Source organism: Martes martes (assembly GCF_963455335.1).
Source record: "Martes martes genome assembly, chromosome: 15".
Lineage (NCBI taxonomy): Eukaryota > Metazoa > Chordata > Mammalia > Carnivora > Mustelidae > Martes > Martes martes.
In genome coordinates, this window is record NC_137903.1 from 54566513 (window position 1) to 54638601 (window position 72089).

Genomic DNA, 72089 nt, shown 5'->3' on the forward strand with positions numbered 1-72089 from the left:
TCATGCTTTCTCTTTTCCAATAATGACAGCTGCATCACTCTCCTTTCCATCTTGCCATGGGTACTGGGAAAAATCATATAAAACCTCACTTCAGGGCGCCTGGGTGGCTCAGTTGGCTAAGCATCTGCCTTCGGCTGGGGTCATGGTCCTGGAGGCCAGGGATCCAGTCCCATATATGGTTTCCCCTGCTCTTTGGGGAGCCTGCTTCTCCCTCTCCCTCCGCCTGCCACTCCCCCTGCTTGTGCATGCACGCTCTCTCTCTCTGTCAAATAAATAATATCTTTAAAAAAAAAAAACAAAACTCAGTTCAGTTGTGTTCAATCACAACAATTGTGTTAACCTGTATGATGGGCAGTGTTTCCTCCCTCTTCCTTATCTCAATCAAGATTTCTCTTATTCTATTCCCGTAATCTTATTGTACATGGTCACTTTAGATTTTTCCTGAAAAGTGATATATTATAAATAAACTAACTGATAACTTGGCCACAAGACCATTGTCTACAGAGGAATTAATAAAATGAACCTCCAGATGGAGCCTGCTGACCTAAGCTGATGAGCTTTCTCAAAGCAAAATGCACAAATCCCCACGAAGTCAAGCCACTACCCAGGGTTCAGGGTCAGGAGGACACCATGTAGAACTCCACTCGGTGTTGACGTGGTATGCCCTTGGTGTGAGCTTAATCAAAGGATTAACCGTGGCAGGGGGGTAGCAACGATGCCGAGTACAGAAGAGGAGAGGTGATCAGCAGGCTGCAGAAACATTGACCAGCCCGAGTCAGGGTAGGCTACTATAGGCAAAGACTTCATGAAGCAGGATTTCAAATGGGCCGGTTCTGTTTTGAGGTGTGAGCTTCTTGAGGACACTAGCTGGGTACGACTTATTTATTTGCGACTTCTCAAATCCTTGCACCGTGTCTGGCACGCCCTAACCCTCAATAAAGCATTGCTCCTCTCTTAACACTATTCCTTGTTTCCCTTCCAATTCTGAGGCATAGAGCAGCGAACCCTGGGGAGCATATCAGTTTGTCCCCATGCGAGAAAAGAACTCAGGGATGAGAATCAAGAGACGTGGGCTCTGGGCCCCACCACTGAGGAGCTGTGTGATGGCACCAAGCCAAAGAGCAGGGGCTGGAGGACGCAGCTTAAGTCAGACTAGTTGGATTTGAACACTGGCTCCTCTACTTGCGGAGCATTCAGGCAGTCATAGGAGAAGAGTGTCTCTTATTCCCTCTTCTGTCAAAGGTGGGTGAACCCCTAGGAGATGTTGTGAGGATTAAATGAGTTTCTCTATAAGAAGTATTTAGACTATTCTCCAGCACATGTTAAACATTCATGTTAGCTTTTATTATCTTTAATAAGTCACAGTGTTTCAGGTTTGAACCGGATGAGAGATGTCAAATGTGCCGCCCTTTCTCATTCTCTACCCGTGACAGACATCACTAATTGATCACAGCACTCTCCTACTGGGTCCAGTTAGAGCCTTAAAAATCTTTCCCGGGGCAATCCTCCAGGCAGCCACCTCTCGTCTTTCAGAGTTAACACAAGAAATGAAACCTATCTGCTATCCTAGGAAGAGGTTATCTTACAGATTCTGTGATTCTTAATGAACAGATGTGACAAACAGGTGAGGAGGTCATGGGGGAAAGAAAGGTGTCTGTCTGTATGAGAACGTCAGCGTCATCCCAGGTACCACCCTCGACTGACCGACCCTGCCGCACACACGGCTCTGAGACCTTACTATTCCTCAGCTTCCCCTGGGACGACGACAACTGTTTTTTTTTCCCTTTGCGTGTCGCTGCAGTGATAAAATGATGTGTGGCTAATTGGTGGGTAGGCCACAGACAGAGCAGCCCTGCATGTAATTTCAGACCAGTAGAGGCTGTAAATTATTTAACATGATAACCAAAAGATTATAGCGATGCGGGGAAGTGGAGAAGGTTTCAGGGAGACAAGAGGCTAGCTTTGAAACCTGGCTACTCAGATACTTGCATAAAAGTGAAGAACCTACTTAGGGCCAAGATACAAGGAGGAGAGGCTGAAGCTCAGACCCGGAAGAGAGGCTTTCGGTTCTCACTCACCGGGAGCCTCAACTTACCTGTGAGGATAATAAACTGTTACACAAAATTAATTCTCAGTAAGCCAAGAAAATCCAGCATAGTACAAAATAATGTGTCCCATGTGGATTAAAATAACCCAGCTGAATGCCCTTCCTGCCCAGCCAGAGCCCCCTGCTGACTTCCTCTTCTGCATTCATGGCCCCACTGTTCTGTTACTCTTAAGTCTTCTTTGGCTCTTTTCCCTCCCTCTGAGTTTTTATCCCATCACCGTTCCTAAGAAGGCCTTCCTACCCTCCATTTCTTCCCATCCCATTGCCACTGCCCTTGTTTGGATTTGAATCATCATGGCTGCCATGGGGCTCTGACTTCCTGGTTCTGGCTCTTCCTGCACATGACCACATTCTCTAGGTTTCTCAGGCAAAGCAACAATCAAAGCACTTCTCCACTCAAAACCTCCGTGGTGCCCCTGTCTCTCAAGTGAAGCCCCAGCTCAGCCTGGCATTAAGGGTAGAGAATGCAGGCCCACTCACATTCAGGCTTGAAGGCTGCTGCTTCCACTCCCTCTGCAAACAGCCTACATGCTGTTCCTGAGACATCCTCTCTCTACTTAGAGGCTTTGCTTGGCTGCCCCCCTCCCACCTTGATGTCCGTCCTCCCAGACTCTTGGGTGACTCCTTTGAGATGTTTAAACCTTCGGACAATCACCCCCTTGGGATCCAAAACCATGACACAGTTCCTTGGGCAATGGCAGTACCATGCATCCCCTTTGAAAGACCGCAAGGAGCCCACTCCTACCTCCTAGGAACCCCTAGCCTGTGCTACCAATCCCTCATGGCAAGGGCTCACCCAGCCCTGACCCCAACTCTGCTCTTGGCCTAGTGGCCATGGGCATTCTGTTAGCCAGTGCTGTTGGGAGAACTGGGGTGTGGTGAAGAGACTGGCAAAGGGGTCATAGTAGGCAAAAATCTCTTTAGAATTCCCTCATCTATCTTCATCTCCTACCTTTAATGTTTTCCCACATTTCACGGAAGGTCTTTAAAGTCAAAGCCACAATATTCGGATGGGTTCCAAGTCACTTTTTTCCCCCCAAACAAACTCCAGACAATTCAGTGGAGGCAAAACCGTAGACCTCATCCCCTTTCAACTCCTGTCCTATAAATCTAAGGTAGAGAGGGTCATTCTGACACATCCTCAGTTGGAAATCAAACCCTCACCACCTCCACTCTATGCACCTCCAGGATGGGCCTGCTTTGGCTGCTCCCCACCCCTTCTGCCCATCTGCTGGGATGGCACGGTGCCCGCTCGCAAGTTGCTTGGAGCCTATGGAGGTGCCAGGCAACAATGTGTTTTGATGGGCAGCCTGCAGAAGGTGGCAATTGCCATCTCTTGTGAGTGAAGGCCATAAGTCCTGCCAGCCCTGGCACGCTAGGTCTCTGTACACTTGTTCACACCTGTTGACTCGCCGGTGCCAAGAAAAGCATACTTGAGTTAGGAACGGGGGAGAGGGAAAGGACGTTCTCAGAGCACCAGGCTCTTTGGGTTTCCTTGTGGAGCCAGGCAGGACCTAGAGAAGTCAGAATCCCACATGTGTCTGGCCCTGGAACTGGTCCTCTAATGCGATCACAGAGGAGAAAAGTACCCAGCTGGAAACGATAGCAGAGGCATAGACTTAGCTTTAGGACAGAGAAGAGAGGTGAACAGAAGGCCAGGATGAGTTTAACCTAAAATGCTTTGAACCCTGATAAAATATGTCTCTCCCTTGGAGATCTCCACTTCCTTGCTCCCACTCTGATCCTGGAGAATTGCTGTGTTCTAGCTAGGACAAGAGCCCGACTCCAGAGCCAGATAAGCCTGGTTCTGTAGCTCAGCTCCACTAACTGACCAAGTGATCTTCAGCAAGTCACTGCCCTTGACTGAGCCTCAGGCTTCTGCAATGGGCATAACTGCACCCACGACCTTGGATCAACACGAGAATGAAATATAGGACAACATAAGGAAAGCACCCACTGGGGTGACTAACACATGGTAGGTACCCATCAAATTATGGTGCCCTTTTCTATCCCACCATTCCCTGTCTTTCTTCATTCTTTATTCCAAAGAGGAAAGGTGTTTCAGGAGCCTAATGGTATCACAGATGTCCATCTAGGAATAAGTCACTGGGACTGAGTAGCAGAAGAGATTCCAAGATAAGCATTGTGGGAGAGAAAGGGAAAGGAGAGGAATGCGGACAGGAGAGGAGGAAACCGGGGTTGTCTTCCCTAGGGTCCCTTGCATCTCCGTGCTCCCATGTCAACGCCCCATTCCAATAACAGCACCTGCTCCGGACTCCATCCCCACCTCAGCTCGTCAGTATCTCCCCACTCTTTCATTCCAACTCCTCCACAACGCCTGCTCAGACAAATAAAGATCAGGAAGGAAAATGCATCGTGAAATCTCATCATCTAAAGGCCCTTATATACTAGTCATTTCTACACCATGACCTTAAAATTCTCTCGTTCCCTCCTCTGTGCTGCCCACAATGGGCTCCACGGCCGGTACTGAGTAAAGTGAGGGTGACACGGGCATGAGTCCTGCCCTTCTGGCTCATAGCACAAGAGACAGAAAGAGCTCAACTAGCCCTTAGACAAGCCGGACTGGACCAAAGAACCAACCAAGAGGTCAGCAAACAGTGCAGGGGCAATATGGCTTTAGTTTGTCTCTATTCTCCACATTTGGTAGTAATGTGCCCACCACCTGCCATAAGGCCCTTGAGAGCAGGACCCATTTGTACTCAGCATGGGTCCATCACAGAAAGTCGTACTGACCTTTCCTTACTGTTTGCATCAGAAACTATAGGAGGCCATGAGGAGTTTGTTCGGGTGGGTAGTATGTCGCCATTGGTTTCACAGCTCTACTTTAACGGTGGCCACTGGATTTTAAGGTTGAGTGACATACTCAGAGACGGACCTAGAGGCTGGAACATCGTGGGTAGGAACAGGATCTTGAGTCTACAGCTGAGAAACTATTCAGATCTGCCAGGGATCCCCAAAGGATTTCTTCAAGGAACCGCCCTAAGTTCTGGATGAGAGAAGTAGAGCAGAAAAGGAAGAACTACAAAGTATTGGAAGAAAACACACGGGCAAAATGCCACCTCCTCTCCAAGGCAGGGGCGTTAGGTAAAAAAGGAGAGATGGGATGGACCAAAGCATGAAAATGGAGGAGTAAATCTTAGAAATGAAAGAAAATTCCTATAGGAGCTGTTCTAGGATGCCTCAGGACTTTCAAGGGAGTGTAGGCCCTGAAAGCTCCAAGAAAGACAAAGCGTGCGTGAACAAAGTGAACCAGGTGGATTCCCCTGTCCCAAGCAAAATCTAACTTCCATGTCCCCGGGAGACCCAAAGGAGAACTGACCCACCAGAAAATCAATCACCAACTTAGTATATTCCCCCTGTGAGTCTCTTTCCAGGGCTCCTAGAGCCTAAAGCAAGCCCGGAGTCAAGAAGCCTGCATGCAGGCTAGTATCCACAGATAAGAAATAACAGGTAAAGGGCGCAGACAGAGGGAACCCCACGCACTGTGGGCGGGAATGTAAACTGGAGCAGCCACTGCGGAAAAGAGAATGGAGGGTCCTCAAAAAATCAGAACTAGAAACACCATGTGATCCAGGAAGTTCACGCATAGGTATTTACCTGAAGAAAATGAAGACACTAATCCAAAAGGTTACAGGCACCCCTATGCGTACTGCAGCATTATTTGCCATGGCCAAGGCATGGAAGTAGCCCAAGTCTCCATGTGCGGATGAATGGAGAAAGAAGATGTGGTGTGTATATGCACGACGGAATATTACTCAGCCATAAAAAAGAATGAAGTCCTTGCCATTTGCAACTACACGGATGGACCTAGAGGGTATTAGGCGAAGTAAAAGAAGTCGGACGGAGAAAGACAAATACCATACGATTTTGCTCCCAGGTGGAATCTCAACAACAAAACAAAATACAACAAAACAGAAACAGATTGAAAAATACAGAGAACAAACGGGTTGCCAGAGGAGGGGAAGATGGGTGGGGGCGTGGGGAACGGGCAAAACAGGTGAAGGAGATTAAGAGGTACAAATTTCCAGTTATAAAATAAACAAGTCACAGGGATATCAAATAGAGCATAGGGAATACAGTCAATGACATTGTAGTTACTTGGTGTGGTGACAGATGGTAACTACACTTACTGTGATAAGCACTTCATAATGTGTATAACTGTCAAATCATTATGTTGCATACCTGAAACCAATACAATATTCTCTATCAACCGCAGTTCAATTAAAAAAAAGGGGGGGGGGAGCGAGACCTGCATTCACAGCCTAGGAATTCCATTGAGAAACCAGGTGAAGGGGTGCCTGGGTGGCTCAGTGGGTTGAGCCTCTGCCTTCGGCTCAGGTCATGATCTCAGGGTCTGGCTCTCCACTTGGCAGGGAGCCTGCTTCCCCCTCTCTCTCTGCCTGCCTCTCTACTTGTGATCTCTCTCTCTCTGTGTCAAATAAATAAGTAAAATCTTTAAAAGAAGAAGAAGAAGAAGAAGAAGAAGAAGAAGAAGAAGAAGAAGAAGCAGCAGCAGCAGCAGCAGCTGGGTGAATCTGAACATGTCATATCAGTCCAGTTTTTCCATCTGTAAAACAGGAATAAAAAGTAATGCATAATTTAAAGTGGTGGTGTGAGAATTAAATCTGGTCCCCTGTGATAAACTCAGTGGTATGCCTGGAACACAGGCTCAATGAATGTTGTCTGTCATCATTGTCATTGTTTTTCTTACTGTGATCTTTATGATCATTAGTTTCAAAGTTGGGGAGAGAGAGATTAATCAAATGTAAGCACAGAAAAGGTCATTTCAAACTGTGGTAAGTGGTAAGTACAGAAATCACTTGTGGTCCTTGAGACTGAATCCCGGGGCCCTGGACTAGCCATTTGGATCAGCAAGGGCTTCTCTGAGGACTGGTCTTGAGGCTGAGAATGGAGAGAGGCGTGGGTGTTAAGTGTGGCAAAAGGAGCAAGGAAATGTGTGTGGGATTGAGACAAAGGTTCCAAGCAGCAGAGATGGTTTGTGTCAAGTCCCTGAGACAAGTCCAAAGTTGGGGCTGGGGGTGCCTGGGTGGCTCAATCGGTTAAGGGGTGCTTGGGCTCAGGTCATAATCCCAGGGTCCTGGGATCCAGTCCCATGTCTGGAGCTCCTTGCTCAGCGGAGAGTCTGCTTCTCCCTCTGCCCCGTCCCCTGCTCATCCCCCCACTCATTCTCTCTCTCCCTCCCTCTCTCTCAATAAAAATAAAGTCTTTTTAAAAAAATAGTAAGTGCTTCTTTAAAAAAACAAAAAACAAAACTTGCAGCTAGATGCTGACCCCCCACAGAATTATAATCCCCAAAGAGCATAAGATGAAAACAAGAAGGAGATAAGAAAAGGCTGAACTGTGATCCTTATTCTGTCAGGGTGAGGTTGAAGAAAGCCTAGGGAGAGCGGGCTAGTCTGCCCGAAGCAGGCTGATGGCCCCGGAAACACCCAGCACAGCTCTCTCCAGGTGTGCAACTCTCCAGCCGCCTCTGTGCCAGCAGAGCCCAGGCACATTCCAGGCCTGGGAGAAAACAGAACTGTCCGTGTCCCTCCCTGCTCCTCCTCATCACCCGGGGAGCAGAGTCCCCATCCTGCCCCAGGCTCATCAGCTCCAGTTCCCACTTCTGTCTTTGAAGTTCCCACAGCTCCCATCTGCCTGGTCTACCACTTCCTTCCGTAAAAGGAACAGCCAACTCGAGCCCCAGCCTGATGGTAATGGTCTGACTCAGCAGATCCACTAACCTCCCTCCTGAGAATAGATATACTCATTATATCCACTGGTCCAGTGGGAAAGTTTGGGTTTAGAAGTCTCAATGACAGAAGTATAAATCCCATCTCTACTACTTCCTGTGATGCAGTCTCACTCTTCTCATCTGTAAAATGGGGTTGTCATCAACATGCAGGGCTATCCCAAGAGGATGAGGGAGATGATGTATGTAAGCACTTCATGTACTACCTAGCACACACACTCAATAAAGGCTCAATAGCCTGGCTATTACTATGAAACTGACCTGCCCTGGGCAAGGAGAGCCAATCTCTTTGGGGAGGTGGAGCTAACCACGCCCACTGAGCCTCTCACAATAACCACCCTCTAAAATTGCTCATATGTTGGTTTCTCGGTAGCCATTTTCTACCTTAGTTTCTTCATCTGCAAAACATATATAATAATAAGTCCTACCTTGTAAGATTAGGAGGATTAAATAGATTAATATATATAAAATGCCTGGCACCTGGTAAATATTTACCAGGATAAAAATGATTATTATTGCAACTTGGGCTATAAAAAGGTCACTCTAATTGTGTGGGGGCAAAGTAAAAACAGAGAGACCAGTTAGAAGTGTATTGGGATAAGCCAGCCAAGAGGTAGTGGCTTGGACCAAAGTGGCAACAGGGCTGGAGAGAGGTGCTTGGATTCTGGACATAGTTTGAAGGTAGAGAGACAGTATTTGCTGGAAGGTCCCCGTGGGGGTGTGAGAGAAAGAGAGGAGTTAGAGATGAGCCCAAAGTGCAAGGTTTAGCAACTAGAAGAATGGAGTTGTCATTTACTAAAAGTAAAGCAGGTACAGGGAGGAAATTAGGAGTCCCTTACTACCAGGTGCCACTAGTCATCCAGCTGGAAATGTCAAACAGGCAGCTCTCTGCGGAAGTCCGGAGTTCAGAGAGAGGTACCAGCTGGGGATATAAACTTGTATTTGAAGCCAGGAGACCTTGGTGAAATTATTAGAGACTAGATAAAGAGAAAAGATCAAAGACTGAGCCCTGGGACTCTCCCAGGCTTAGAGGTCGAAGGTGAAGGGAAACTCATCAAGGAAATCAAAAAGGAGCAGCCTGGATGGCAGGCGGAGAAAGAGAAAAAATGTCTCAGGCTACAAGTAGAGCGAAGGTTTCATGGCAAAGGGAGCAACTGATCCGCTGTGCTAAATGCAGGGCTGGTAGTGGGGTGAGATGGGGCTGGGGATGGGCGTTACACTTGGCAACGTAGGGCCGCTGTTACTTGGAAAGGGTCTTCTTTGGCGGAGTGGTGGGCGCAAGCCTGAATAGAAAAGGTGAGCCAAGAAAAAACAAGAGCACATAAAATGGAAACAGTGAGTATGGAGGAAGTATAGCTGACATAGTGTTACATTAGTTTCAGGTGTACAGCGTAGTGTTTGGACAACTACGCTTACCGCAGATGCAGCTGCCATCTGTCTCCACGCAGCGCTGTTACAATACCATCGCCTGTATTCCCCACGCTGTGCGTTTTAGTCCCATGACTTACTCGTTCCATAACTGGAAGCCTGTACCTCCCGCTCCCCTTCACCCATTTTTTCCCAACCCCCAAAACCCTCCCCTCTGGCAACCCCCAGCTCATTCTCTATATTTGTGGGTCTGTTTCTACTTTCACTTCTCTGTTTATTTTCCTTTTTAGATTCCCCATATAAGGGAAGTCATATTGTATTAGTCTTTCTGTCTGACTTATTTCACCTAACATAACTCCCTCTAGGTCCATCCATGTCGCAAATGGCAAAATTTCATTCTCTTTTACGGCCGGCTAATATTCCATTGCATATGGAGTATGAGTGACTTCTTTAGGGAACGGTGCTGGTAGTGGAGAGGACAGGGATGGGGTCACCATGGAAGGAGATGTGTGGTCCAGGGAAAATTTTAGTGTGTTGTGTTTCTTTTTTTCTTTTTAAATGGGAGATATTATGGCATGTTTGTTGGCAAAAGGAGTCTAGTTAAGAGGGAATATTGCAGGAGAAAGAGGTCTCTAGGAGTGATAGCCTAAAGTCACCAAGAGAGGAGAGTCCAGATTACGTGGGGCAAAAGCTGAAGAATTGAAAGGTGTCGTAGCCCAAGTGCTTATACTCTACTATCTGCATTATTTCCTCCATGACATAAGAAGTAAGGTCATGACCACAGAGTCTGGAGAGGATGCTGGAAGGTAGAAAGATAAGGGCACACGTGACCTCATCAACAAGGAGACAGGAAAGGTCAGGGATGAGGGAAGGAGAGCACTGTAGGACTGTGGGAGCACCAAGAGCCCACCGGAGCTTGGTCAGTAAGGCAGTCAGTATGGTCCGTGTCTCCCTCCGGCAAGGTTCGGCTGTCTAGGTGAAGGCCGGGAAGGGGAGGACGGTGAATTAACTCAGGCTGGGATTTTGCCAGGCAAGCATGATGGGGGCCGGGGGCAGACGGGGACGAGGAAGATGAGGATGGGTGTGTCCAAGAATGAAATCTATTAGAAAGAAGGAAAGCTTAGGAGGAGTTCGGACGCCGCAGCCCAAAATCCTAATTCAAACACTAACTGTGAGAACCTGACCTGAGTCACCTCTCCTCCCTGAGCCTCCACTTCCCACCTAGGAAGATTATAACCCACTTCATGGGACAGTTGAGACAGTGCTAGGATGGCTGTGAAGGTGATTTATGAAACTGAAGCAAAGCATCATTTTAACAGCAAAAACTCTCCTCCAGAGCCCAGTTTTGAGTTACTAATGGTTCCTAAAAATAATAAAAATACAATTTCTTTAAAACTGTACTTTAGAATTAAAAATATTTCTTTAATTTAGACCAGTGGTCCCTTCTGAATGACCCAGTGAGATTTTCTGGTACCTACCTAACTCATCGGCTGGTTTAATGGACACCCTACTCACCAAAGAGACTCCCTGGGCAAACCATCGGGGAGGGCGGAGGGTGCTGTAAAGATGACTAAGGCTTGGTCCCAAAATCTAAGAAGCTCAGCATCTATGGGATATTTTGGAAGTCTGCGTTTGTGAAGCTCCTGGAGGTCTGGAGCTCTGTCTTTAATTCGCTTTGCCCAGCAACTACCACCGCACAGTGCAGAAGAGGTAAGTACCTAAGAGAGATCAGACCGTTCCTGCTCACCGCCCCCAAACTGCAGTGTTTTACAACTTACCAATCGCATCGAATTGTGGGCTTGTTTATTTTGCAAGAGCTCCAAGGGCACAGAGTGAGGATACCTATCCCACTTCATAGGACAGGGAGACTGACGCTTGCCCAGGGACCCAAAGCCAGTAAGTGACAAAGCCTTCTTTCCAGACCTACTGATCTTCTATCACCTCATGATACTTGTGGCCACATGGGCCCAGAACCCAGACGTCGGGCGCTCAAGTTGTGGGCGGGGGTTACACCCTGGAAGAGTGGATAGCGCTGTGCTAAGGGAGCCACACCCTGTTGGAGAAGGTAGAGAGTGCTGGACAGAAACGGAGCACAAGTCTCAGGGCGCGCCCGCTCTGCAAAGCTCTGCTTGTGGCTTATCCTCATATCCCCTCTGATGTCCTCTTGACCTCTGGGGGAAAGAATTGCGAGAGCGTTGTCCCCAAATGAAGAACCTTGGATCTTCATTCTGTCACTCTTTCCATACTTCAGGAGCTTCACCTGGAGTATGAGGACGTTGGCTTGATGCCACCCCCACCCCCCTCCAGCCTTGACTCCATGGGTCATCTCTGCCTGCTCCCCCAGGGTCCCACAGGCTTCTCTCCTGGGTGCTCTCAACAGCCTCATGACTGAGAAGCATGAACAACAGAGAAACTGCAGTAGCTCTGGGTTACCGAAGTGATGAAGGAAATAGCTTTGGGTACCAATTGCCCATTAGTGCTGTAGAAGATCTCTGGAAAAGACACTTGTGTTAGGGACATAATTAAAGCAAAGCATTCATTCATCCACTCACTCATTCAAGTTATGTACAGAAAGACGTGACTATGGGACCAGGCACTGGAAGTGGGCATTAGAACCACATCGGTGATTGACACCAAGCACAGCTTTTGCTTTCCCGGAACTTACGATCTACTAAAAGAGATAGGCATCAATCAATCAACCAATTAACCGCAGAAACGTGTAAAGTTACAGCTGTGGGAAGTGTAATAAAGGGGAAGCACACGGTGCTTTGAGAGTGTTTAGTGGGAAGTTTAATCTATTTAGGGAGATTAGGGGACTTTTCAGAGGAAGCAACAATTGGTCTGCCAAGAAAAGGAGCTAAAAAGGCAAAGAAAGGAGGAGTGTTTTAAATGAGAAGAATGGAGTGTACAGTCTCCATGGTGGAAGGAAGCATGGCAAATTCATGGTCTAAGAGAGGCCAGAGAAAAGGAATTACTGACAGCAAAGGAGAGCATGATGCAGGGAAGGCTGGGATGGGGGAGCCAGACCAAGAGGACCTCTAAAAAATGTTTAGTCTGTGCCTTTTTTTAATCCTAGCAATTGCAGATCTAAGAATTGATCCTACAAATGCTTGCACAAGCCTACAAAGATATTATATATAGATAGATAGATAGATACACACACACACATAAATATATAAAATCTTGGCACATAATCTTGGTACAGCAATGAATACCATTGTAAAGGAGGTGGTAGATTTACATGTACTTACATGGGAAGATAAGGTATTAAGTGAAAACAGTAAATTGCAGAATATATAAAGATAATTTACTTCTCAAAATGCATATTCATATTATATAATGAGTATATTATACACAATTCACTAAGCAAGAAATGAACCCAAGAGTATATACATCACATTGTTAATAATGATTACCTCGAAGGAGTAGGAATGGAGATGGATTTTATTTTGCCTTGTTATCTGTCTTGCTTGCATTTTTTTAATAATCAGTATATTTTATAATCAGTAACTATTTCTTTGACAATAAAAAAACTATATATTTTTTTTTAAGAGAGGACATACTCATCGCTTCTCGGCCTTTTGGCTAAGATCAAGTGAAGAGAGGGCATACTCACCCATCTCCTTGAAAATCCCCCTGGTAAACCCATGGCCCAAGTTAGTCCTAGGTTTGTGTGTCCCTGGAGCAACTAGACAACCATTCTAAATCATCCCTTGCCTCCCCCTTGCCTTTTTCCCTCTTGCTTTATCTTCCGTTGGATTTAGTAGAGGAGAAAAGTGAGTATGGGTCACCTTTGATTAAAAAGAAGGAAGAAACAAAAGAAAGGAAAGGAAAGTGGGGGAAAGGAAGAAAGGAAAGAGAAAAGGAGCTCTTCTCTCTCTGTCCTCACCATAGATCTCTCCAAGAATCACGGAGAAAGAGACATTACGACAGAGAAAGAAGAAACGCCACCAGGTCTAAGGGTGCACGAGCCAATGAGCCTCGCAAAACAGCACAGGGTTGGGACCCGGTAAGGACCACGACGACGATCATCGCCACTATGAGGGACAGACTCTTGGGTTGGATCGTCCACTCCCTTATCTCAAGGTAAGGATGTTTCCAACGTTTGTGCCTTCATTCGGCATTTAAAAACCCGAAACTTCTCTCATCTGTATCATGGGGAAAACCCACTAGCTTGCAGAGCTTTTTGAGGATCAAATGAGATCCCACATAAATAAAAGTATTATTCATTCTATAATTGATATTATTGTCGCCCCGGCTACTGAGCCAGAACAGAGAACGCTCGCTGGCATGAAGTCAGTAATCCCGGTCTCCAGTGGTTACCATGTGGCTGCTCTTTAGATCTGCTGAAAAATGGTGAATGTGGAAATAATTTTAGTCCCATTCACAGATTTTAAATGACTGACTGTATGCTGGGGAGAGGATCTGGCCACGGGGAGGGGTGGTCGCTAATACCACGCAGCTGCTATGGCTGTGAAAATTTAACCTCAAGCAGCCTAAACATTCATTTTACAATGTACACTGCTGATTACTTAATTATGTCTAAAATATAAGTCAGACACACTACAAACCCCAGGGAGTAAATTACACAGATCTATGAAGCAACATCTATGCACTCATTCTGGTCTCACATTTCGGAATTATCTTTTCCCCCCCAGTGAATCTGAAAAATTTCTTCCTTCTCCGCACAACGTATGGCTATTGCAAACAAATGATCATTTTCTCAGTGTTAGAAGCCTGGTGGAGGAGAGCCCATCTTTGACCTAACATTTCGGACTCTTACCAACAGGTTCTTATCTTTATGTATATTTGAACTAGGAGATCTACATATGCTTGATCTCAGCATGAACCTCCGTATGACCTGATTTTGTTACCATGGTCACCAATTAGATGAGTCTTGTTGACTGCAGAACAACAGTCAAAGGATTTCTATTAAGTTCCAGGGCGGAATAACAGTCATATTTTGTGAACACACTTTATAGATTATTTTTCCCATTTGCTTGCCCCAAGGTCTGCCTCCCTCTATCTGCTGAGAATGCAGTTGTTACATAAAATTCAAAGAAAATGCTTCCTGGGGCCGGTAATTAAATTTTCTTATAAAAGGGATAGAGCAGCTGGGACTCCCAGTCCTCTCTTCTCTCTCTGGGATAGAGCAAGGCAGGTCCTACTCAGAACGTACCTGCAACCATCCTTCCCCCAAATCGTTTCACCCCCACTCCGTGGCCTCACATGGGAACATATATATGAAAATACACGATGCCCTTTACTGATTATCAGCCATCCTATAGATGCAAAACACTTAAGGGTATTTTGAAAAATGGGTGACATTTTTCATATAATCATTCCAGCCAAGGAGTGTGGTCCAGTGATTCAATGACGTCATGAAAACCATGTCTGATCATTTATAAATGTTGACATTAACAGGTAGCTTGTAGGTACTGAATGTTTTATGAGTGTATTAGCTTCCAATGGCTGCCATAACAAATGAACACAAACCTGGTGACTTAAAACAACAGAAATTAATTCTCACAGCGTGGAGGTTAAAAGTCTGAAAGCAAGCTGCCAGCAGGTCCGTGCTCCCTCCAAAGGCTCTAGGGGAGAATCCCTCCCTGCTTCTTCCAGCTTCTGCTGGCTCAGGCATACCTTGGTTTGTAGCTGTGTGACTCTAATAGAGATCTTGACATGGTCTTAACATAGTCTCCATCTGAACACAGTCTCCTGGGCTCTATCTGTGTCTTTTCCCTCCTCAGTCTCTTAGGAAGATACTTGTTCCTGGATTTAGAGCTCACTGGATAAGCCAGGATGATTTCATCTTTAGAACCTCAACTACATTGGCAAAGACTCTTTTTTCCAGATAAGGCTGTATTCACAGGTTCTGGGAATTAAGATGTGGACATATCTTGGGGGGGGGCATCATTCAACCCAGGATAATGACATGCTTTTCTGAAGGTTTTATGAAAATAAGCTTAGAATTTTTCTCTGTGTACCATCAGATACTTATCACCAATTTGGTACCTGATACAATGCCAAAGACTACTTATGAGAATAGATGCCTCCCTCAATAGTCATTCATCAAAGGTTAAAAATTTGAGTTTAAATTGGTGATTCGGGTAAAAGAACACTGAGAAATCATAGAAAATCCTAATGAAATATCTTGGGATTTTTCAAAATGGTTCAATACCAAATATCAAAATAAACTCTGAACACCCAAGGCATTCTGAGGATGGTGAGGAGACAGAAGAAGGAGTGGAGTGGAGTGGAGTGGAGAAGACCATCAAAACAGGTCAGAAATAACCAGGTAGAGGAGAACTAATAAAATGGGTGAGATTAAGCCGTCAGCAACATGGAAGGCACGGCGTTGGCCACGTAGGTGAGTGCTGCGGTGTAGGATACGGGGAGCAGGGACCATCACAGAGGCTGTGTGGTTGACGGCCATGAGGGTGGCTGGACTGTGTGTGTTCTACTCAGGAAGCTACTCATGGTATTATTTTGTGTCCTTGTGCCTTCACCATGCACTTCGTACATTATTTCATTCTCAGGACGGTTGTTCTTGACTGTGTAGCTTCACGTGTTTCAAGCAATTGCAGGTATAAGTGCACTTATCTTCCCCTGTGCGTGCCACAGAGTCTAGGGTGGAAACTTTGGGGGTTTCTTATTTGTGTTTGTTTTGTTTTTTCAAGCTCCTGCTAAAGCCACATCTTAGGAATGGGGTGAAGATTAAAGTTTATACACTTTATATGTTGTTGTAGAGAACGTGCATTTTGTGCCCATTTTCTGCCACCCCAAAGACTTCAGAACAGGGATCATGTTCTCTGTCGCTTCAGTTGCCCTGTCACTAGGTCCACGGACCAACTTGGGTCAGTTTCATGTTGCTGCTGTGACAAGTCCCATAAACATGATAGCTTAAAACAACAGAAGTTATTATCTGACAGTTCTGAAGATCAGAAGTTAGAAACGTGTCTCACTGGGCCAAGATCAGGCTATCAGTACACCTGTGTTCCTTTCTGGAGGCTCTCTGAGGAGAATCCATTTCTGTGTCCTTTCCAGATTTCAGAAGCTGCCCACATTCCATGGTTACAGCCCTCCTTCTGCACGTTGGAGCAATGACACAGGGAGATCTTATCTCAGTATCACCCTAACCTCCTCTTCTGCTCCCTCTTCCATACTGAAGGATGCTTGTCATTACACTGTGCCCACCTGGATGAGGCAGGCCAGTCTCTCATCTCAAGGTCCTTAACCTAATCACATCCACAAATTGCCTTTGGCCACAAGGTAACATGGTTCCAGGGATTCAGACATGGTCATCCTTGGAGGGGGGCATTATTCTGCCTACTACAGCAACAACACAGATCAGGAATCAAGACAGCCTCCCCCTCTAGGTTTGGGCACATCTCCTCTCATTACCAGGGATACTCATTAATTCCTATGTGGGTGGAAGTAGCTGGCAGGAGGAAGGGAGGGCACTTAGATATCGGTGGTTAATGGCCAAGTCATCAGCAGCTGAGTGTCTGCAGCTCACAACTACAAAACCATCCCTTTCCAAATGATGACCCCAAAAATTCCATCCCAGATGGGAAATAAATTATGGTGCATCTCATTATACGTAAATGCCACATAAGGAAAGCCACTTGTTCAAGCAAGGAATCACTACGTTGATGTCAACTACCTCTCGCTCCACTGTAACTCTCAGCAGTCTGTACCACTTAAATGTCTGCTAATGGGCCAAAGCAGTTGCTACTGGGCTAATAAGTTGGCCATTAGCAGCTTCGTAAGTAGCAGGCTGAGCGAGCTATGTGGCCATAGCTACAGCCACTGAGAATGAGCCATCTTCTCAGTTTATAAAAGAACCTAAATGGCAGCAAGAATTGTTTTACCTAAAGGTTGACTTATTTGGCTCCAAATACGGAGACAGCAATTGTTCAAGTTACCAAAAACCATCTTCCTTAACAAAGATATTCACTCTGAAGTTCCCTGCCAAGCTCTTCCTTTGGGCATGTAAATGTTGGTTTACAGATTATGAATTCTTTCCAGAGACACTAAGGAATAGAGAAATTTTTAAACTGGGATTTAAGACATACTTTTCAATCCATCAGAAATGAAGGTAGACCATCACTACAAATGTAATATGAATGTCCCCAGCTAAGAGTGCAAATGAAGTCAGGGTCACATTAAAGTTGGCTCTCACCATCACTAATCAAGACCCTCCTGTCCATTCACTCATTCAGTGAAGACTTACTGAGCACACAGAGAGTAGGGATCTAGGCTGATGAGAACCTCAGAGAACAAATAGGCAAAACCCTGTGCCCTTACAGAGTTTATGGTCTGTAAGTGCAAAGACTGAAAATAAGCAAAAAGTGAGTGAATTATAAAATGTATTGGAAGGTAACAAGTGCAGAGAAAAAGTGCAAGGGAGGGGAACCTGGTGTGCTGGGGCGGAGGGTGCAGAGAGCGGTGAAGGGGCATCTCCTTGAGCAGGTGATATCTGCAGGAAGGCTTGAAGGAGGTGAGAGTGGTAAGCTGGGAGGAAATCCTGGCATGGGCACCACCTAGGGCACAGTCCTTGAGGCAGGACAGGATCTAGCTTATTTGAGGACAAGTAAGGATGTTGGTATAGCTGGAGAAGGGAGAGCAGATGAAGCCTTGGAACAACAGGGTCTGGGTCTGATGGGCTGTTTTAAGGACTTTGGCATTTCTTCCAAGAGAAATGAAGAGCTTCCAGGCAATACGGAGGAGAGACGTGAAGGAATCCCATTCCTATATCAAGTCTTCCTAGTTGCTTCTGGGGAACCGCAAAGCAATACCTACAAGTTGGCATGTTCTCCCTTGGTACCCTCCTCACCAAATTACCCCCCTCCCCTCCTCCACCAATGCCTCTACAAAATGCCAGTGTCTGGCCGGACTGCGTCTCCCCAATGCCCCTAAGCAGCCAGTCTTGGCCTTTCTGAGCAGCAACGTGCACGCGTGACCTTCCCAGCCCCATCCTGCCCTCAGAGAGTCAATTCCCAAAGCCACACACCTTTGACACCGATGTTGCGAACCTTTCAGGAGAAAAGCTCCTCTAGCATTTGGCCTTTATGCCAAGCCAGTAAGCCATTCCTATTCCTTTACAAAAAAAAAGGGGGGAGACATTTCTGAACATTTTTTCAATTCCTAACAGATATACTTATCTTTAAATTGAAGACTGGTCTTGAGTTATGTCATCTCATAGCTCCATTTCTTCAGTGTATGATTCCTTTGAAGACTAGCTCTATTAGTCTAAAATCCAGCTTCTTTCCTCCCCTCTCCCTTGGATTTATCCCATCTGGAAAATCCCTCTGATGACAGGGAATATGTTTTTTATTGTATTTTCCCCCAATACTGAGCACCAAGCTTTGCAAACAGTAAGTTCTCAATCAATATCACTAATTCAGTGTTTATTATTTCCCTAGGACCTTGGCCCTGTGCTAGACACTGAAACAATCACAGAAGTGCAAGGGACCCTCTTCCTTGCCCACCCCTCTCCAAGCTTGTAATATGTGTCGTAGAAGAAAAATCTGGGAAATGACATCAAATAATGGCAGGATGTGATTAAGTACAAGAACTGGACATTGCACACTCCGGCTCTATGAATTTAAGGAGGAACCCGGTGGGATCAGAACAGTGGAGAATGGTTTCCCAGAGGAAGGAGGACTCGAACTGAAACCCTCAAAGGGCGAACAGAATCAACAAAACTCCCAGAGCCACCACTCTCCAATAAAGAGGGAGATGCCGGACAACTAGGAGCCACATTTGTGTGGGTCGGGCTAGTTTTACAACCAGCCTTGGTAATGCCTATGATTTGGCCAGTAAACCCTGGCTGGAGTTTTACCACATTAAGTTAAAGAATGTAGAAGAGACCTCAGCAGAAATCCTGTGAAGGTCCCATCAACAACAAAAACAAACCGCGCTGTACTTACCTCCATCAAATGAGCTTAAGTGACAAAGATAAACACATGTCTAGATTCGGGATAAAAGAAATCAGGAAGTTGGGGACACTGAAGTATTCAGGATCTGGTGATTGGCACGAGGAATTAGCACAAGTATATAACGGAGGAGACTTGTTTATGGACAGGTGCAGGTGATGTATGCGGCTTAGGAGAGACGGAGCATGTAACTGAAGGGGGAACTACCTGGGCTACTGAGCATTACATCAAGAGGCATAATAATGCTATTTGATGTCACTGTGGCAATTAGCCCCCTATTGGAAGCAGAAACCCAAGAAGTTATTGGGAAACAGGTCATCCAAGACACTGGAGGATGAATTGTGAGAATCTGCCCAGATGGGAAAGAGACCAGATATTCTGCTGTTTAATAAATATACAAAACAAGTAACTAATTGGCATTCCTCTTTCACCAATGAAAAATATTTCAGAATACATGCTTCAGTAAAAGAAATACATCTATAATAAAATAGAGATATTTTATATCTATATAATACAAGAATTCAAATGGCTGTAAGAATTATGAAATGTCAGTGTGAAAACTGGTTGTCTAGCAGATGAAAATGGTTTTTGTATGCTACCACACAGAAGTTTGTCATCTCTGGGTGCTATCCGTCGCAGAGGAGAAAAGTATGAAATCTATTAGCCAAGCTCCTGCATACCCCTCTGATACCAGAATTAGTATTTATTGGCTTGACACCCTATTGTGGATTCCATACATCATCATTTTACCCTGTTGACTGAGCCCAAGTCCCTCCTAAGAAATTAAAATAGTATGCGGTATAAAGAGTTTATATTTGTCCAAAAGACATTCTCTAGGCAAGACCTGAAAAATAAAATCACATATAAAAATAGTTTACTCGCTAGGAATCTGTTAAGTTTTTTCATTATGGAATTTTTTTCATCATGGAATAACTATTTTGAAAAGTTAACCATTCACAAAAATCTAATGAATAAAAAGGGACTTGTGCTTATATACACTTTGAAAGTTGAGTTTGCTGCCTTTGAGGGCTCTTATTACTAAAAAGAAAAAAAAACACTTTTCCTTTTAAAATAAAACACTAAACAACCTCAAAAGTAGGGTCTAGTCAGACCCTTGGGTCACTGTTTTGTTTGTTTGTTTGTTTGTTTTTAAAATTTTTTAAAAATTTATTTATTTGATAGAGAGATCACAAGTAGGCAGAGAGGCAGGCAGAGAGAGAGGGGGAAACGGGCTCCCTGCTGAGCAGAGAGCCTGATGCGGGGCTCAATCCCAGGACCCTGGGATCATGACCTGAGCTGAAGGCAGAGTCTTAATCCACTGAGCCACCCAGGCGCCCCTTGTTTTTGTTTTTAAAGATTTTATTTTTTTTTTAATTTTTTTATTTATTTGACAGACAGAGATCACAAGCAGGCAGAGAGGAAAGCAGAGAGAGGTGGGGGCGGGGGTTGGGGAGGGAAGCAGACTCCCTGCTGAGCAGAGAGCCCAATGCCAGGCTCAATGCCAGGACCCTGGGATCATGACCTGAGCTGAAGGCAGACGCTTAATGACTGAGCCATCCAGGCGCCCCTGGGTCACTGTTTTTTCATTCTCCTTCCTTGCTTCAAGTCCTAGCTGATTTGGTTTTTAGCCGTGTGATTTTAGGGCGATGGTATGTACAGGTTTGCCCAGGACAGTGCTGCCTTACACCTCCTGTCCAGGCGTAATTATTTAACATATCTCACTCTCAAAATGTCCCAGGCTATCTGACAAATTACATGATTACCGTATATATTACAGATTCTAAACAACTTGAAATGTATTGTATTTTGAAATAAATTAAGAAGGCAGTATTTCGGACATTATTCACATTACCTGCACGAATGAAGTCAAAGCTCTTTTATGACCCACCTGGGAGGTTTAAGCTAAGTACAAAAGCCCCCATCCCTGAATTTTCTGGGTGTTCATTTCCAAACCCAAATGAAAATCCTGTCGGTCATCATCCCCTTCTCACTAGCGCCCACCCCTTTCCCTAAACACAGAAGATAGTATTTGCAGGTTAGCGACTGAAATCCATCAACAAGAATTTATAGAGCCCCCAAGACATAAGTCAGATAAGGCAAAATCCCTGGTCATATCAGCCATTTGATCAGAACAGGACTCCTCACCACTCACAATGTCCTTGTACTCAAAACTTTTGTCTTCCTGGTCCATATGTGGAAGCCGAGACTTAGGAAGAAATGGATCAACTCACGGGGACCATAGCCTAGTAGCAATCCCAAGGTCTGCCCGGCAACCGCCCCACATCCCTGCCCCGATACACACAGACTCCCCTTCCCAATGATAGCTCAGTACCTACAAAAGAGACAGATTCATCCAACAAATGTCCTATTTTCTGGCTCTCTATTTTTTGTATGCTGAATTGGTAATGGAGCTAATAAAGGTTCAAGATTGTTCTTTCTGGGGGCCAAAATTTTTTTTCTCCGTGTCATGCTTTTTATTCAGAAAATAATTTTCTTTGCATTGTTTTCACAAAAGCTTTCCAACACCCCCAAATAATGCAGAGAAATTGGCTTTTATTTTGAGCAGGCTTTTTCAATGCACACTGTATCTCTCAGCACATCTATTATATTAATCTAAGCTTTAATGATACAATGGGTAAAAACAGTGTACGGATGTGTATAAATGAAAAATTTAATAGATTTCCCTCTTAATGTAATAGAATTGGCATGAGGCATTGGGAACAGGAGTGAAAGTAGTCACTCAAGCATTGTGTTTACATGATATTTAAATACAAGTGGCTGGGGTATAAGTACCCCTAAGTACACCTGAAAGGGATGGTGCCTCCTAATCATTGTTTCAGCAAGTGACAGTTGTTTACACAACAGCAGCACATTCGCTGCTGATTTGAATAATAAACATGCTTAAATACCAGCTGGATAATAGAAGGATAATTGAAACATAGTTTAAAGCTCTGATTTACAGGCATTGTAGCAACACTTTTATTTGCTGTACAATGCCACACTTCTGTGCAGTTTCTGCAAAAAAAAAAAAAAATTAAGGCATTGTTTCAAACATTGGGGTCTATTAAATTTGATTAATGCACACAGCATATGTATCCGTAGCCCAAGCCATGCCTGGGCGTACTTGAGATAGCTATTGTGCGATGTGTTTTCGCAAAACACTCGAGGCTGTAATAGAACCTTTCAGGAGGCCCTCTGGGGGAGGGGGGGTGTCCACCAGGGCCCCCAACGGTGGGGACTGATGCGGAACCAGGGCACAACCCCCAGGTCCCCAGATTCGCAGGTGAAAAACAACACGGTTGACCTGGATGATCCCAAATTGTGAAATATTAGAAATTTAGGGTTCGGAAGTCGACCAAATCTTTCTCGGTGTTTTCATGTTCTTTTCCTTCTTTGTGTCCCCATTGCTACCGCCTTAATTCAGGCCAGTTTTACTTCTCAGCCGGTCAACTTCGAGAGGCTTAACCTGCCCCTGTTCCCAGCCAGCCCCTACAGCATCACCAAGTCCGGGGTCCCCTTTTTAGGTAGGAGCTCCGCAGTGAGACCCGATCAGGCTCGTCCTCGGTGGGTAGGCAGTAATGGGCAGGTGTCTGTGAGCACTCAAGTTCTCATATTCGATGATCCTGAAACATGACTGAACCTGTTCACTTGGAATAGGTCATATGGGGAAGTTACTTCTGTAACCAAATTAGCAGGAGTCTAATTTGCCAACCAGAATTCCAATCTTTTCATCGATTTATCAGTTTAGTATGGGAAATATATCTTAGGGGAAATTTCACATTGGTCGTTCGGAATACTCTCTCCCAGAGCGATGGCCTCAGAGGAGCAAATTATGTGTCAGAAAGTTGCTTAATGAACATAAAGTAAAAGCAAAAGGAATGGGATGAATTACCACTTTCCACCCAGGGAAATGCTGCCTGAAAGTAATAGCAACCAGGCACCAAGCCAGACACCTATTATCTCTAATTCTTCTAAAATCCCCCCAGGAATTATTATTCCCTTTTAAATTTAAAGGACTGATCGAAGGCCATATCATTGCTGAGTTATAGCATCGAAATCACACTATTTGCTAACTAATTACTAATCATCATATTGATGGCCGATAATTATTACCAGATATTGATACTTAGCCCTCATTCTCTCCCCCTCTCTGTCTCTCCCTCTCATTCTCTCTCCTCCTCTCTCTCTTTCTCTCCCTTCCTCCCTCTCATTGTCTCTCTTTCTCTCGCTTTTCATCTCTCTCCCTCTCTCTCCCCCTCCATCTATCTCCCTCTCTCATTGGGCTCCATAAAAATGACCAGGTATTTCTTTTCTGACTCTCTTTCAGTGGATCCCCTGCACTCATCTCAGGGACTGTTTTTACCCCTTAGAATGGTGGGTGCCCCAATCATATTGACTGAGTGACTGATGAAAGGTTAAATGCACCTTACAAGACTTACTTAAGGCTAGACATGTCTTTCTGGGAATATGGCCTGGCATGTGGTAAGAGAATTTGGACAATCATTGCATCTCCAATCCATTAAGAAATGGGTGTTGTTTCCTCAAATATCGAATTCCATCTGGTATGAGTGGCTTGCTAAAATTTGGTTTCCATCACAACCACATCCTCAAATTTTGAAGACACATTACCAGTGTCCTTTCATGTACAAAATCATTTCTTAAGGCCATCGTTTCATCTTGTTACTTGCCTATTCAAAACCAGTTCCAAAACCAGGAGATGCATTTTCAGAAGAAAGGACAGCAGGGCTGAGAGATTTTACTCTGCAGGCCTGTGGTCATGGCACCATCTTGCCCTTGGACCTCCTTCTAAGAGCATTTGCTCCAGTCATCATCACAGTCTCTAACCCCAGCTGAGTGAGGGGGTGAGGGCAATGAATTAGTAACATGAAAATGTTAATAGTGTTAACAATATATTATAAGATGTATTTTTTATGACTACAGGATAATCTGATCTATAGATGAACCATGATTAAGTTGACCAATTTTCCCATTTTGGACATTTACAGTAACTTAATTGTCACTGCATGGAGGATAAATATCCTTGTGCTGATACGTTTTCCCATAATCTTTGCAAGTTTGGTGCCTAAAAAGTGATATCTTCTTTTAATTTGTATGTAGTAGATTACTGGAGAGACTAAACATTTAATGTGTTAATTGGCCATTTTATATCTTCTTTTGTTAAAGTCTTATTTCTATCATATTTTTTACTGTGTTTGTTTTCAATGTTTTCTAGAAGCTCTTTAATTACTAATGATATTAACCTTTATTTTATATAGTGGAAACATTTTCCTCAATTTATTTGTCTTTGAATTTTGCTTTTTGTGTATTGGACATTCAAAACCCATTTATAATTTCTATCTCCCTAGCTCTCCTCTATAATAGAGGCTGGGAAATGCACTTTCCCAGATTCCTTTGCAGCCAGGAATGGCCATGTGACCAATTATGGCCAATGAGATATTAATGAAAGTTGCTGAGTGAGGCTCTGGAAAAAAAAAAAATTTTATAAGAAATAGACTCTGCTGGCGTTCCTAATAGGGGTTTTGCCTATTTGTGTTTTTTACTGTGTGGAAAACGAATATGAGCCTAGATGAAGATGATCAACAATCAACATGTAACCATTAGGTGACTTCTATGAGAACAAACTCTATAAGGATAGAAAATGGAAGGATGGACACACCCCAGGTTTCCAGCCCAGCTGGACTACAAATCTCCAGATTGCTTATTGCATGAGATAAATAAATCATTATCTATTTATGATAGATTGAAGTCAGGTTTTCTATTATTATCAGTGATGAATATTCCTAATTAATACACTTATGGGAAACATAATTTTCAATATAATAAAGTATATGCATCCTTTTTCTTTTTAAAGTCCACCAGAAATATAAACAGATGGATGGTGAATGCCTTTTGACTTGTGAAGAAATATTTTCCTTATGCCAAAGATGTCAATTTTCTACTGTTTTTTTTTTTTTTTCTTCTAATATAGCATACATTTTACTTCTGGTTGAGGAAAGTATTTCTTCCATATGGAAAATAGTATTATGGAATGACTTAGAAGAAATTAATTTTTTTCTCTAAACTACAGTCCAACTTTTAAAATATCTTTTATTGAGTAATCTTCTGTTTTTTCAAAGTTGCTTAAAATGTCACCTTACCATTTTGGTTATTCAACCTTGATAATACATTTTATATCTTGCAGAGCAAACCCAGTCTTATTCTTTTTCCCTCAGACTCTAAACCATTATCTCATGTTTAATCATTAAGTTAAGTTTAGAATAATTTAGAATGATTTTATTATGTTCCAACTATAACCATTTGGAAATTTTTATTGAAAATTTATTGAAATGAACTTAAATCTATAGATTATTGATCTCTTTAAGTATTATTCTTATCCATTCATTTAGATTTCCCTTATGTCTTTCAATAATACTTTATAGTTTTCTTTTGATAAGTTTTTTTCCTAGGTATTTTATATTTTGTTGTTATTATTGATATGTTTCTCTATTTTCTAAAAATTCTATGGTAGACAAAAAATCAAAATAACTTTTTGCTTTGCTTTACATCTAGGTACCCTCCTGAACTCCATAATTCATTTTAAAAGTATCTTAATACTTCATATTTTTAAATGTATCATCATATTACCTGAAATTAATTATCATTTTGTCAAGTTCATTCTAGTTTTATACTTTGAGTTCTTTATCTTGTCTTATGCTTTGGTACCCTAAAGAACAACCAAGGTGGGAACAAGCATCATGATCTTTAATAGGCTTCCTCAAGTGTTGGAAGAGTCTTTATGAGGCTATGTGCTGGTGTAAAATAAGCCATTTTCAGCAAAGGTCAAAAAGAGAGAGAGATGGAATGATAGAAAACAACTAAAATTTCAATAGCAGTACTTAGATGACAAAATGGAGTCAATAGAGAGCACAAAATGATATCCTGGAAAAAAAAAATCGTATTGTTTTGAAGGACAAAGTTGAAAGGCACAAAGGGAAAATGGGTAAAAATTATGAGGGGGAGAATGATAGAGGCAGAGAGAATGGAGAACCAGCGTCTGAATTGCCGGAGCTTCGGCAGCAGGACACAGAGTAAATGAAAAAGCAAAACCCAAACAGATAAGTATGTGACAAAAGACACATCTTTTGAGCTGAAGAAAGATTTATAAGTAGATTTTAAAGACTTTTCCAGACAAAACTAATGAAGAGAAAACCACATCTAGACATTCTGCCAAAACTTTTGAATTACAATGATGATGAAAAACCCTGCAAAAATTCACATTCGAAAAACCAGATTATCTGCAAAGACACAAAAATAAGATCGGCTTTAGACTCCTTAGCCACACTAAATTTCAGACCGTAACAGAGAATTATCTATGGGCTTTTGAGGGGGGAATAGTTGTGATCCAAGAATTTAAAGCCTTGTCATATTGTCTTGAATGTGTGACGGTAAGAGAAAGACAGCCTTGGCTATCCTAGGGTTAGAAAATACATCACATATGCCTATCTTGAAAAATGACTCAAAGATGTTTTGCTGAGAGGGTCCAGAGAGGGAGAGCACAACATTAAAATCCAATAATGGTGATGATGTCAGCAGACACATGCAGGGCTTACTGTGAGCCAAGGCTCTTCGAAGACTCTTATTCACACTAACTGAGAGGAACCTCGCAGCACCCCAGGAAGTGCAGACTGTGAATACGTTTTACAGGGGAGGAGCCGAGAGGCAGAGAAGTTAAGTAACTGTCCCCAAGGTTGCATGAGGGGTTGAAGGTGCACCCAGTGTCCGGGCTCAGGAAGTCTTCCAGAAAGTGACAGCTCCTAGGTCACGTCCAGCGGCCGGAGCTGCACCCTGCCCGCCCATCACGTGCCCAGCGGGGCCCCGCCTGGGTCTCCACGGGCCGCGAGTGGTTTCCCAGGGGAACAGCAGTTCCCACACAGCGTTCCAAGGACATACGTGCTTGACAACAACGGGGACAAACATGTTCAGGAATGGTTCACAGCCCCTTTGTAAAGAGGGAGAGCGAGGGCATGCGCAGAAGACAGCACAGGAGCGCAGCGCATTTCTCCACCGGCGACAACGCCCGTCATGTGACATTCAAACACCTGAAGTGCTGCCTGGGGCTTCTAAGTCACACAGGTGGGGGCAAACACTTACCTGCTTCGTAGAAAGTGGACAGGAGGTGGAGAATCCTTCATGCAAAAATCCACTTTGGCTTTTCGGGCGTCCGTGGGAGCCCTCCCGGGTGAGAAGCGCCATGACGACGACGACTCCTGGCTCACAACCCCAAACGGGCAGCCGCGGTGGGAAAGAAAACGGCGGGAGGGCCGCAGGGTAGGAATCCAGGCCTTCAGCCACCTGGGCTGGGTCTTGGCAAAATTCAGAAGGGGGTGAGCTTTACTCGGAGGTCTGATGGCTCTGCGCCCCACACTCCCTCCGTGCCCGCGGTGGGGCCACCGGTTCCCGCGGCCCGGGGGCTCCTCCCAGCGAGCGCCTGCGCCCGATTCAGGTGCTCCGTGAAGGCCTGTCCCCCGGGAGCCCGGGTCTGCCAGTCTGACAACCTACTAGATTGGGGATGGACAGGGATGGCTGCTGGTAGACCACTCCGTCTCCTTGCCAGATGGCGGATACGTTCCGTTCCAGAAAAAAGTAGCGCTTTAACAGCGACCTTCCAGGCCTCCTCACTGCTGGGCTGGGAGGTGAGTGTGGGGTGGGCCGAGGAGGGGCAGGGCAGCTCCCCTCAAATGTGGCAGCTTCGGACTCCACCCAGGACAAACCCAACTCTGCCCTGAGTTTGGGCACACTGTCGTCTCCGGGCGGCTTTGTTCCACTTCTGATTAGAAAGTTCCGGAAATTCTGTGAGGGGGAGGTCCCATGCCAGCCAGCCTTGACCTGAGGTGTTCTGCAGCCCCGCCCTCTCCAGGGGACACTCCCCTCCCCAGCTGCGAAGACAGCGGCAACCCGCTGCCACCTTTTCAGATCCTGTTTAAAACAAGCTGCTTTTCAGATGTCCTCGGAGCAATTACTGCTCTCCCTGCACTCCCCCCGGCACACATGGTCCTGCTGTCTTGAAGCGCCTGGGCCTGGGCCAGGCAGCCAATGGGCAGTGCGCCTCCCCTCCTCTGAAGACCACAGAGAGTTCCAGAAAGGGGCCATCTCGCGCCCTGGAAGCAGAACCATCGTCCAACGCACTGGCACAAGGAGCCTGCGAATGACAGGATGTCCAGGCACAGGAAATGGAAGCCTGTTTCATCGTGCAAGGGAGTCAAGAGGGAAGCAAGAAAAGATAGGCCCCCGGGGGCCCCCGGGGGCCCCTCCTAGCGATTCGAAGTGCTCTAATCGTGCCCTCTTCTGCCAACACTGCCGAGAGCCGCGGAGCTGAATTCACTAGACCTATTGCCCTATTAAGCTGCTTTCAAAGGGGAAGGAGGGGTAAAGGCTGAAGGAAAGAGACCTGGACTTGAATTCAATAGGACATTACGGAAATGGCAGTGAGAAAACTTCTGGAAAAAGTAGAAACCACATGTAACAGGGCTTCAGAAATAACCCCTTCTCCATTCTCCCCGGCCCTGGCCCATTCTAATCCCATTGTCACTCACAGGCAGGGATTGTCACAACACCCTTCTTACCACCGCAGACCCTGCCTGGCTTTTGTCTGACCGCACTCTGTCTGCCACAGTATTTCCAGAGCTCTTCTGCTGGAAATAAATGCCATCATGTTGCTTCCCTGTTGGGATCCCCAGACAGTCCCACCACCTGCTGAAGAGGGGCTGAGTGTCCCCATCTGGCTCTAAACTCCCCCCTTTCTCCTGTCCAGAAAATTCCCACTTTGTCCCCCAAAGCTTCAGCCACCCTGAACTTCTCGCTTCTTCCCTTGGACAAAATACACTCATTCACAATTCCAACCCATTAAAATACCACACGTTTTGCCTTTTATATCCCCAGCCACTCTACGCCTCTTCTATAAAGTCCTTTTAGGGTGTCTCGAGGCTGCCACCGCACACCTCTATTCTAGTCTGCAGCAGATTTTATTTTAATTTCCCATTCCTGTGTCTCCCCCACTCAGCTCTGGGCTCCTCCAAAGTGGGGATGGCATCTTACAATCTTTGCAATCTCGTCATCTACCTTAGAGTCTAAGGTCAGGTAGATGCTCCATATGTATTTACTGAATAAAGGAGCCTGGAGGAAAATAAGCTTCTCCACTCTTCGATCTGTGACGTCATCCACATACCCAGCTTGCTAGGGAGGGTGATTCCTAAATATTGTGACCCCGACGCCACAACCACCCACTCCCATTTGGTTCTCCCTTCTATTAGTTTTCCTGCCTTTCACCTCCCACACAACCCACTTGCGAGCTCCAGTGGACTCTCCCCCAACTCTTTAGAAGACCAAAATTCATCTTCTTCTGTCAGCCTTCCTTGAACGATTGCACTCAGGTCTTGTCATTCTTTTCACCATGTCCCACTAGATGAAGAGGCATCTTTCCTACTATATTATTCTACCCTTGGATTCTAGAAACTTTATTTTCCTGTCTTGGGTGTGTATGTTCCAACTCTCTGATGAGAGCTCAGTCTCCCTAAAAGCATAAACTTCCAGATTCTTCCAAAACTTCCTGCCTGCTGCATTACCACAGGTGTGATCAAATCAAGGGGAAAGTGGGGGAGAACACAAAACCACCTGCTCTTATCTTCAGATATAATGTAAGAAGAATTATATGAATCATCAAAGGATATATTGCAGTATTACACTTTAATAGAGAACTTTTCTTTTCTTTCTTTGTTTTTTTTTTTTTTTTGACAATTTGCAAGGCAGAGAGCTCTAAGGTAACTAAAGTGTTAAGAGCCAAACTCCAAGTTATACCAAATGAAAATCTAAGTCTTTGAAGAAATTATATGCGAATTTGGGACACATAGGATTCCTCGTTCCAGAATTATTTTTTAGACACAACGCTGCAGAAAATAAAATATTCTTAGTGCCTGGACTCCGATCATGATGTCCAGGTGCCTAATGCAATGTGATTATTTCCTGTTCCAGTTCCCTGGGCTAGAGTCCTTCTACCCTCGAAGGCATCTGGAGGCCTTCATTTTCTCAGGAAACTTCCTTCCTGAATCTGAGAGGTAGCCAGAATGTGCTGGGCGTGAAGGAACAGACACTGCCACAGACAGCTACCACCACCACCAAATAAAGCGTCTGTGGCCACCTCCCCACCCCTGGGGAAACTGCTGGAAGGATCAGATATCTGTCAGCAACTCTCAGCAGGGCCCTTTATTTTTCTGGACATGGCTAATACTTTATTTTTCTGGTTGTGGGACAGATATCTGGGCACCCATTTATAAAAAGTTTATAAAAAGTTCGGTTATAGTATGTTAACACTGTTAGAGGTAGTTCGGCTATGTTTTACTGCTAAACACTCATTCAGAACCAGCCATCTCCAGTCCCTGTGCGTGAGCTGAGGAAACCATGATGAAAAGGGGGTGTGGCATCCCTGACTCAAGAAGTTTGGATCTTTCTGAAAAGTCAGAAATTGTTTAGATGACCATATGTGTGATGAGCGTTAGATGAGATTCAAGGTACCCCAGACACATATCATAAAGACACTAGCCTGGGGTAGGAATCAGGAAATGCCTCCTGGAGTGCATGACTTTTAAATTGAGACCTAAGGGTTAAGAAAACATACTCAAAGGAGGGGAAAGGGAAATGAGGAAGGGCCTGGAGAGAGGAAGACCTAGAACCCAGAACCGTATAGCAGAAAGGGGCAGAGCCAGGATCGAAAGAAACCCAGTCAACCTGAATGCAGACACATTAACCACTATGCCCTAGGGGCTCGGGGGTGGGCATGCCAGGCAGGGCCTTATAAGATTTTGTCCTAAGAGAAATGAGAAGGCGTTGAAGAGTTGTGAAGTCAGAAATGGTATGATCATTCTTAGACTTTTTTTTAAAAAGCCACTTAGGCTGCCATCTTGAGAATGGATTGGAAGAAGACAAAGATGAGTTCAGGGAGACTGCTGAGCAGGAGATACTGGTGTCTGGGACCAAATGGAAGCAGTGGTAGAGGAAAGTGGATGGACGCAAAAGATCTTCAAGTTACAATGAGTCTGGACTGACTCATTGACTGGCTGTAACTAGAAGACAGGAATTGCCACTCAGAGGTTCTCATACGCCTTAACTTAGTATTCCCAGTAATTGTATGTATTTATCTTACTTTTCTGCATTGGGAAGTGAAGATCTAAAGAAATAGGTAACTTTAACATCAGAGAGGTTGTAAATGGTGAACACAGGATTTGAACTCAGAATTTGAAATTTATGTAGGTAGATCTCTTTCCTGCTCTTTGAGAACGAGGCTCACATCTTGGTCATCTTGTGCGCCAAGCCCATGGGGCCCATGCCTGGCACATGGCAGGGGCTCAGTATGTTACTGAATTAATGAGCAGGAGGAAAGGCAACCATGGGTTCCAGCTGACATTGGCTCTTAGGACATGAGCAGAGGGTAGCGGGTCCCACTGTGCCCAAGCTGCACTATCAAAATCTTCCAGGCCTACTGAACAGAGAGGTTCTCCCAAAAGTACCCAAATGTCATTTTTCTTTGCCTATCTGTCAGACCCCACCTGGTGACACTTGCCCCCTGGCTCTCTCTCACCTGACCAACTAGATAGAGTCCTGTGTCTACAGAGTCTCGTCACTCCCTTAGGTAAAAAAAAAAAAACTTAAGCCAAATTAAGCTGGACAGCTCAGGTATTATTTAAGTTCCTCCAAAGTCTTAATAAATTTTACAAATATTTAACAAGCAAATTAATTTATGTAAAAATCTGTACATATTTGATAAACTTGAACCAATTTAATAAATCCTATCCTGTTTTAATAAATGCTGGATTAGGGTTAGACTTCCTACAAACAGTAAATACATAAAGAAAATATTTGTTATGTGTGTATATGTACTGTACCTGCCTTTTCAAAGATCAAGGGAAGATTATCTTTGCCATAGGACTTTTAAACCACTGTTTTTTGTGCGTGTTTGCTGGGAAGGGAGGGAGAGGGCACTAACACATGTTAAGACTATCAACCCAATGATGACTTTGTGGACAAGATGGCATGCCAGAGAGAGACCCAAAACCACAGACTACAGAAAACTTCAAGGGTAGAGTAAGGACAAGGAAGAGAATGGACTAGAGGACATATACTCCATTTTTATAAATAGCAAAGACCTTTGCCACTCATTCTTTCTCCCTTTCTCCTCTTCTACAACTTCCAAGCAATAGGATCTTACCAGAAAATTCTAACTTTTCTCACAATTTAACTCAGACTTCCACTCTTGTGTGTAACCCTCCTTAGCCTCATTTCCACTTCCAAGCAGAATTGGCATTTGCTGTCCTAGCGTCCGAGAGCACCCATAAATGTCTATAGGACAGCATTTATCCTGTTGTATTTACCAGTGTGCAAGTCTGTCTCCCTCACTGCACATGAGTTCCTTCATGGTGTCATCATCAGTGACCTGCACTCTTTCAACAAATATTTGTTGAGAGACAGTATGTGCTAGGTGGTGTGCTAGATAATGATAATGCAGTGGGAAGAAAATGATAGGCAGATGGTCTTTGCCTTCTTGAAACTTACAGTCCAGCTGGGTATGGCAGACGCTGTTGGTGTATCACCCATATCTTTTCAGCATTTACCTTCATAGATGGTATGATCATGGGGTGGGGGCGGTTAGGAGGGCAAGAAAGCACTCTTAGGACACCCAGGGCAAGCAGGAGTACCAGAGAATTCATTTCTCCACAAGCAGTCCTCAATCAATAATGGATGGAGAGTCTGTAGGTAAATACCTCAGCTTCCTCAGTCCCTGGTTGGGATAACACTGTGGCATGTTCTGTCCTGTTTCCCAGAGTTTGCCAGCAGGATTGAGTTCCAGCTGCCCAGGGTAGTAAGTGGCTTGAAAACATTCCCTTTATGGACTGGCTTCCCTACCTTTCCTATCTCACATCCCATTTGCTACCAGATTTTCCTGGGATCATCTCCCAAATAAACTATTTACAATTGAATCCTTTCTCCAGGTCCACTTCTAGTGAAACTCCAACCAAGACACTGAAGAACAAACAAGTAAGAAGTTCTGTGATCCCTACCCCTGGTGTTCACACTCTTGTGTAATCCTCATCCCTCGAAGGTGGGCTCGTGGGCTGGACTTACTGACTCGTTTCTAGAGGTTAGAATATGGTACAGGTGATGCGATGTCACTCCTGAGATTAGGCTATAAATAGACAGTGACTTCCATTTGAATGTTCTCTCTCCAGTTCCCCAGGGAAAGATGGCTGCCACGTTGTGAAGCATCCCTTGGGAAGAGGTCCACATAGCGAAGAACTGAGGCCTGCCAGAAGCCACCTAAATGAGCTTGGAAGCAGATATTCTGAGGCCTGCCAACCACCAAGTGAGTGAGCTTGGACGCAGATCCTTCCCCATTCGGGCCTTGAGATGACTGCTGCTCTGGCCAACACCTTGATTGCAACCTTGTGAAAGATGTTGCGCCAGAACCACCTGGCTAGGCGGCACCTGGATTCCTTACCTATGGGAGATATTAAGTGTTTGTTGTTTTCATCTACTAAGCTTTGGGTAATGTGTGATGCAGACATGGATAACTAATACGAGTGATAGGATCGTATTCTAGGGAGAGAGTGATAGAGTATCAGGGCTGTCTTTCTCCTTTTATTAATTCTCACTCTGAGGCAAGTCAGTAAGTGTGAAAGAAAATCTTGTCACGTTACTGAAAATAAGGGGGTGGGGTGGGGAGAGGTCTTACCTGTATATCTGAAAATTTGGATTCCTATGAAGACAGGATCCTAAGAACAGGGAGGAAACACTGGCCCTACCTGTCTTGTCTATACCTGGAAGAGACCCAGCTTCTATGTCAGCTTTTTAGAGCTCCTGCGCACCCAGAATAAAACCATAGACTCTGCTGGGCAAATAGGAACAAAAAAAGGGATTACAGGGACGCCTGGGTGGCTCAGTTGGTTAAGCGGCTGCCTTCGGCTCAGGTCATGATGCCAGGGTCTTGGGATTGAGTCCCACATCGGGCTCCTTGCTCGGTGGGGAGCCTGCTTCTCCCTCTGCCTCTGCCTGCCTCTCTGTCTGCCTGTGCTCACTCTCTCTGACAAATGAATAAATAAAATCTTTAAAAAAAAATAATAAAAGGGGATTACATACCATGCAAATGAGAAGTTCCCAAAGCCACTCATCTTTTCTGTGGGCTTTCTTTGCACCCAGTAACTCCACGGCTGCGTTCTTGCTCATCAGGAGTCCCTCTTCATTTTAGGACCGGTATCCGCTGTGAACACAGTTGTTTCAGACATGCTGCTGATAGGGGCCCAAAGGAGCTGCCATAACTGCCCTTCGTTGGGTCCTTCCCAGGCCTGATGCCCGTCCAGTAGCTTCCAACTTAGATTAAAATGATTTTTTGAAAGACACACACTACCAAAGCTAACTCAAGAAGAAATGGTGCTCCATACATTACTGATGGGAATGCAAAATGTCCAACCTCTTTGAAAAACATTTTAGCTGGGTGCCTGGGTGGCTCAGTTGGTTAAGCAGCCAGCTCTTGATTTTCAGCTCAAGTCATGATCCCAGGACCCTGGATCAAGCCCTGCATCGGGCTCCATGATCAGTGGGGCGTCTGCTTGAGGATTCTCTCTCCCTCTGCCCCTCCCCGTGCTCGCACATGCTCTCTCACTCTTTCTCTCTTAAATATATCTTAAAAAAAGAAAAAGAAAAAAGAAAAATGTTTCAGCAGTTTCTTACAATACTAAATATGCACTTACTATACAACCAATCAAATATGAAACTTTATACACACAATGACTTGTACATGAATATTTTCATATTTTATTCATTACATCCAAAATGTGGGTTGCAGGAAGGGATGTTCATCAGCTGAAGAATAGGTGAACAAATCATGCTATATCCATGAAAAGGAATACTACTCAGCTATAAAAAACTACCGATATATGTAAAAACATGGACAAATCTCAAAAGCATATTAAATGAAAGATATCAGACACAAAAGAGTACAGAGTAAATAATTCCATTATATGAAATTCTAGAAAAAGCAAAGCTAAGGTGACAGAAAACAGGTCAGTGATTGCTAAGGGTTAAGATAAAGAAAGGGATTAACTATAAATTGGCAAAAGGGAATTTCTGTGGTGATGGAAATATTCTATAGGATGACTGTGGTAATGATTACACAACTGTTTACATTTGTCAGATTTTGAATTGTATACTTTAAAATGGTGAATTTTATTATATGAAAATTTGCCTCAATGAAACTTTTTTTTTTTAATAGCAGCAGGTTTCTGTTAAAGAATTAGGACAATCTGAGAACAAGAAGGTTACTGGAATTTTTTTTTTTTAAATCACAAACATAATAATGCAGTGGAGGAAGAAAGTAGCAGAATAAACATGAATGAAACCTGACTCGGAATTTAGAAGACTGCTTTAAGAAATTCTCCCAAAATACTGGGCAAAAACACAGAGTATTGGGAATTAAGAGGAGAAATGGTAGGAGTCGTGGAGGATAGAACCAAGAGAGCCAACATCAGTACAAAAAGATATCCAAACGATAAGAAAGTAGTACATGAGAGAGAACAAATAATGAAATAATTTGTTCTTCTAAGTAATAAAAGTAATAGAAGAAAATTTCTCCATAAGGGGGAAAACCTAATTCATCAAATTGAAAAAGTTTGCCAAGTATCAAAAAGAGTAAGAAAAAAATCAGGAGTAAGCAGGTCTTGCCAAATGTATCAAACTGTTTCATATATATTGTATACATTTCCAGATGGACAAGATTAGCAACAAAATTCAAAACAACAACTCAGGCTGTCAATGAATTCTCGTAAGAAACACTAAAAAAGAAAAGACAGCAGGAAGATACTTTATGTATAATTCTTAGAACAAAGGTTTTCCACAGAATTCTCTGTCCAACTATTTCTCCTGAACACAAAAGAAAAGGAATTTAAATTTTTTTTAGTTTATTATAGTTGACACACAACATTATGTTATTTTCAGGTGATTCGACTTCTCTGTCCATTATGTTATGTTCACCACAAGTGCAGCCACCATCTGTCACCATACAACCTGGTTACAGTACGACTGGCTGTTTTCCCTGTGCTGTACCTTTCATCCCTGTGACTCCATTCCATAACTGGAAGCCTGTACCTCCCACTCCCTTTTGTGTACTTTGCCCTTCCCCCACTCCCTTCCCTCTGGCAACCACCAGTTTGTTTTCTGTATTTATAGGCTTGATTCTGCTTTGTGATTCTTTATTTATTTATTAATTTATTTATATATTTTTTTTAGATTTCACATGAGTGAAATCATGACATTTTTGACATGCACATATACAGAAAGTCTACCATCATGTCTCCCAATAAAGAAAGTACTCATAGGGGCACCTGGTTGGCTCAGTTGGTTAAGCAACTGACTCTTGCTTTCAGTTCAAGTCATGATCTCAGCGTTGTGGGATTGAGCCCCACGTAGGGCTCCATGCTTAAGCAGGGAATCTGCTGGAGATTCTCTCTCTCTCTCTCTCCCCCTCTGCCCCTCCCGCCTGCACTCAGTCTCTAAAATAAATAAATCTTTTTTTTAACATCTTAATTTTATTTTTTCAGTGTTCCAAGATTCATTGTTTAAAAAAGTGCTCATAAAAAATTCCACAAATTGAACAATGAATTCAGTAGAAGACCTCATAAAAAAAGAAGTAATCCACATGAATTAATTGTAATAAATGAAACCAGTAATATGTATAATTACTCCTAAATAAGTGTTGATGGTACAGCTATGAAAAAATATTGTTTAAAAAGAGGATATGGTAAAAATAAATATAAATAAATGAATGAATGAATGAATGGATGGATGGATGAATGATATGGCCTAACAGAAAAATAAGTATTGATCTGGAAGCAAGAACTCAGATTTTCTGAGATTCAAGAGGAGATGGAAAGAAAGAAATAAAGTCATGGTTAAACTTAATTTTTTGTGTAAAAGGATGATTTTAAGTCACAAAATTAATAAAGAAAAATACATTTTAAAATGTTCCTTAAAAATGTAAAGATCCTCAGTAGTCAAATGCGATTAAGATGTTAACATTCCAAGTCCCTTTGTGCAGAGGTGGAGAAGAACAGTGACAAATAGCTGTCATTCAAGCAAAACCTAGGAAAAAGAAAAGAAAAGGACCCTAAGGCACACAATAAACAGAACAGAAGCCAGAAAAGGACAGGGAACAATACCAGACACAACACTTATCCTAAAGAACAGAAGTCAGTGGGTTAAATTCCCTTAGTGAAAGACAAAGATTCTCAATTAGGTTGAAAGAATAAAAGCCAGAGCCAAATATGAACTCTTTATAAGAGAGTCACCTGAAATGACACAAAAACAAAGTTTTGAAAATGAAGAGATTGGTCTGTGATCTTACATTTAAATTTTCTTTCTCTGCGTGGAACACAGAAATAATAGACTTTTTTACCTGAGATTTTTTAATTTATTTATTTTTATTATGTTATGTTAGTCACAGTACAGTACATAGTTTTTGATGTAGTGTTCCGTGACTCATTGTTTGCATATAACACCCAGTGGTCCATGCAATATGTGCCGTCCTTAATAGCCATCACCGGGCTCACCCATCCCCCCGGGCCCCCACCAAAACCCTCAGTTTGTTTCCCGTAGTTTATAGTCTCTCATGGTTTATCTCCCCTTCTGGTTTCCCCTTCATTTTTCTCTTCCTTCTCCTAATGTCCTCCATGCTATTCCTTATGTTCCACAGATAAGTGAAACCATATGATAATTGCCTTCCTCTGTTTGATTTTATTTTACTTAGCATAATTTTTAACTGAGTTTTTAAAAGACAGAATATAATTTTTAAAAGTAGGGAAAAACTAGAATAAAACCCACCTCAGAGGCAGAGGAAAGTAAAACCAAAATAAAACAAAATTTGCCAAGTCAAGAAGAGCATCAAAGAGAGGAGGAAAAAAAGGGGCAGGGAGGTTTTTATGTGAAAAACATTACTAGAACTAATGAGGAACATGGACATATTGAAAAAATACATCAATGGATATAACAGTGATGAATTCCAAGTAAAAGGTCCAAAACTCATTAAACTGGTTCTGGTTCATCTACCTTTAAAATATGCATTTGGGAATGACAGTTCACTCTGGTCAGTATCTATTTTATAATACCGCATCAATTGAAATTTCAATGTAAGTATCTAATTACAATTCAAGAACCTTGTTTCTAACTAAATTTTCTTCTCAATCTTACATGGTATATTTACAACAGTTGACTGCATTCTAGATAACAGTTTCAAAGAAGTGACATCATAAACCCATGTCTTCTACCCACGGTTCAATTAATAAGAATTCAACAGCAAAGAAACCTTTCTCCTTAGAAACCAAACATTTAGGAACAAAGAAAATCACACTCCCAAATAGCTCCTGAGATAAGGAAGAAATTACAGAAGTTTTCTAGCTAGAGAGGTTCTATTTAATCTATCTTCAAAGATACAGCTAAAGTATTAGATAGTGGAAAATATATACCTTAAATGCATTTATCAAAAATTAACAAGATTAAAAATAAGTGAGTAAAGCATTTATTCAGAAAAGTGGTAAGACTACGTAAGAAAAAAATGAGAAGGCACAAATAAACAATATTCAGAATGAAAGGGGAAATTTAATTATAAAGATAATATTGTGTAATAGATGAAATGAGTAATTTTCGAAAAGAATATAAATGATCAAATACATAATACAAATTATCAAAATTCAAGTTGGAATGGAAACCCTAAGTAAACAAGTCATTTTTTAAAAAAATTGATAGTTAAAATATGTTTTCACTCCTTCCTCCGTTCCTCCAAAAAAATAGACACCAGGAAGAGCTAATTTAGTTTTTTGGATAAATTTTATTAAATCTCTGGGACAGAAAATTTAATGGAATTTATTTAAAGAAAAATAAAATCAGAGAGAGAGCATCCCACATTGTATTATATGAAACTAGTGTAGTCTTGATCCACAAGCAAGAAAGTGACAGAAGAAAAAAGAGAAATATAGACCTATCTCACTAATGAGCATAGAAAACAAACCAAACACAAAATTTAACAAGTTGAAGCCATTAATATATAAAAATATGTTAATCTTAAAGAAGGACTTATCCCAGAAATGAAAGGATGGTTTAGCATCAAACCCCTTTAAAGTAATACCCCATACTAACAGTTTAAAAGACAAAAATACAGATGATATCTCAATACATACAGTATAATATAAACTTAATAATATTAAACACCATTCATGAAAGATTCTTAGCTATCTAGGAATAGAAAGAAATTTCCTTAACCTGATAACATATCTACAAAAAAAAGTTATTAGTAGGAGAAAAGTAGGGACCTCCTTTTTTCCCAATATCTATGGGAAACATCTGAAGTCTTAAAATTTTACCATTAAGTGTAATACATGCTATTATTTGTGCTATGTGCCCTTTGCCAGATCAAGGATACTTCTTTCTATTCCTGATTTATAAGACTGTTTATCCTGATACCAAGCCTTAGCCAAAGCAATAAGACGAGAATGAGACAAAATTGTCATTATTTGCACATAAACTATTAGAACTGACAAGAACTACATCAAGATTGCTAGACATGTGATAAGTACATAAAAATCAATAGGATTCAAATATAGTTGATAACCAATTGGAAAATATAATAGGAAACAAAACAGAATTCATGACAGCTACAAAAATATAAGGTACCTTAAAAAACCACTTTGATGGATTACTATCAAACTACAAATCACATGTGAAATTTTATGAAACTATGTATAAAATATAATTGAAGAACCTGAAAAGAAAACCTGAGTAAATGGTTAGATAGATCATGGATTAAAACAACAACAACAACATCAAAAACCTCAATGCCATAAAAATGTTCTGCCCCTAATTATTCTATAAATTCACTATAATTCCAATCAAAATCCCAACAGAATGTTTCCTGGATATTTAGACACTGAATCCAAAACTTACATGAAAGAGTAAATGTCCACAAATATCTAAAATACTTCAGAAAAAGAACAAGGAAGATTTGCTCTGTAAAAAATCAAATTATTTTATAAACTTGTGGTCTAACTTAAAAAGTGTGATATTGACAGAGAGATAAGGATATAAATCAATTAAACAAACAATAAATACCAAAACCAGACCTGATACATAAGATACTTTTGTATAACATGGAGGGGGCATAAAAATGAATAGAGAAACAATTCACTGTTCAATAGATGAAATTGGGAAAATGGGCTTTTCTTATTTAAGAAAGAATTGATCCTCTATTATAGTCATTAAAAATTCTAATTAGTTAAATACCTAGAAATAAAGGAACAAATCTTTATAATTTTAGAATAAAAATTTTTAAATGTCTATGAATTTAGTTTGTTCTAATTAAATATGGCATCTGTTGTGATTGATAATTGCTCATGCTGTATTGGGAGTTTCACTGTTTCTGTTTATTTAATATTTTCAACCTCTGCCAATGAAGACTTCGCATCCAGAATACATGAATGCCCCCTATAAATGCATAAGAAATAAACAATCCCATAAAAATGGGCAAAGGGTATGAACAGGCAACAAGCAAACGAGATAGTGGCTAACAATGATAAAAAATTCTCCAACTCAATAGTAATCCGGTAGATGCTATTTTAAAAAAACCAACAAATACTTTTACAAAGCAGTGAGATGCTAGTTTTGATTCTTTCAAGTAACAAAAATTTAAAATTCTGACCACATCGATCATTGACAAAAATATGGGAAAATAGAAACCTGACACACTCCTTGTCTATACTGACATAAATCATATTGAATAGCAATTTGGTAATATCTAGTACAACTTAAAAAATCCCGCACATCCTGTAACTCAGAAATTCCACTTTCAGTTTCACACACCAGAGGAATTCTTTCACACAAACACAATGGGACACTGAAGCTTTGTTCATAAAAACAAAAAAATTAGAAATAATTCAAATGACTGACATACGGGAATGGATATAAAATGTGTGATATGTTCATGTGGTAGGATACTCTACACTAGTTAAAATGAATAAGTATATCTATATGTATTAATGTGAATAAATGTTTAAAAAACATAGATTGAGAGGCACCTGGGTAGCTCAGTTGGTTAAGCGTCTGCCTTCAGCTCAGGCATAATCCCAGAGTCCTGGGATCGAGCCCCGCCTCAGGCTCCCAGCTCACCCAGGAGCATGCTTCTCCCTCTGCCCAGCCACCCCTCCACCATATCATTCTCTCTCTCTGTCTTTTAAATAAATCAATAAAATCTTTAAAAAAAATAAAAACAAAAAAGCAAAAAACATAGACTGAATGGGGGAGGGAACTATAACAGTATAAGAAATTTAAGTAAATTTTAAACTCACAGAACATTACTATGTCATTAATGAATACATGTAGTAAATACATAAAAGTCTAGACAGAAAACACACCAAATTCTCGCAAATTGTTCTCTTTGAGGAATGATAAAAGGGAATTGGAGTAGAGAGGGAAATAGGGGAGATTTAAACTTTTTCTATGATGTTTTCTTTCTTTAAAAACAAATTTGTCACAAACTAGGAGACAATATTTGCAAAAGACATATCTGATAAAGAACTGTTATCCAAAATACAGATGAACTACAATTCAGTAGTAAGAAAACAGACAACCCAATTAAAAGCTGGGCAAAAGACCTAATCTGACACCTCACCAAAGAAGACAGACCAATGGCAAATAAACAGAAGAAAGGAAGCTCAATACCATACACCATTAGGGAATTGCAAATTAAGACTACAATGAGATGCTGCTACAAACTTATTAGAATGATCGAGATCCAAATCCCTGAACACACCAAATGCTGGCAAAGATGTACAGTAACAGGAACTCTCATTCACTGATGGAAGGAACAAAAAATGGTTACAGCCACTTTGGACAACAGTTCGACAGTGTTTTACAAAACTAAACATACTCTTACTACACTATCCAGCAATCGCACCCCTTGATATTTACCCAAATGAGTTGAAAACTATGTTTACACCAAATGGGCACATGCATGTTTATAGCAGCTTTATCCAAGATTGCCAAAACTTGGAAGCAACCAAGATGTACTTTAGTAGCTGAATGGATAAGTAAATGGGTACATCGGGCAATGAAATATTATTCAATCCATAAAAAGACATGAAGGAAATTTAAATGCTATTACTGGATGAAAGAAGAAATCTGAAAAGTCTACAATACTGTCTGATTCCAGCTACACAACATTCTGTAAATGGCAAAATCATGGAGACAGTAAAAAGACCGGTGTTTCCCAAGGATTAGAAAGGTGGGAGTGATGAACAGATAGAACAAAGAGGAGTTTTCAGAGCAGTGAAACTTTGTGTGATACTAGAACGTTGGATACGTGTCATTATTCATTTGTCCAAACCGTTAGAGTGCACAACACCAACAATGGACCCTAATGGAATTTATGAACTTCGGGTGATAATGGCATGTCAGCCTGGGTTCACTGACGGTGACAAATGCTCCACTCTGGGGCAGGATGGTGATGGTAAGGGAGGCTGTGTGTGTCCAGGGGCAAGTAATTTAGAAACTCTCGTACTTTTGCTCAATGTTGCTATGAACCTAAAACTTTTCTTAAAAAAATAGGACGCCTGGGTGGCTCAGTGGGTTAAGCCTCTGCCTTCGGCTCAGGTCGTGATCTCAGGGTCCTGGGATGGAGTCCCACTTTGGGTTCTCTGCTCAGCGGGGAGCCTGCTTCCCCTCTCTCTCTGCCTGCTTGTGATCTCTCTCTGTCAAATAAATAAATAAATAAATAAATAAAATCTTTTAAAAAATAGTCTATCAATTTTTTCTTTAAAATCTGAAGTATACAGGAAAAAAGTTAACATTTGTTCATCTGGAGTGTGAGCATCTAGGTTTTAGCATATTATCATTTCTAGTTCTCTTTTAATTTTCCGATAAGGCATTCTAAAGACAATTATCACTGGAAATACGTATCAGCAGCAGAACATTAAAGAAAGTACAGGTGAATATTTTATAGTGATAAAGGTATAATTCATAAAGAAGATCAAACCCTCATAAACATTTACACTTCCCCCCCAAAAATCAGACAAATTTATCAAGTAAAATCTATTAAAAACACAAAGAGATCCTGAGAAGACCTCAAGCATGGTGGAAAGACTCACTTGCTTTTCAAAAAATCAATAGGTGAAATAGATAAAAAATAAATAAAGATATAACAGATATGAAGAAACCATTGTAAGCCTGATTTAATAAATGTATTTTGAACTTCATAATATAAAACATATTGCGTATTTTGAATTATGTATTTGAAATGCTTTTCAAACATCCTTGGAGCATTTTTAAAAATTTGATTCTCTATCAGACCACAAATCAAACTTGAAATATCTAGAAAACAGAAATATGAAAAGCCTAGTGTCCATGCCCTCCGTGAGAGCATGTCAGGAAGGAGTCAGGCTTCCAGGGACGGACACTCCCTTGACAATCTCGAAGCTTGAGGAAGTCAAGTCACTCCGCACAGCCCTCTGCTCTCCCCTCAGGAGCAACGCAAAGATGCCTTGAGCCATCATGTCCCTCTTTGGAAATTTCTCTTCTGAGGAGTAAGGGACTGAACTGAATGGGGGACAAACAGATACAACTGGATTCTTCTTTATCTAATTTACACAAGTCACGTTCCCACAGTCTCTCCACACTCTCTGTTAAGAGACACCTGCAACAATTCTCTGAAAATCCTTTGCTGGGTAAATTTTCCTTCAAACCAGCTGAACTTCTGGCGTAAAAGAGGCAAATGTGGGGGAAACAAAAACAAGGGGCAGCAGAGGAGAGAGGAGGGGAAGGGACTGGTGAATCTCAAACGCCAAAGGGAAGGCCCATCCGCCGTGCCCATGGCTCCGGCGCCGGGACGGAATTCTCTGGCTAATTTAACAGACGTGAGCTGCGCTTTGCTCACACTGACGAGCAGAGTTAAGTCAGGTTTCCATGGCCATACGTAAAACCCCCGAACAGACTAGGTCCGCACCCTCCCATAAACCTGAGTCAGAAATAAATGGGAAGATTTATAAAGGGGAGGTGCAATTCTTCTGCTACATTGGTTTAAAGATGGTGAAATAAATGAGTTAAACCGTTCACTCAGAGTGTTTCATGAAGCAGATCTAATGTGCAGTTTTGTGACCTGATGGGACTTTAACTCTTCAGTAAATCAAAAAGCTTAACAAATATTAAGATGGCAAAGATTACCTGTGTGGGACAGATTTGATCTTTCATCCATTATCATTCAGGAAACCAAGGGCTCTAGAAGAAAGGGCCCAGTGCGTCATGTGACCCCGGGGGAGAGGGGCGGGGATGGGCTCTAGAAGAAGCCAGGAGCCTCACAGTAAGTACTGATCTTTCTGATCCTCGAGAAGGAGGCCCGAGATTTACAACCAGGGAAGTTTCCAGAAAGTGAGGACTCTCCCTTCACTGGGTGTTTCCTGAGGGCCTCTCTGGCAGTTCCCGACACCCCACGAAGCAGATCCCTACACCCCCAGCACCAGCCACTGTCTCCACAGATCTTGGTTCCTCTTCAGGGAAACCACACGAGTATTGCCCCGGGACCCCCCCAAATCAACTGGGAAAGCCATGTGGGAGGAGATGCCCCCAAACATGCAGTTCCAGCAGATTGACTCAAGAGACCCAAAGTCATCAAAGCTTTCCATCTAAAGAGGGTAAACGAGAAGCAGGGCGATCGTCAATGGTCTAACCAACCCTCTTTTTCTCCTTCATACACGCCAAAGCCAGAAATGGCCATTTACCCATGAAATGCCTAGAACCTCCAAACCCCAGAACTGGAAAGACTTAGCAATCATTCTGTCCTGAGACTCAACAGTGACCTGTGGAACCCCTGTGTGCCCTGAGGACAGCTAAGGAAGTAAGGGTCAGGCAGGTGAAGAAGGACCAGTGGGGCTCCTCACTGCTTCTAGCAACGCAACCCTTCCTAGTATATAGTCTACACTGAAATGCTGCATAAGATACCTTGGGAAAAGAAAGGTCACCTCTGCTTATTTTGCAAATGACAAACCCGAGCTCAGGGAAGAGAAGAGCGGGGCACAGTATGAAACCGGGCTGTGGGCACGTCATTACCGTAGGAGTTCAAAGGAAGAGAGAGAGGACTCGCCAAGACAATCCTGAAGTCCACCCTCGTTAAGATTTCCTTTGCAAGGGGAGATGGACAAAGAAAGGTCCAGATTCTGGATTCCCGCAGGTCAATGGGTGACTACATCTGCGAGATTGCACCAAAGTCCGTGATTGGCAAAATGGGCCCCGGGCAGCAGCCCTGCTCAACTCAGAGGCGTCCTGTGTCTGCCCCGAGGGCCCCTGTGGTGCAGAGGTAGCCCTTCACCTGGGATGACAGGGACCTGACCTTCCCCAACATCCCATCCAGTAAAATGTCCGTCAGACACCTTGCCCCAACTCACTCCCTCCACCGGCACGTTGCACCTCGAATCTGCTTAGAATGTATCCACTTGCTCCTTTTCGTGGCTCCCAGGGGGCCCCGGCTGCAGGAGGCATTCTTGGTGCTAAGGCACACAGCCTCAGCTGTTTCTGAGAGAGCAGAAGAAACTTCCCCTGGTGTCCAGGGATTGGCCTTGACTCTGTTAAAACCCAGGGAATGGAGGAAGAAAGAAATGAGTTGTCAAGTTTCTACTGAATTTTGTCCTGCTATCTAATCAAAATGACCTTTTTTTAAAAAAATATTTTTTGAATTTTTAAAGGTATTAGCCTCTGTTATTATTTGTCTGGGAGTCTGTAATAGTCCCATTTTATTAGATCCAAATTTCCTATTTAGACAACAGAGCCTAAGAGCCTCTTCAGAACAAGTAAATAATATGCATTTTCCAAAGTAATTTGCAGGCACAAATACATATGCGCTCTGTTCAGATTACCGAAAGGACAAAATCACCAAGAAGATGATGATGTTGTTTAATAATTTCAAAACTAAATATTTTTGCACCCAAATGGAAATACCTACCATGTCCTGGAAAGGTCACCTTTGGCCTGCTTGATAAATTATACCCCATTTTCCCACCTTCCACATGCCATCTCTGACGGTTTTGAAAAAGCAGCTGGGAGAAGATCAGTATTATTTTCAGGAATCGGTATTTCCCTGTCCCTTCTCCCACTCCCACAAAATCAGCCACGTGAAAACTCGCCTCGCGTCCACTCTCAGAAACCACCTTCACAAAGGGATTAGAACACCTGTTCCCAAGCTCCAGGTCCCTTCTGCAGGCTGTCTCCAAGTTCTGCTCTGTTTGGCCTGGGCCCTAGGCCAGGGAGAGTCCCACTAATGGCCGACCTCCACCAAGCACCCACAGGCAGATGGACAGGAGCAGTTGCTGAGCCCAGGAACAGTCGGCTAAAATTAGTCCAAGGCCTGGGGACATATCGATTGGAAGGAGAATTGTAGATAGGAGAGGGAGGAGAGACAACATCCTAGACCAACTTTGGAGAAGCAGCCTGGGTCTCTCCTAAGTGCCTTAAGGACAGGGAGGGAAGTAGAACATTCTGGATGGCGGCCTGACGGCAGCTGCCTAGGAACATCAGGAGACACCTGGGGTCGGTTACACCCTCACTCTCTACTCAAGCAGATCCCCTGGTGTGCCTCCCCTCTGAGCGGCCCTCCCCGCTGCATTCTGCTAAACCCTGTCTCACTCTTCAGAAACTCTTGTACCTTCTCTCAGAAAACCTCCCAACATGAATCCTGATCAGTATGGGAAGGTTTCCATGTTTTAGACCGTAGTCCAAAGTGGTCAAAGGGAACAGAAATGATTAAAAGTCCAAGTGCACGTGTAAATCAAACATGGACTTGTGCACAAATCCCCAGATCATTGGATGTGAGGGTGTCAGTGTTTGTGTCCTGCTCCTTCTACTATAGATGGCTGGGGTTCAGGGTTTTTGTTAGGAATCTGCTTAAGGCGAAAGTTAATGATCCTAGCCACGTGTCCCTTACAAGAGGTTTATTACTTTTAACAAAACAACAGAAAAGTAGAGGCGGGTGTCCATCTGAGTGGCTTGGGCAGATAAAGCTCTAGAGTATATCCTCCCACTCCGTCCCACCCCCTCTCAGAGGCAGGAAAAGGAAGCCAGGGACTAACGTGAGGGGAAGTCACCACACACCTTCTGTGGCTTATTGGGGTCAGTTTTAGGGTTAATGTAAGATGTAAAGACCCCCGGCTCCTACTTGGTTCTAGAGGATTTTGCACACAGTGCTGGGGGGTAAAAAGTGAGAGAAGGTGAGCTCTGACCCTGACTTACCGGCCTGACTTTGAGCATCAGGAAAAGGCTGTTAGCACTGCCTGTTGCCACTGCCAGGTTGATGGGTGTCACAGGTAGACATGGGAGGCTGACTTTCACCTTTAACTGTAACATTGCCCAGCATTGCTTCATTCTGTGAACTGGGGTTATTTTCCTAGTTACAAAGGCAGAAGAGAGGTTCAACGCTGGGCATTTAAAAATGGCAGATGATAAACTCTAAAGACATCTCCCAAAACAGCGTTCACTGGAAGAAGTTTCCAGATTGCTATGCTGATATTTGGAAGGACATAACAGTCAAGAGGATGTAATAAATTTTGATACATTCCCTAGGAAAGCAATCATAGCACTTTAGAGTCACATCTTGATATGGTCCACAAAACTACTTCTAGTTAAATGTACTTAGATTTCTCTGGAATGAACGTTCTTTATACTTTCTCAGAAGGCTCTCCCGTTGTCTGCATGAGACTGTGTGTTCCCCTTGGAAAAGAGTGATGTTTATTTCTATCCCACCCCACTACATACCCACCCCAGGGCCTAAGACCCAGAGCAACTTACAGATAGGTGCTCCAAACACGTTGCTGACATTTGATGGAGCTCTTGGGCTTGGTACCGTTTCCATCTTATGAAGACATGCACGCACAGAACCAAAAGCTCTCAAAACTGATTGTAGATAAGGACACTCGTTGACAAACATCAAACATCACTAATTTCCCAAACCCTCACAAGCTCCATCCGAAGGCCAACAGAGTCACAATGGATACTTAATGATGAGACTCTTCCAGGTGCTTTCATGTTAACATGGTCCAATGTAATGTCGAGCTGGGAAGAATAAAGGTTAATATATTCTATTAGTCCCAATTGTCATAAGAATTTTACCTAACAATATGGTTCATTAAATGCTGAATCTAACAATTATGTTCACCATAATAGAAATTATTCAGACAGATATGATCTGAATAGTTGTGATTTATTAATTTAGACACAAATTTAATTAGCAATTGATTTCAATTGTGTCTCCTCCTGAACAATAACTTTTGTGGAAATGCATCCTAGAAAAAAATATCAATGAAGAAATACCGGTAATAATAAAGAAAGCAGCCACTCCACTTTCAGAAATCTATTATGGCTTTCTCCTGAAATGATAACAAAAATAATTCCAGGCAGCTTGAAGAGCTGGCTCTTTTCGCCATATGAAACACTGGTCCTGATCCCATGGGTGAGGGCATTCCAGTGAGCTAGAGTGCTGCAGACACAGTCATGGAGCAGAAGGAATGTGAGAGCCCGAGGTTCTTCTGCATCCACTGGAGACGCCCTTCTCCACCTCCAGGTCTAGATGGAGAACAACTGTTCTGGCTTCCATCTCCTGTGCCCTGGGGGCCCTGAGAAAACCCAGCACTAACCTCAAAACCTCATTGCCTACAATTTCCAATTTCTTATAGTGGGACCCAAACTTTCGCATTCCTTCTTGGACATCAAACTCAAAAGAAAATCACCCATAATTCAAAAAAAAAAAAAAATGAAGACAGAAAAAGAAAGGGGGGGGAGCTTTACTTTTAAAAGGGAAAAATAGATTTTCCTCCTAGCAGTCTTTTAATCAGTTCTTTACCCCAAAGTTTATTCCTTCCCCAACTACATCTGATAGACCAGTAACAATTCTCCATTTAGAAAAAGGCAACATTTGGCATTTCATGATGCTCTGAAATTTGGGGTAGAAAGGGGGGTAGAAGATGGGAGGAAGAGGAAGGAGGAACTGAAATAGATATATTCCTTCTGACTCTTCTTTCTACTGGCCTCGGCCTTAACTTGCTTCCCTCCTACTGGTTCCATGTCTTGGATCACCAACGATCATTAACTATATTCCTTTAGCAAATAAATATAATATAATAGTAGAATAGACATTTGAAATTCTGTAATTAAATCTTTTCACATTCAAATGGCAAAATCTGAGCTCGTTGGTGGAATGGCTGATTCTAGAGCTGGGGCATGAATTATGCAAAATGAACCTGGAGCCTCTAGTCATATCAGGCAACCAACAAAACTACCAGATCTTATCAAAAGGATCCAAGTGCCAATGTAAAGGGGCTCCAATTGCAAAATGTTTGGATAACTTCACTGAAAGGCATCAAATTTATAAATCCATGATTTCCTGATGATACAAAATGACATCACCACCTCACTGGTCATCTTTAGAGAATAAAGGAAATGGGTTCATTACCATAAAGGGAAAGGGAAAGAATCACACATTTATCTGCCTTTTCTGCATGAACTGTATCTCAATGTAAATAGTTGATGGGGAGAAATTCCCCTTTAGAGAAGTATTTCAGCTGACAAATAAAAGAAGAGTAAAATCTGAATATCACTATTTTGTAACTCTAATAAGTAATGAATCTAGACAATGATCTTCAGTGGTTACTAACATCACAGAAAGCAAGATGACCAGACATTATGTGCCTGTGTGGATGGACAGAACTTTATCTGTGAAATAGCCTTGCAAAAACATTGAATCTGGTTGCGACGGACTAAATGTTTCTGTTCCCCCAAAATTTGTCTATTGAAACTCTAATCCCCAATGTGATGGTATTTGGAGGTGGGACCTTTAAGGTCATTAGGTCATAAGGGTGGGGTCCTCCTGGATGGGATTGGAGCCCCTACAAGAAGAGGCTAGAGCTAGCCAAGTCTTTCTACCATGCAAGGATACTACAAGAAGTCAGCATTCTGCAACTCAGAAGAGGACTCACCAGAAGCTGACCACACCTGCATCCTGATCTCAGACTTGCCGCCTCCAGAACTGGGAGAAATAAATGTCTGTGTCTGAGCCACCCAGCCTCTGGTACTTTGTCATAGCGGCCTGAACTAAGACACTGGTCAAGCCACTAGATCTCATTACCAGTTGACAGGACATACTAGAGGCAGAAGAGCACATTCAGTGACATCACACAGATGCATTTGCAAAATTAAGAATGTGCAAAACTGTATAGGACAAATCACCTGTTTTTCTTTTAAGCCATAAATTGCAGGCATATTTTTTTTTTAATAGCTAAAAAAGGGAAATGGAGAAACCAATGGATGGCAAGAGACTTTCCTTATGCTGTATCAACCAAGTGCAATGTGTGGATATTGAGTGCTCCTTCAAACCAATCAATCTAAAAAAAATTGTATGAAATAATCAGAGAAACCTAAACACAGACCAGACATTTATGATATTAAGGAATTGGTGTTTTAAAGTATGATAATATTAACATAGTTCTGTGGGGTTTTGTTTTGTTTTTAATTAAAGAGTTTTGTCAGGGGCACCTGGGTGTCATAGTCGGTTAAGCAGCCAATACTTGGCTTCAGCTCAGGTTGTGATCTCCGGGTCATGAGATCAAGCCCCATGTCGCCCCCTGTGCTAAGCAGAGAGCCTGCTTGAGCTACTCTTTCCCTCTACCCCTTCCCACCAAAATAAATAAATAAATCTTTTTAAAAAGAGAGAGAGAGAGTTTTGTCTTATGCAGACAGCTACATACTAAAATATTTCCTGATGAAATGCTATAATGTAGGACCAGGACTGAGGGCCCCCTCCAGTGCTGTCCCCTGGATCCCTCCCTTCCCCCTCCCTAGCCCTGGCCCTTGTGTGATGTCTGGAATTTGCTTCAGTAATACAATAGTGGGGAGAGAACGGTGGATGGGAATAGAAAGGAAAGAAGATTTGAAACTTTCTCTAATAAAAAATACAATTTAAAAAAAAATCCTCAAAATGGGTTGTGATGCTTTATTTTTATATTTTAAGCTAACAGTAACTTTTGAAATAACTGACAGTAATTATGGTTTTCAGATTTCTTAACACTAGACCATGAGCCCTTTCACATCAGATCTGATTCAGCTTTGTTGGACTGACTCAGAAATAGGTATGCACATCTCTATGAGCCAGGCTGGGTGCCTGGAGCTGAAAATGCAGCTTCAGACCAGAAAGTCCCTGTCATCCACAGAATGCTTACACTCTAGTCAGAGTGTAAGGACAGAGACAAAAAGAAACTGACACAAGAGGAGGGGTTGCTAAGAAAGAAAGTCACAAAGGGGGATGTAATTAAGGAAGGGTGGCTGGGAAGGCTTCTCTGAGGGGGTGTCACATGAGTGGCAAGAAGAGAAGGAGTGGGTCACCCGAAGGAAGATGGAGGAGTTCCCGCAGAGGCAACGAGAACCAAATGTACAAAGTCCTAAGTCAAGAAAGACCTGGAAGGTTCAAGAAAACAAGAGACAAGCCATGTGGTGGGCACAAAATCATCAAGGGGCAGAGAGGAGCACATGAGGTCCAAGAGACAGACTTGCTCCAAGGACAGAGCCTTGAGAGAGTGATGTGGTGTTGAGAACACCTACACGGTAAACATGACTGAATCCAGTGAAGGCCTTTTCATAAACTTAAAATTTGGCGGGCAAGTGCAAGGATTTGTTCATCTGGCTGCCACCCAGGAAATTTCCCTTTACTTCTTAAAACTACCACCTACCAACTTAGAGGGGCCTCCTTCTCTCTTCCATTTCTCCCTGCCCTCCAAATAAGCAGGATTTGTTTCAGATTACAGTCAGGAAGTTCCTGAGAGGGTTGCAAAGCAACACGTATGCCCTTTAGAGACAAATTCTTAAATTTGTATTTTTAAAAAACAAGACCACAGGATCAAAATGGAGTCACTTATGCTAAGCCCCACATCACCAAACCAAGACTTTCTATAGTTTTGCCTCCCCCAAAGATGGAAACTTAAACCAGTCAATCAAGAATCACCTGGTGGATACAAAATCAATGCACAGAAATCAGTTGCACTTACATACACCAACACCAAAACAGAAGAAAGAGAAATTAAGGAGTTGATCCCATTTATAATTGCACCCAAAACTATAAGATACCTAGGAATAAACCTAACCAAAAAGGCAAAGAATCTATACTCAGAAAACTATAAAGTACTCGTGAAAGAAATTGAGGAAGACACAAAGAAATGGAAAAACATTCCAAGCTCATGGATTGGAAGATCAAATATTGTGAAAATGTCTATGCTACCAAAAACAATCTACATGTTTAATGCAATCCCTATCAAAATACCATCAATTTTTTTCAAAGAAATGGAACAAATAATCCTAAAATTAACATGGAACCAGAAAAGACCCCCGAATAGCCAGAGGAATGTTGAAAAAGAAAACCAAAGTCGGTAGCATCACAATTCCAGACTTCAAGCTCTATTACAAAGCTGTCAACATCAAGACAGTATGGTACTGGCACAAAAACAGACATGTAGATCAATGGAACAGAACAGAGAGCCCAGAAATAGACCCTCAACTCCATGGTCAACTAATCTTCGACAAAGCAGGAAAGAATGTCCAATGGAAAAAAGACAGTCTCTTCAACAAATGGTGTTGGGAAAATTGGACAGCCACATGCAGAAGAATGAAACTGGACCATTTCCTTATACCACACACAAAAATAGACTCCAAATGGATGAAAGACCTCAATGTGAGACAGGAATCCATCAAAATCCTTGAGAAGAACACAGGCAGCAACCTCTTCAACCTCAGCCGCAGCAACTTCTTTCTAGAAACATTGCCAAAGGCAAGGGAAGCAAGGGCAAAAATGAACTATTGGGACTTGCACAGCAAAGGAAACAGTCAACAAAACCAAAAGACAACCGACAGAATGGAAGAAGATATTCGCAAATGACATATCAGAGAAAGGGCTAGTATCCAAAATCTAAAAAGAACTTATCAAACTCAACACCCAAAGAACAAATAATCCAATCAAGAAATGGGCAGAAGACAAGAACAGACATTTCTGCAAAGAAGACATCCAGATGGCCAACAGACATATGAAAAAGTGTTCAACATCACTCGGCATCAGGGAAATACAAATCAAAACCACAATGATAGACCACCTCACACCAGTAAGAATGACTAAAATTAACAAATCAGGAAACGACAGATGTTGGTTGAGGATGCAGAGAAAGAGGAATCCTCCTACACTGTTGGTGGGAAACCAAGCTAGTGCAGCCGCTCTAGAAGACAGCATGGAGGTTCCTCAAAAAGTTGAAAATAAGAGCTACCCTATGACCCAGCAATCGCACTACTGGGTATTTACCCTTAAGGTACAAATGTAGTGATCCAAAGGGGCACGTGTACCCGAATGTTTATAGCAGCAATGTCCACAATAGCCAAACTATGGAAAGAACCTAGATGTCCATCAGCAGATGAATGGATAAAGAAGATGTGGTATATATATATATATATATATATATATATATATACACACACACACACACATACACAATGGAATACTATGCAGCCATCAAAAGAAATGAAATCTTGCCATTGCAATGACATGGATGGAACTAGAGGGTATTATGCTTAGCAAAATAAGTCAATCAGAGAAAGACAATTATCATATGATCTCTCTGATATGAGGAATTTGAAAGGCAGAGCTGGGGTCCTGGTGGGGGTAGGGAAGGAAAAAAATGAAACTAGATGGGATCAGGAGGGAGACAAACCATAAGAAACTCTTAATCTCAAAAAAAACTGAGGGTGGCCGGGGGGGTGGGAGGAGTAGGGAGAGGGTGGTTGGATTATGGACATTGGGGTGGGTATGTGCTATGGTGAGTGCTGTGAAGTCTGTAAGCCTGATGATTCACAGACCTGTACCCCTGGGGCTAATAATACATTATATGTTAATAAAAATAATTTAAAAAGAAAAGAATCACCTGATGGTACTCATTAGGTACTCTGCCTGATAGACACCTGTCATCCCCTAAAAGAAAGGAACCCTGAAATAATCAGCCCACCTTTTTGCCTAGTGTAACTTTCTTGTTTCCATTCCATTCTACCTACAAGTCTTTCATGTACAGCTCCATGGAGCTCCTTTCTACCTGCTAGATTGGATGTTACCCCATCTGAATCAATTTTCATTCAAAGAAACTCAACAATTTTAATATGCCCCAGTTTATCTTTTAACAGTATTAGCCAGAGTCCTGTTGATTTCTCAAGTTGCTCTGTTTACTTCAAGAAACCTACTGAAACTGATCTATTTAACCCCTTTCTTGCTTCAGCACAGGTTTAGCCAGGAATAAAATGTCAGGGAGCCTGAGAGTCCTTCATGCTTTTCCACAGCTTGAAGTGAGTTGCAAGGTAGAATTAATTGGGGTTGGCAGGACTAGAAATTGGACATAGCCTCTTAGTTCCAGGGGCATAAAGTCTTCCCAGTTTGGCTTCCTAATTTGGTTTGAAATAAATTTCTGGAATGTCAAACATCCCTATATTCAAAGGTAAGTATATATCTATATTCCAAAGCCAAACGAAAATGTCTTTTAGATTATCTGTCATTTTCTATTACTTGTGATACAGTTCCCTTCATTTAGTGCCTATGATCAAGAATTAACATTGCACCTCAAATACAAATGAATGGGAAAGGTAACAGAGGGGGAAGTCTTTCAGAATAGCCTAAAATAGGAGCAATTTGTCCATGTCTAATTTGTTGGGCAAAAGGACTTTCACCTGTTAGGAGAACAAGGTAATCTAGTTTGAGGTCTTGAAAGAGAGAACAAATGGAGTGTTCTCTTTCTTCATAATTGTTCACATTTAATGGCATTACAAGGGCATGTTAGCTATTCCAACTGAAAGCAATTTAATGAAAATGTATGCATATTGGGGGCATTGATATGTTAATGCTGGGAATGAAATATAAATCTTTGGGGAAACAAATGCGAGGGAGGGCACGAGGAGGCTTTGTTCACCAACTCACATAGAGTTGGGCTTCAGGAAAGAATGACCTATAGTCTGTTCTTCCTTCCTGCGACCTATAGGTCCTTGGTGTAGGGAACTCAGGTAGAGAGAGATAGGAAGACAATCATTTGGAATCTCTGTGGTCTAAAACCACCTCCAAACAGAACAGATCCCACCACCTGGAATTTACTCTCTGTCCTCAAGCCCAATCTAATCTTCATTTGCCTAAAATAAAAATAAGAAATTAAAACACATATAAAAATTCATCTTTACCAAAATCTTCCTTGATTAACCCCATCCAGTCTGGTTCCATCTTGGGTTCCATCTACATATGAACTTTTGCACATGTTGATGTATTGCTTCAGAGAACATAATTTGCTGATACATTGTTCCAGATCATTTCATCTGAGTATTTTTGTGTTTATTTGAGAATTCAGGTGCCTGGAACTTTTCCCTTTCATTTGGGAATTCAGGTATAAAGTCAATTTTCTATAATTGTTTGTGGCATTACTCCCAGAAGGGGAACTATTGGATGACATTTCCATCAGAGATGAAAACTCACCAGCCATTTTGTTTAAACATTGCTTTGTCACTGGAATTCCAATTCAGTTGGTGTAATTTATATTGATTCTTCCCATATGTCCCTTCCTCCATTCTTCGTATCTCCACTTCCTTCTCCTGCCTCTTTATCAGTGGGCTCTAGGCACACAGACATTTGCCCGGAGACGATCAATTCTGATGCCAATACGGAGTTTCACACTCACATATACACAAGTAAAAACAAAAATCTAAAAGAGACTAGTAAAAAAAAGAAAAAATATTTTTAAAAAGCAAAAAGAAAATGATAGGCTTTGATTCATTTCCTTAAGGGTCTTGGGCCTGCTTTCTCTTAAATTTGTGGACGGGTTTTTCCCAGGCTGCAGACAGGACGCATGGCCACTTATTTTCATAGTGGAATGGGCATCTTCTCACATGAAACCAATGACCTGCCTGTCAGGGAAAACCACAGCCCCTCAGCAACCCTTTCTTTACAATTTTTTTTAAGGATTTATTTTTTTTATTTTACAGAGAGAGAGAGAGACTCTCAAGCAGACTCCCCGCTGAGCACAGATGCCCCACGTGGGACTCAATCACAGGACCCTGAGATCATGACCTGAGTCAAAATCAAGTGTTGGTCACTTAACCAACTGAGCCACCCAGGCACCCCCGCCGCCACCCTCCCCCCCACACACACATTCTTGTTCTCTTCCTTCAGACTCTGAGGAGGAAAGGCCCTAAGACTATGAACCAGAAAAACATAAAGGTGATAAAGATATAAAGATACATAAGGGTGACATTAGACTTTGCCTGAAGCAGATTCAAGGGCCTTGGAGCATCTTGAAAAGCTGACTGTGATTTTCACATCTATTCATTTCTCCACACGAAGAAGTATGAAACGTACAATCGAAAGTGGAATAGGTAGTATCGGCTCATCCCCTCTTTGTTATTTTTCTGGCGCCATCTTGAACTCCGTCTCTCCAGGAAGGGCTCCTGGAGCCCCCCAGGACTGGTAGCTTTATTCCTGGCCATACCCAGAGCACTCTGTCTGGACCATGCTCCTTGTGTGCCACACCTTGCCTCCAGACAGTGTGTTTTGAAGGGAGAGAGAGTTTCAGTCAGCTTTTATTCCCATAGTTACCAAAATAGTATCAACAAATATTTATTCAATAAATTTCAATCCATCTAAAATCTTAGCTTCTCAAGGACCAAATCTTTCTTACTTACTGTACAAGATATCTCAAAGTAGAACTAAATAAACACTATTACGTAAAAACTAGTGAACACTGTCTCTAGACCAGTCAGTGGGAAGTCAGTCAGAATTTGAGTTAGGTGGATGCTGGTGGCAGGAGTGAGAACAATGGCAAAAAGAAGGAAGAAATCCATCCCAGTCTACCCGGCTCCAACTTCTGGGCGTGCTCCTATCCTAAGCTGGCCACAAGCCCCTGATCACCATGAGAAGCAAAAGAGTTCTTCTTCTAAGAAGAAGAGAAAGAATGGTCTCCAAGGTATGACTTCAGGGTGGGCAGTGGTGGGGTGAGAATGGTAGTGGAAGGAGGGGTTGGGAATCATCTGCTGTCGACGTGGATGAGGCCTGGGAGATGCTTATAGTCCAATTCCGTAGAGAACAGATGAGAAAAATGAAGTTCAAAGAGAATGATTCTCTAGGCCACAGAGAATCATGGGCAAAATGGGGACGAGAGCCCAGGTTTCTGACCCCTTATTCCAGATTTTGAACCACTTAGGTCATTTAATGATACCTCTTTTTAAAAAAATGACATTAATAATCTAAGTGCCCACTTCAAATTAATCGGTTAAAAGCTGGAGACTCACTGAGTTTGGTTTTTTTTTTTTTTTAACTTCCTTATAACTTATCTATGAACAATACAGACAGAAATGACCTAGGAACGGTATGGAAATGTACAGTGTTAACAGGGAGGTGAGGTGCACAGCTGATGGGGGAGGGGCATTCGGCACAGACATGTAAGAGAACTAGTCAGCGATATCCAGTAAAGTCGAAGATGTGTATTCCTGTTAATCTGGTGACTCCACTTCTAGGTATAGAAACTTTGATACCCATACATGAGAAAAAATGTTCATTAATGAAAACTACATTAGAAAAAATAACCAAGAGGTGCCTGGGAGGCTTAGTCGGTTAAGCATCTGACTTTTGATCTTGGCTCAGCTCACGATCTCAGTGTTGTGAGTTCAAGCCCTGTGATGGGCTACACAGAGCCTACTTAAAAAGGAGAGAGAAAAAAAGGAATAACAACCCAAAGGTAGCCCTGCGAGATATCAGTTTTCCCAAGAAACGGATTTGAGATGGGTATTTGCGCAGGAGGGATTTAGGTAGCACTCTTGGGAGCAGCACCTGTGCAAGTGAGGGAAGCAGGACTACGACGAGGGAGAAGCTGAACCGTATCGGTAGTAACAGAGGTCTCAGCCAATCCTACGGAGAACTCTGCACGTGGACCTGTCTCTCCAGGTTGTACCAAATTGAGGCAAGAAGTCCCGGCCTTTGTACCCCTCACTGACCAGTCGCTGGACGCGAGCTGCCCTGAGAAGAGGGTGACTTTGGATGAATAGCTCCCTTTGCCTGAGGTAATAATTACTCTACTGTGACCCATTAGCAGCCGACATTCCCTGTGCATGGGGGAATGGATGTCGTGGTCCTAAAAAAAGAACTGGGTGGCACCTCATGGCATCCACTCTAGCACTCCTCCACCCTCAAAACTATGTAGCCGGTAATTTAAACACATTTCAGGGGGAAGAAATCTAAGATAAAAGAAGAAATAGATGTGTCAATAATAAGCTATTTAGAGATGAACAAGTAGAACATAGCATACCGAAATCAATGGCATATATCTTAAACGAATACTACGAAAATTTATAGCCTAGTACATTTGAGAGAATATAAAATTGTAGATTATATAGATTAATTAAAAATCTAGAAAAGTCAAAATAAATAAACCAAATAAAGCAGAAAGAATTAATAAAGTTAAACCCCCAAATTAGTGAAAAATAGTATTTTTCTAAAAGGCATTGATCAATAAAACTAAGAACTAAGACTTTGAAAAATCGAATATAGTGACTGGCTAAGTCTAATCAAGAAAAGAAAGAAAGCTACAAATGAACGGAAAAGGTATCTAAACACTGATAAAATTTTTCAATTATCAGAGAATAGTGTATGTACAATGTCATGCCAAGGAATTTGAACCCTAGACTAAAAACGATGATTTTATAGAAAAGTATAAATGATAACAGTCTCAAGGAAAAATATCAATGGACCATTAACCTTTGGAAAAATTCTACCAAACATTCAAAGAACAAAGAATACCCAGTTCACATCAAATGTTGCAGAGTATAGAAAAAGATAGAAAGCTAATAAATTCATTTTATGAAGCAGCATAATTATGATACAAAAACTGGACAAGTATAACCCAAGAAAATAAAACTATAAGCCAATATCGCCTTTGAACAGATGTGCAAAAGTCCCAACTATAATATTAGCCATTTATTAGCAGCATATCAAAGACACTGATAAATCATAATCAAGGTAGTTTCATCCTACAAATGTAGGATGACCCAGCTCTACATATCTACATATCATTAATACATTAAAGGAAAAAATCAACATAATCATCTCAACAGGTGCCCCCCAAAGTCAACGCCCATTTATAAAGTTGATTATTTATGATATCAAGTATTACAATGGCCTACAGCAGTTTAAATGGCTCACGTGGGCCAACACAATCTAGTCTAATGCTATCTGCGATTCCATCTTTTTCTAGCTCACTGGAGAGAGGAAACAGAAGAGCATTAATGGTTGCCACAGTGATTGGAGTCTAGAGGGTAAGAGAGGAAGAAGCTTAAAAAAAAAAAAAAAAAAAGAGTCCAAAAATCTGCATAAAATACACCTTGAGCTTTTGCCCAGTCCTTAAGGGCAGACCTCAAGGATCTCAGAGAGCCACTGGGAGGCAAGAGAGGACCAGACTTTTCAGAGGTCCTATACAGCTAGGGAGATGTCAAAGCACATTCCCACCAACGTGGATGGATCCTGGTGAAAATCTTGGGCTTTCAGTACCATGGTGTTAGAGAATTGTACAGTGGAGTAAATTCCGTAAAGGCCACGTGGAATCCCTCTGTGCTGTTTCTTACAACAGCAGGTGAATCTACGATGATCTCAAAGTAAAAACACTCAATGAAGACAAAGAGAAATGTTCTCGGAGAATCCAAGGCTGAGAAAAGCTGAGTAAATAAATCATTTTGATTTGATCTCGTAGACTGGACTACGAGACACACCAAAGGAAGTTCTTCAGGCTAAAGATGATCCCAACGGAAGGACAGCACTACAAGAGGGAAGAGAGTTCCAGAAAAGGTGAATGTGTGTGTGACATGAAAGGCATTTTAAAGCAAGAACATTCACAATGTCCAAAATAGTAAACACAGACACCACCACCACCACCAACGACACATAAAGCCTGGAACTGGGTAATTCCACATCTCAGTACCTACCCTGGAGAAACACTCAGGTGTGCTGGCGAAAGGAGGCAATGAGCTCATCATGAATTCACATGCATTTGTCCCTGAGCAGGGAGCCCAACACTGGGCTTCATCCCGCGACCCTTGAGACCACGACCAAGCCGAAATCAAGAGCCGGACACACAACGAACTGAACTGGCCGGGCACCCTGAGAACTTATTCTTAGTATGGGATCAGGCCACCACAGAATTAAACTTATACTCGAATGCATTCCAAACGTCTCTTTTTTACTAAGGTTCATAACTTCCCCTTTAAATTTTAGTTGTTATTTTAAAGTTCCTGAACAACACATCAGTGTATTCTTCTTAAGCATTCAAATAGAACAGATAAAGGGTTTATTTTTAAGATTTTATTTTCTTATTTGAGAGAGAGAGAGCACGCATGAGTGGGGGTGGCAGGGGAAGGGGCAGAGGGAGAGAGAGAGAAGCAGACTCCCCGCTAAGCAGGAAACCCAACTCGGGCTCGATCCCAGATTCGTGACCTGAGCCAAAGACAGACTCTAAAGTCACTGAGCGACCCAGGTGCCCCTAGAACAGATAAAGTTAAAGCTCCCCTGGTCTGCCGACCATAACCCATTTTCTCTGGCTGGAGGCAGCCACTGTTAAAAATTGGGATTGCCTCTTTTGAGCACATTCCCCCGAGCATTATTGGAAGGGTACAGGCTGGAGCCCATCTGCTTGGGCCTGAATTCTAGTCCTGTCATTATCAGCTGAGTGATTTGGGCAAGTTACTTACCTCTATGCTCAATTTATTCCCTGCAAAAATCAGAGAACCACGGTACTCATTTCATAGGGTCTTCTTGAGGATTAAAAGAGTTAATTTGTGTAAAGCACTCACAACAATGTCTGACATACAGTAAGCACTCAAAGTGTTTCATATGGGTATGCATGGTCTAGAAAACAATGTTTTGCATAGATGGCATCGGACTATAGATATATTTCTATGACCTGCTTTTTAAAAACTCTTTCCATGTTAGCACAATTAGATATAACCCCACTTTTTATTTTTTTTTTTAAGATTTTATTTATTTATTTGACAGACAGAGATCACAAGTAGCAGAGAGGCAGGCAGAGAGAGAGGAAGGGAAGCAGGCTCCCTGCTGAGCAGAGAGCCCGACGCAGGGCTCCATCCCAGGACCCTGGGATCATGACCCAAGCCGAAGGCGGAGGCTTTAACCCACTGAGCCACCCAGGCACCCCTAACCCCACTTTTTAAAAACTGCTGCATAGTTTTTCATTCTATGTACACAAAGTAACTTATTTAGCCATCCCCTATTTCTTTTCAAATTGTTGCTACTGTTAAGAGTTGTAATTCAGGCCCAAGCAGATGGAGAGACAGAAGCAGACTCCCTGCTAAATGGATCTTCCCTGGAAGGTGGACCTTCAAAGCAAGTCAGAGGAGCCCATCAGTCCTGGTCTGGAATTCCCAGAGTTCACAGGTCAGCCAACTGGCGGAAAGTCATGGGGTGCTGACGGTGGTAAAGACCCCAGAGTTTCTCACTCAGAGCTCCAGGCTCTAGCAGACAATGCCTTGGATCAGAAACAGACAGCTGGGAAGGACAGAGCAATCACCTCCAAGAATCTTAGGACTGGATCAGACCTTGAGAAGTCATTGAACTCCCCCTCCAGCCTTCTCAGATTACGACAACATCATTTATTATTAGTATTATCTTAAAGAAAACATTCTACAACCGCCCTCTGTCAGAAAGTTCTCCCTGAGCTGTAGCCAAATTCTCCTTGGGGTACAAGACCCAAAAATATACTGACAAACTTCCTTGGGCAAAAAAAAAAAAAGAGACTCACGCTCAATTTAAGAGACTATATACAAAATTGTGTTCTTATAAAACAGGTAAGTTGCGGGACAAGGTGTAGGTAGAGAAGGGAAGATACGTTACACAGAGGGGTTGTTTTTAAAATGGAATTATTTCAGGATTCTTTAACATGAGTTATCATGGGATATTTAAGTCATTGTTTACAGAATAGGAATTTCTTCATAAGGAATTTTTAGTAGACAAATAGTTAAATTACCCATTGCCCACTGTGTATCTGTAAATCACACACACACACACACACACACACACACACACACAAAGCATAAATTCATAGGTTTAGGCACTCCCCAATCCACCCGGCTGGACCATGAGGGTTACTGGGATCTTGATGTGGAAGATAGGAGAGGGAACGATGAGTCTAGTCGGGGAGGCCAGGAGTCCGAATCAGGAATCCCAAAGAAAGGTCATGAATGAAGATACGTTGAAACCAGAGGTCAGAATCAAAACCAAGTGCTATCATTATGCTTCCTGGCAGCTTTGTCTAGAATAAAGCAGGACACAGCCAGGGGCCACACAGGAGGTAGGTTCCAACCTCTACAACCTAAGAGGGAGCCAGGCCTCCAGAGCAAAGGGAGGGAGGCAGAAGGCCAACAAGAAGACCTCCTGTAGGGAGGCCAAGTTCTGAGCACAAAACTAACTCCAAGTACTAAGTACTGGTAGGAATGGGGTACCTGGTCTATGTTCAGACTAGGTTCTCACTGGCTGTGGATTCGGTGATGGCAGATGCTCGGTGGGGCAGATGCACGTGGTAGCAGTTATAAGGGATCCATTGTGAAGGGAGTTTACCATCAAGTAGCAAATAGTATACACACCGATCGTATGTGAGAAATTACTTTGTCCAGTGCATCTTGGGCTTTGGGGTGAGACTTGTTTGTAAGTCATGAGATTAGGAACAGTCAACCCAACTGTTTTTATTAAGTTTTGTTGTGAATAGAATGGAAGGGAGCGGGTGGTGTGGTTTGGAACCAAATGCACAGTGTTTAGTAAGGCTAGACATTGTTTCGTGGAAGTTTGTGTGTGTGTGTGTGTGTGTGTGTGTGTGTGTGTGTGTGTGACACAGAGAGGCAGAAACAGACAGAGACGGAGAGAAATCATGTGATAAAAAGCTAATTTCCACCATGGGACACAGTTTCAAAAAGTTATTATTGTCAATGAACCAACAAACCCTTCCTGTTTTACAGGTAAGTAAATTAAGGACCAGGAAGGGGAAGGGACCACCAAGGAATAGCTAGTCTGAGTCCTTCTGCCGTGCCCACCTACAAAGACCAGGCTCTCTGAACAAAACTACTCAGGACATAGGACATATTATTTTTATGAATACTCTTCGTAAGTATCAAATATAATTATGCTTTTATTGTGCATTTAATAAATCGTGCTAATTGAAAAGAAAACTACACAAAAACAGAACTTTCTCAGAAAAATCTCAGCTATGTGGTTGCTAACTAGCGCCTGTAACCTCTCATATGGCTACCATGGTTTTAGCCAGAGGCTGGGTTTGCCCACAAAACAAAAAAACCAAACCGGCAATTTAGATGTTTGGCCGCTAGGTGCCGTGCCATAGAGACACAGGCTGAATCACAGGCTCCAATGTTCTCTCGTTGGGTAAAACAATAAAATTTGATATTAAAACTTAAGTATAACATGCCCCTCCCCCAAAAGAGATCATTGTTTTAAAGCAAATAAATAAATAAATAAATAAATAAAACTAAAAAATCCTGAGGTTCCATTTAGTATCTTTCTCTCCGATCCCGTAATTTTATCAGTTCACCTGAAATAAATTTGAGGTCAGTGTGAAACCCCTACAGTTGGTGTATCCTCAGCTCTTAGGTGTTCTTGGCACCAAACTCCCTGAGCCACTCGACTCCCAGGAGCTTAAAATAAAGACATTTCTTTCTAGTCTTCTAAGATCATTAAAGGAAAAAACTTTCTTTTTTCCAGTTCCCCAATCCCAGCGTCTGGCTTCTTTACTCTCCACTGAGCAGATGGGATGGAGAGACGAGGCTTCAGGGTGATGAAGCCATCAATGCCCATCAGAGGCTTGCTCTGATGCTTCTCCACTTTTTCTTTTATTCTTGTCCATGCCCTCGGTTTTCCCCTACTTGGACTCCGACGGTTGTGTCTCCGGTACTCGGCCCCTCGACAAGTCACAGTCAATTTCCAGTGTGATTCTCGGGATGCTGGTAGGAGGCACGGGAGGAATCACTATCCCCAGTTTATAGATGGGGGATTTAAATTCAGAAAGATGCAATGACTTTCCAGTGTCTCGAACTTCGAAGTCAGAGTCTGTTACCGCGGTGTTCGTTCTACTGTTGATTATGTTAGGATGCAGGAACGTTTAGGAGGAAGAAAGATCCAGGAACTAGGAAAGTTTAGTGTAAAGAGTTCCTCATAGGAAGAGGTAATTAACCATGACAGGGTAGCGAGAGCTCCGAAGAGTGAGGGGCTGCGGGCGGAGGGAGTGGCCACTACCTCTGGGGCAGAGGAAGAGCAGTTATGGAAGGAACCCACCCGGGGTTTGAAGGCCGGACCTTGCGGGGGGAGGAGGCGGCTGTGGCCCCCTGGGTGGTGGAGAGGTTGGGGTGCTGCCACCAGGGCTGGAGGGCAGAACACGATCTGCTGAGGGCAAAGAGGGCACGAGATGTCTCACTCATGCTATGATGCCACCCGCTAGGATGCCAGTGAAACTCACTGGGTGAGCCCCACTGGGTGACACCAGTCACTGGCCACAGGGCAGGAGCGAGAAGGACAGCGGGCCCCTGCCTCCTGCATGCGGTCTCAACACCCTCTACTGGCAAGGGTAATACTGCATCAGCGGGCAAAGAAAAACCCGCACAGCGCCCGGCTCTAGTACCGCAAAGTAGGGTTGGATTTGGCGCTGAGAGACAATGACCCGATGACGGGGTACCGTGAGCACTCCAGATGTGAGTGGTGTCTGATAAGTGGAAGCACATCCATAATTTCTTTGGAAGGCAATTTGTAGGGGGCTCCTTCCTTTGGAATCTGAGACTTAGGCCCTAGTAGTCATGGAAGGGAGTGTTTCCTCTTGCCTGATGGTGTCATGAGGTGCCATGAAAGTTTAAAGACAGCATGGGAGTTACAGAACAGGTCACCCGAGGGGAAGGTGACGACAGTGATGAGGAAAGAGGCACAGAGCAGCAGGAGAGTTCGTGGGTGCTGGTTCTATCATTCTAGCCTATACCTTTTTAAATGTCTGAAATATTTCCTGATAAAATAAATGAATAAAATTAAAAAGTATAAATAACATTTTTAAAGAGGAAATGAGACGGAGATGCAGATTGCTTCTTAGAACTGGTTAATTTTCTTCAGCAGCTCTTTCTTACTAATTTTTATTGTTTCTCTTCCATGGATTTCTCCTTAAAAATTTTTTTTTCTCAAGGTTCTGTCCTGAGCCTTCCTCTCCACGTACTCTCCCCCACTCTGCATGATCTTATCTAATTTCAGGACTTGCTTCTCTATGCGCATGATATCCAAATTTTGTATTTTTCACCTGGATAGGGCTCCTGAGACAGAGCCCCATTCACTCAACTTCCTCTTTGACATCTCAGTTGGGATGGGTCACACATACCTGAAATTCCTTACGTCCACCCTGCAGTCACTCTCTTCCCCCTACGCCTAGGCCTCTTTTGTCTCCTACTCAGTAGCTGAATCACCATCCACCAAGGTGGTCAAACAAGAAACCCAGGGCCTGTCCTTGATGCTTCCCTCATTCGCCAAATCCAACCACCAAGTTCGGTCAAGGGCACTCTTTAGTGTTTCTTAAATTGATGTGTTCTCTCTATTCCCGCTATGGATCTCCTGGTTGAAACGACCACAGTCCCTCATCCAGGTCACCAACACGTCTCCCTTTGCCTCCTGTCTGTTCCTCTCACACCTAGTGTTTACTGGAATCAGACAGAACCAGATTACGGGGCCGGATGGTCTGGAAGCTCCATGGGGCACCAGTTTGTAGGACAGCCTGAGGTAACGTTCAAGTAGATCGAATATACGGTACCAGCTAACTCGGGTTTCTGTGCGCAGCTTACGTCACTGACAAAACAGAAAATGATCCCATCAGACCCAAGGAGATTTACGGTCCCCAAAAGAGCTGACCCAACACTGCACAGTATTCCTGACAGTGAGAGTGTGATTTGCTTGGTGAAGGGTAGGCTGCCCCACCAACCCGAGGCCAGCCTCATGGCAAGCATCTAATGCCAGAGGAAATTTCAAAACTCACTTATAGATGGTATAGTTTGGATTAACAAACGCATGATTTCTTTTATCTATATCTGAAGGTTTTTATTAAGGTTCACAAGAAGTTGTCAAATTCCGAAAATGACACACAGATAATAAAAGACCAAGAAGAGAAAAACCTCAGGAAAGCAGGAACACTAGTCCACGTGAAAGCCAAAAAAAAAAAATGTTTTCCCTATTTTCAACAAGATTGTCCAACCCCATTTGTGTGAGTTATGCCAGCATGTGATTAACACCTCACAGGTATATATACAAGTGTCATCAGAAGGATGAAACCTGATCCAACTATGTTAAATTGTTATGTCACTACATTCAGGGGGAAAGAATTAACTCCTGATTTTGAACTCAAAGAAAGAGATGTGCAGTTTTTATTAAGAGAAAATTAGTTTCTCTTTATTCTCTAAAAGTAAATGTTAAACTTTTTTATAAGTAGTCCCTTGAAGGGATGTCTGATCCCTCACCAGCCCGGGGCACTGATGACAGTATTTAAATCTCCTCCCCGCAGAGTGTGCGGCCAGAGAGGGGAGGAGAGAATCCAGAGTCCTCACCAATTCTGCGAGGGTCTTCATGACCCTCTCAGAGAGTCTTCATTACTCTCTCTTTTCTAGCCTCCGGCTCTGCCCCAGCCCCCCACCTCCACCCACTTCCCTGGTACTCGCCTCTGCCGGTCTCAGCACAAGGACTGCCCTTCCTGCACCCACCCCCTGTACCCTGAACAACTCCTACGTGTTTTTCAGGTCTCAAGTGAGATTTTGCCTCTTCTTAAAAGTGACTCCAGTCCCCCCTCCAGAAGTCTCCATCGGGTGTCCCTATGAGGTGATCCATCATGCCGTGCTCCTCTCCCATCACACTCACGTCCTTATCACCCTCACTTACAACCGTCTGTGGACGTGAGGTCTTATAGGCGAGCGAGCTCCGTCAGCACCCTGATGACCTCACAGTTATCTCCCCAGCCTCTAGCAGAGTGCCTGACATGGAGGAGATATGTAATAACTATTTATGGAATAAACAAATCAACTCATAAACTGCATCTCCTTCCCATCAGAAAGTAGAAAGGAGTCAAGATACTGTAGTCTACCCAGATGCTTTGAGGGGATGAAAATTCTGAGCCAGAAGAAATGGCCATGAGATGGGATGATGGGAAGATAGCCAGCTCAGGGTCACCAGAGGTCGGATTCTTCTACCCACACTGATTTTCCTTCTGCCCCAGAATGTTACTGGGGTGCTATCCTTGCCAGCGATCTACAGACATATTAAAAATGCTAACGCTATTCACCCAAGCAAAGTGGAAACAGTCAGGTAAATCTGTCCTGTACAAATCACACAAGGTATTCCACAGCCAAGTAGCAATGAATATTGGATTAGCCCTCCACTCATGCGGATAATTGAGAGTTAGTCCCGTTTGGAGTTTGTTTGCTTGTGTTCTTTTAAATCCTGGCCATGGGCTCCAGCCAGCCTAGGAGGAAAGTGGGGCCAACAAGGTAGGACAGGGCAGAACACAGGGAGGGGAGGAAGGTGGAGGGAAGGGATGGCCACTGAACAGCCCACTGGGACCTCCTGGCTCGAGAATCCATGAGGAATTCATTCTATACCAAGTTCTTTCATTGTTTCTCCCAACCCAGAGAAAAAAATGGGCAGAAGGGGCTCACAGCCATTCCATCTGGGTGCTAGAAAGCTTATACCAAGAAGTAATAAGAATTTGAATAACAAGTACATTGTCCTCAGAGGAAAAAGAAGAAAAAGGAAAAAAAGTAACCCACCCACCCGTGTACGCCAAGCCACAAAATTTAATTAGGAAGATAAGAATTGGGGGGCGAGATTGGGTTGATGTTACTTTTTTCCCTAGTGATGAGCTCAGGGAAAGGAGCAAGAGACATAATTTAAGCACAGAATTAACATCTTCTAATAATCTTAGACAAAACCCGACTCTGTTTTGCTTTGGTTTGTAAATTAGCTCATGATTAAAGTGTCTCTTCAGCCATGCGCCATTGTCTACCCAGGCCTGTTTGCTGAATGCCGCCCTGACCTGAACGCCCTTGGAGCTCGAGTACCAGATTCGAGAGTGTGAGGGAACAATTATTATAAAGTGAAGTACTTGCAGTTTTGCTGCAAAATCAATGAACTTTTCAAGTGATTTTTATCATATTTTGCAGCTGTTCTGTTGGCTTTTGAGTGGTTATCACACCGTCAGCTCCGGTGTTTTCAAAAGGCATTGTTCATCTGGAAGCCTCCCCTTTTCCCGGGAGAGCAGCTGGCACTGGCCTGGCTGGAGGCCCGGCTGCCGGAGAGGGGATCCCAGGAGCTGGCTCTGGGCGCGGCTTCGGGGCCTCTCACCTTTTCCATCTTCGGCGATTCTGGGCCCTGGCTCTCCTCCTAGCTCAGCTTGACCGGCCTCATCTTACAGACAAGCTCCTGGAAATCCCATCTTGTGTCTTCAAACATCACAAGCTGATGGGGATGGAAAGGACCTTAGAGATCGCAGGATACACCAGGAGGACGAGTCGGCGCAGGCCCAGGGGCTGTGCTCGGCTCTTCCTGGGAGCCCAAGAGGGAGCCCACGAAGGAACAGGGCAGCTGGACTCAGCAGCGACTGAACAGAAAGGGAGGAGAAAGGAACGTCCCAATTCTGTGCAATCCTCCCATCAAATGTGCTTGTGCACTAAACCATGTCCTTGAGGCAGACGTTGGGCTGGAGGACACTAAGGAAGCAAAATTCAACAGGTATCTTTGCTTAAAAGGTATCTGGTTCATGTTTTTCATATTCACTGAGAATCCAGGTGACCCACATAAAATATTGAAGCTTCAATGCACAGGTTTACTTAAAATGACTCTAAAATGGGCCTATTTCATAATGCTAAATAATACTATATTTAGGTGTGGTTCTGAATGAGTGAGGAATCTGAAATCATGCCCACTGTTCTCTCCTCCCTCTTTGTCCTGAATTCAGCAGACTATCACCCCAGTAGAAGAATCAGAAATTGGTGCTTAGATGTGACTCTGGGATGGGGGGCTCTTTGGGACATGGAATAGATGAGTATTTCCCCCCAACAAATTTGCCCGAGGTAACCTAACAGTTGTGCTCAACAACCAATCAACCAATAAATAGTTCTGAAGCATCTGCCATGTGTTCAGCATAGAGATACATTCTCTGGGCTCCGATAATAAAGATAAAATTTAATTCCTTACTGCAGAAGACAATTGCTAAGGGCTCAAGCCCATGGACTTCAGCATATGCTCCAAGACGGACCTCAACTCGTGTCTCAGGATGGGTCGGATTTAGGTAAGTGGAGAGAGGAAAGAACACAACAGGGGATCAGCCCACGAAAAGCTGGGGTCGGTGCATGCAACAGTAAGTCCCACTTGGACGGTTTCTGAGACGTATCCCGAAATCGGTAGAGCAGGCAATGTGCAGGCATGGAGTTTAACCACCTGATGGGACTAATTTGGGGGCTGAGTCAAGAAAGGACTTTACTATGTTTATCCCCAAATAAATGTCTATAAGCTCAGTTATTTCTACTGTCTGAAATTGCTAGCTTTGGGGAAACCAATGATAAACCAGGGAACTCTTACCGAGAACTGGTTGCTTGTTGAGGGGGGCAGGGGGAATGACCATGTATTGAGTTCTTTCTATACTCCAGGTGCCATACTCAGCACTTACCTTCATTTCATTTAATCCTGACGACCACCCATAAGGTGGGTACTATCATTAACTCCATTTTACAGAAGAGGAAGCTGAGTTACAGGGAGGTTGCCTTTGCCCAAGGTCACACAGTCTGTAAGTGACAGAGCACAATTTAGAGCCAGCTGAGGTCTGGAAATCCAGCTTGTATACCATGGCTTTAAAAATTTAAAAAAAAAAAAAAGATTTTATTTATTTATTTGAGAGAGAGAGAGTGTGCACGAGCAGGGGGAGCTGCAGGGGCAGAGGCAGAAGCAGGCTCCCCATTGAGCAGGGAGCCCAATGACGTAGGGCTCGATCCCAGGACCCTGGGATCACAACCTGAACTGAAGACAGACACCTAACCAACGGAGCGCCCCAGGCACCCCTACAGCATGGCTTTTGAGGTGATAGTACTGGCTGCAAGCATCTCGCCTTTGGCAAAATAAGAGTTTGACAAAAGAATGTCTTTTCCAAGACCTCAAGTGGATCAATATTCCATTTGCTCAAGCAGCATGAACATGGGCATCTGTACTCTGCTGAGCACTGGGTAGCAAGGAATCCAACGACCCAGAAGAGAGACAAACCAACTGACCCCTCCAGGCTTGGGGGTTTAGAGTCGGCTCCCCAGAGGTGATAGAATCAATGAAGGCCTTGAAGTCTAATAAGATTGGGAAGAGAAGTGAAGAGAGCCTTGAACAAAGGAGAACACAGCATGAGCGAAGATTTAGAAGTCAGAATATGCATGTCATTTTCGAGGGTCAATGGATAGAGTGGTCTGGCTGAAGTAGAGGAACAGGAAGTAATAAAAAAAATTAGAATTAAAATTTAATAATAAAAAACCAGGAAGTAATAAAAAGATGTTTTAACAAAAGGTAAAGTCAGGCCATATATAGTCAATGTGAATGTTCGGCTCATGCAGAGATGTTCTCCTGTAGACTTTGGGAGGCCACTGGAGGAATTGAGCCTGTGTGTGAAATAGATCACTCAGAACAGATCTGGGGAGTGGGGAGAGGGTCTGAGGTTGTAAACCTCTGGACAGGGGTTGCAGCAGTACCAGTGGAAAAGGCAGAAGAGATTAACAAAGAATGAGGGACAATGGGTTGAAGAAAAATGACAAGGAGGAAGGTATGGTCAATAAATTCTAGTACCAACCATCAGAACAAAGAAATCAGAAGAGGTCCCTGGAGGGGAAGGGATAGAGAACAAAGAGTCTGGTTTTAGGATTAGTGAAACATATGTAAAGTGACCATACAATTTATTGTCTAACCTGGAACACTTTTGAGAGTGAGAGGGAATGGGAACACTGCTAATAATGACCTCACAACAAAACATAGTACTGGGATCACAGAGGCAAACCAGGGCACCTGGCCACCCTGGACTGGCTGATGGAGGAAACGTTCCAGAGGTAGTGAACAATGCCATCCTGGAGCGCTGGGGGAAGACAGGACCATGGGATGTGGTCTCTGCCAGCTACCAAGAAGCCCAGTATGGAGCTCTAAGAGAGGGTCACTGTCCAAAACATCCATGTCTATAGAGAACAGGGATCCAAAGACTGAGATTTGGTGGCTGGCAGCAGAGGGGAGAAGGGAGGTCAGAAGAAGACCAAGAAAGTGTTAGAGACCATGTGGTCAGCAAAGTGGGAAGAGAGCGAGGGGGGTGCTATTTCCAACTTAGGACCCTCCCTTTACTATACAAACCAGCACGTGCACACATACACACCCCCAACCTGTGGTAGGTGTATCCCTCACCTTCCATGCTACAGAGAGAGCCATCCTTGGACTTAACTACCAGCCTCCCAGAAATCACATGCAGTGTTTACACATTTTCTCTCTTGCCCCATGTCCCTCACCCCTCCCACCGTTTGGATGCTATTACTTCTGCTTAGAATGTCCTTCCATTCCTCCCCATTCCCTACCCCAACCTTCTGCCCCAAGCTAACTCCTACTCTTCTTTTCAAGATTCAACTCAGCTTTCACCTCCTTTGGGAAACCCCT